We start from the raw sequence: 72089 nt of genomic DNA, 5'->3' as shown, positions 1-72089 counted from the left end.
AATATTAATATGAAATGCTAGTGCATGAAATCCTATATATGTATATGCGAGTATGCTAACCTAATTGTTGATATTTTACGAATTCTAGGGTTTGTAACAAATCCCTGGTAGAGATTGATGTTATAGGATAAGATGATATTGTTTAGTTTTGATGATCAAATCTAGGGTTTGCAACAAACCCTAGTAGAGTCTAACATATAAATTATGAAAATTGTTGAAACCTTAGATGTATAATATGATTGTTACTTGATTGAATTGTTAACATCTAAGCCTTTGTGTCTTGATGATGAAAGCTAGGTTTATAAAAAAACTCTAGAAAGAGGTTGATGTCTACCATGTAAAAAGATGTGTCTTTTGAACCTAATCAGGTTTAGGTGTTTGATGTCTAAAATCTAATGCTTCCATTATAGTATTGGCATGACTTTGATATAATGCTTCTATTTGTATTTAGTTGTGTTAGCTCTGCTACCAATTTTCATCGTTTAAAGGTCAATGCGGGTCTAATGGTGGGTTTTTGGCCGAAACGAAAGCTTGCAGCAGGCTTTTCTACCTTCTCCTCCCTCGTTCTCCTCATGTTCTCACAGCCCCACCATTTTTATTGTTTCCTGTAGCCTTTCTATTCTCGTCTTAACACTCTGCTTCACCTCCTTTCCGCCTATAAAACCCTATTTAAATTCTGTGTAACCTGTTTGCTTTAACTCCTAGGTGCTTAACACATGAACCCGCGCCAAGACAGCCCTCTATCATGTTTTAAATCTCTTCCGTTGATCGCATCTGATCTAACGGTCTACCTTTTTCCCCGCGCAGGTTAAACATCGTTCACTTCCCCTGTCATCTCGTCGTCCATCGGAGATCCGACGATGGACACTCCTCCCCATCACGCAACATGCACGCTTGTTAACCCATGGGGGCAGTGTTATTTATATGCCATGCATTGTGTTTTGATTGCATCGCGCGGTGAGTTACGGAAACCGCCCGCCTGTGATAGGCAGTGCGGGAAAAACCGCCTGCCCGCGAAACCGCTCTTCTCGTACGTCTCCCCGCTGACTAACTTCCGCGCAACTTCCGCCCCTGATCACCGTCGGATCTGCCCGACGGTGATCCAATGGCCCTTATTAACCACGATCATCCATCTCCCGTTGGACTCCATAAGTTAATCCAGGTCGTCCATTTATGTGATCTGACGGTTAGTAATTGCTCCGCCCGCCTGTGATTTCACCCGATAGCCTTCATAATCCATCCCCGCCATTGATTTGTGGATCTAACGGCTAATGTTTGTTCTCCTCCCGTGCCCGATTCCTCCATTCTGTTCATACCTTTAACCTGTTCTCTGCTACCCGAGGAAGAATGAAGGCAACCAGCTACCATGTACTTGCACAATTAAAGCTTCAACAACTGCAATTAAACAACAGAATGACCGAAGGACAAATAGGACGACCTCGAAGCAGTGAAAAGCATTTATCATGCATGGAATTTCATCCATAATTGACTCCAGCTGCTAGAGAAGGACCACAAAACAGCAGAAAAGGTCATTTTGCTCATTAAAGCAGTCAAATTTGTATTAGATGCCCATATTAGATTGTAAATGTGGTTGGTGGTCCATTAAGACACCTCCACGCATAGCATAGCAGAGATATTTTGTAATGTAACCCTATTTATACCCAGAACAGCGATGTAATCTGGGATGAAGGGGGATGAGTGTTATTTTGTTGTAAGGTTCAACTTCTGGAGATTGTAACTGTTGTGATACCTGCAGCGTCTGGTCTTCTTTTTCAGCTAACGCAAGCTTCTTTTGTTGTTAATTGCTTACTATCCACGTCTTCTTCTTGTTCCAGGTTGTGCCTGTGTTGCATTTAATCATGTGCTGTTAATGTTTATCATTAGAGGGGCTGTCATCCCACCTCTATGTTAGGATTTAGCATGTATCATTGAATTTGTTTGCAGGTTTCTGTTATTTTAATACCAGAGAGTTGTCATCATGTCTGTGTATTAGAAGACAGATTTACAGACCTTTTAATTGGTTGCAGCTGGCCATCACAGGGTCCTGTGCATCTGCTGGTATAATCAGTGTTCTCCATCATCACATTTTCCTTAAACTGTGAGTAATTGGTGGTCTAAAGCCTTGTAGTCTGGGGGTGTTCACCCATGTCTGGAGTCAATCATAGTAGAAGTGGTTATCTGCCTTGAATATGCAGCATTTCTTTCATTCATCCACCATTTATCCAACAATTTTGTTGAATTTGTAATGTTCCCGAGTATCTCTGAAATATAACTTAGGAGAGTTTCTTGGGGTGATAACAAGTTGTACTTGCTATTAATGTTTTGCAAGTACATAATATTCAAGATGTTAACAATGTTCGTGATTGAAGCATGATGAAAGGAAGTCATAAGAATGGTGATGATAAAGATAATCTTGATGCCATAAGAAGGGATGGATCCATGAAAGGTTCTCTGATGTTATAGAAGAAGGAAGCGGTTGATCTCCCTAAGTTGAGAGGGAGCCTGAATAAAAGAAAGGGGATATCTCCCCAGTTGAGAGGGAGGACATATTATGATAATGAATACCTTGAAGTAAGAATAAAACTGAATAAATGAATGTACTACAAAGTTGCAATCAAAAGACATGAGAAGTAATGAGGTTTTATTTAGTGATGTTCACGAAGTGAAAGAAGAAAGCTTCCAACAAGATGTGTTTGGATAACTTAACGATGATATTTGCAGCATTTGAATAGTTGAGGACCACGAAGGTTTGTGTTTACATGTATATTTAAAAGTTTATTATTGATTGGGGTTTGTATTTGTACTAGTAAATCTCTCCACAAGAAGATTGAACACTTTGGAAGCATACTTGAACAAATGGATATATATGTTTTAGTTTATTAGGGAGATTTGAAGCATCTAATGGTGGATGCTTTGGAGGACATTTGGAAAGCCTATGTCTTGATGTCTTGATCCAAAAGAGGGAGGGTGGCATTGGTCATGGAGCTCTAACCTTGGATACGAACCTAGATCCTGGGTTGATGGTTATCTAGTAAGCTTGATGGTACCTAGAGTGGTTGAAAGCTTGAGTCCATATCAAGTCACACCCGAATAGTATACCCTAGTTAGGTATCATTGAGTGTGTTAGAGCTCTTCATAGTTCATTTTGGATATATTCCATGTACCTATATTTATATGTGTGTGTGTGTGTGTGTGTAATTATGAATACCTCCCTAGTTGAGAGGGAGTGTTGAAGAATGTAACTAGTTTCGGTCTTCATAATTGTATTTGAGTCATAATGAAATATATTTATCAAAAGATAGAAAAAGAAATTTTATTATTAAATAAATTGACTTATTAAACCATGGGTTTCATGCTTGGGTTAATTTTTTTTTAGGTCAAAGCCTCCACTGAGGGCTTCTAGGGTTTATTTCAAGTATCCTTGTCCATGTCATAATGTAAAAGACCCTTCTTGGGGTCTATTTGTCAAAGAATAAATTTATTTTATTGTAAAATAGATCAAATAGGCCTCCTCCACCAAGTCGGCCTCAAACCAGACAAGTCAGCCTAAATTGAGGGGCAGAAACCACTATAAAAGAGCAGCAACTTGACCTCATTTGAAGCAATTCGATCTCACACATAAGAAGTTCAATCTACTATAGCTGGAAGCTGGAAAACGGTACGAAATTCAAGGAAGAAAGAAGAAAACTAGCGAAGGTGAAGGAGGAATTTATCAAGAAAGAAAACAATTTTTATCTTTCCTATCCCACACGTGTGAATTTCTGGAGTGTTGTAGGATGCCAAAATTTTGTGGTAGCTGGGGAGGCCGAAATTTTGAGGTTAGGGTCAAAATTTTGTAGTTGGGAAGTCAAATTTTTGGATTGTTGTTGGGTTGAAACTGCTAGACAAGAATAGACTACTAAAGTGTGATGAATCATATTTGAAGGCTAACTGTTGGAGGAGGAAGGACTTTGGGTCTAAGGTCTTACTCTATCTCATTTTGAATCTACTAAAGGAATATTTTCTGACTGGGTTTTTCCCTATAAAGGGGTTTTACTCTGGGCTAAGTGCCTACATTTGGTGTCCCTAATATTCATGTTTTGCTTTGTTGATTGCTTGATGAAGAAGATAAAAAAACTTAAATAAGTTAATAAGAACATAATAATATCACAAGTTATTATCAACATAATAATATATCTATACCTTTCCGATTTTCTAACAAAATAGCCTATAGCTTCATAACAGCAATCAAAGGTGGTCAACGAAAGCTCAGAATTTTGGTCAACAGCCTCCTAAATTTGGTCTCCCAAGAACATGTCAAAAATAGGTAAGTAGCCCAAGTCAATTAAATTCAAAGAAAATAAAATCAAACCCAAAAGTCAAACTCAGTCAACAGATTTCTCTCTCCTCTTTGCTCATGTGAGCTTGGACCCTACAATTTCAAACTTGTACAAACCAATCAAATGAAGAGAAGATGTGTGATGATCCCAAATGAGGTCAATGTTGGTCAATTTATATTTGTCCATGGAGGTTGAATTTCTCCCTCTAGGCCGACTTGAATTTTTGAGTTGACTTTGAACCAACATTAAAAATATAATTTTCCCATGTGCAAATGAATTTTTTCAAAGGTAGGAGGGGTCTTCTCATGACGAGTTGGGCTAATCCAAGGAGGGAATTTCTCCTTCAGTTGCCTAATTTCAACACTCCCTCTTAGCTAGGGAGGAATTTCTGATTGCATCATATGCCTCATCTCAGACATCTCGTCATCACTATATCATATATCGTCGCTACTCATCTCTGCTCACATGTTGAACATTATCAATCTAAAGAAGAAGAATCCTCATAGGGGAGATAAATCTCCCACCCTATATCCAAGGACAATAGGCGAGATACCACTTACCATGGGAGGCAAGGATCACAACCATCCATTAGAGGAAATTTTAGCCTAAATGTGGTCTCCGAAGGAAAAATAATAAAATAATAGTTAAAATAATAAAATAAGAGTTATGAATTTTGGAGGGATAAGAAAAAAAACTACTTTTTTAAATTGTGTTTTTGGCTTATCTCATTATAGGTTTACTCAAATTTCAAGATAAGACACTCGTTGGCTACGGAATTAAATTCCACATCCAATGAGTAGCCATTATGCACACTTTTGAGAAGACCCACATTGATAAAAATTGAAGATACATTAAAAAAGTGTGTTCACACCATATCCCAGATATAGTGATATCTAATCTCAATATGCTTGGACCTTTCGTGGAATACAGGATTCTTTGAAAGTCATATCCCACTCTTTTTGTCACAATATATCATTATTGTATCTAGTACTTGCTCAAATAGCTCTCCAAAGAGCTTCCTCAACCATATTGTCTCACAATTAGCCATGCTAGCAGCAATTTACTCAACTTTGGTTATTCTAAGAGCAATGGACTTTTGCTTCGTGCTCATCCAAGATACCATGGTAGACCCAAGGCTAAAACAACACTTGATGTACTCATCCTGTCAACAACATTTTCGGCCAATTCGGCGTTAGTCTATCCATGTAATCCCACGTATCTAATAGTGTATCTCAAACTAAGGTTGATAGTCCTATGTAAGTATCTCAGCATATGTTTAGCAGCAACCCGGTGTGCATGTAGGGGCTCAGTTATAAATTGATTCAGAGTGTTGACAACAAAACATATGTCCGGTTGATTTTTGACTAAGAACATCAGTGCCCCAATCAACTCTCAGTACTTAAAGGGATTTTCTAGATCGGGTCCCATAGCTTCACCACATAACTTCTTGAAGTTCATCTCCATCAGTGTGGCCATGGACTTGCATTCTACCATACCAAATATTTCCAATAGTTTGACAACATGTTTCCCTTGAGAAAAGAAAATCTCAGCAGGTCTCTGCCACACCTCTAAGCTTGGTAAGTAATGCATCAAAACAAGGTATTTCATTTTGAACTTAGAGGTCAACTCCCTCTTGTTAGAAAATCAAAAAGGCAGAAATATTTTTATTATATTGATAATTACTTGTGATATTCCTGTAGTTTTCTTGTCTTCTCTTTATGTTCTTCTTTTATCTTTGTTTCATCAAGCAATCATCAAATCAAAACATGAAGATCAAGGACACTAGATGTAGGCACTTAGTTAGGGTTAAAACCCCTCTCTAGGGGAAAACCTAGTCAAATTATTCCACTAATCAAATTTAGATAGACCAAGACCTTAGACCTGACCAAAATACCTTCCTCCTCCACCAATTCAGCTTTCCAATATGATTCATCAAAATTCAGTAGTATATTCTTGTCAAGCAATTACAGCCCAGCAACACTCCAGAATTTCAGCCTAGCTTTAGTTCTACAATTTTGGCCCTTCTACAGCTTCAACTTCTTCAAATGCATGAGACAAAGATAGAGAAAATATGACTTCTTTTTCTTGACAAATACTTCCTTCTCATTTGCTACGTTTTTCTTCTTCTTCCTTGGATTTCACACCCCTTTTCTACTTCCAGCTACTGCAGATTGAACTTGTGTGTGTGTACTTCAAATAAGTTGTTGCCTTTATATAGTGAATCTGTGAGGTCGAATTTCCTTGATCAGGCCAAATTGGTGGAGGAGGGCTAGAAGACCTAATTTACATAAAAATAATTTTCGTTCTTGACTAATAAAGCCCAAGAATGGTTTGTTACATAATGAAAAGGAAAAGGACTCTTAACACAAACCCTAGAAGACGGCAATGGAAACTTTGACATATTAATCATTGACCCAAGCATGAAACCCATGCTTTAATAAGTCAATTTATTTTACAATAAGATTTATTTTTCTTTCTTTTGACAACTACATTATATCATGACTTCAAATACAATTATGAAGACCGACACTAGTTACATTTTTCAACACTCCCTCTTAACTAGGGAGTGTTGGAAATAATATTGAGATGGGGGGTGAATCAGTATTTACAAATCAATAACTTTTTCATTTTCATAATCAGATTTATATACGCTACTTCAGTGAAGCAAACTCGTGTGTGCACGCAATTGTTCTTAAGGCAACCAATGTATATCCAGTGAACTTATGATTCAGTTAATTCATCATAGGTTGATATTTAATCAGTGCATCAGTAATTTATTAAACATTAAACAGTAACCATGTACAATAATAACAGAATAAACCATCACACATAAGCAACACACATGAACAAAAGATTTAAGGTGGAAACCCAATGTGGGTGAAAACCACCTGTTGTTGTCATCTATGTCTTCTTTTAATAATAAGAAATTATGTTTACAATATTGTACTAGTGTAGACCCATACCAGTACGCAGGCACCCACCTGCAGAAGGCTACAACCTTCTGTCATTCTCCAGCTTCTACTAGAAGGGAGCTACAACCCCCTAGTTCTTGTACTGGCCGATATGTTTACTAGTACATAGGCTCTGACCTACAGAAGGCTACAACCTTCACTCGTTCTCTAGCTACTATTGGAAGGGAGCTCCAACCCCCTGATCAAATCACCAGCCACTACTGGCAGGAAGCTTCGACTTCCTCACTGAAGGCTCCAACCCTCAATATCCTCCATGGACCACATTTCATTAATTTTGAGGTTGGATGCTCCTGGCACACAACAACACAATATGGAGGCCTTGTTTCATCAAATTTTCATACTAGAACCATTAGCAACATTGAAGCTCAAAGTCAATCACCACTGCAATACATCTGTGTCAACCAATCACTCAAACTCAACCATAAATATCTAATATAACTGAAACCCAATCATCAATCTCTGAATCAACCATAACTGAATCAATCAATCACTAAAACCTATGACATAAAACAATCACTGAACTTCTGACACAACTGAATCAACCATTCATTCAAACTTAATCAAATTCAACCAATCAATTGGAATAGACAGATCATTGTAACCAATATACAAATTTGAACCCAGAACACTATATCAACTACCAGAATCAATTGTAACCTCAAAAGTCGTGCATGAGAATGTATACGCTTTTTTAATGAAACCAACTTGCGTGTATATGCTACTTCCTTTAGCCCAACCTGCGTATACCTCTAAAGATATTGAATCATAAAACCTCTGAACCACAAATTGTACCAATCATAGACATTCTAATGATCTACTGTCATATTACAAAGTTTTAAATAGATAGCAACAAGGATCACCCTTCTCTCTCAATCAATCAATCAGACTCAATTTCCTTATACATACAGTTCTACTTCCAGATCTAAGAAAACATCATTGGCAAACAACAATAAAACCATAGCACTGATATGATATGTCAGTCATCCCTGAACATCAAGCTTTTCTTTTGCATACGCTACTTGGAAGAGCCGAACCAGCATGTATACGCACCTTCACCAAAGAAAACCAGCGTATAGATCTGCAAATACTTACTTATAACTTCGCTGCAATTCCCGACTTCAGACATACCCAAATCATCACATATAAAGGATAAAACATGTGTTAGCAATCAAATCTAGCCTATCCATTATCATATCACATAATGATAAGTCATTATGATCTTGATCCATCATTAGATCTCATCCATCATTAAACACTCAGGTGCATACTTAGTCTAGATCAAGCAAAGCATCAGAAACCCATAACATGCATATTTTCTTTTGATCTAACACTTCATAAGATATTCATTACTTGTGCACTTAGCCCTTTGATATTCTCCTCCTTATATAGTTTTAGCCTTTCTCAATACCTCGGATCAAAACAACACTTAGAGCCTGTGGTATTCTTAGACGGGATCAAATATCCGTTACTCTGCTCAATATTGTTGGCTAATACCATGGTATTGACCCCTGGTATTTTCTCCACTTGAATTTCCTTGATTTTTCATCCCATACGCGCTTTTTCTTCTATGAAAGTGTGTGCATATGTATACACTCTTTTTGTACAGTGAACTCGCATATACAACTTAGCATACATGAAAATGTCCTTTTTCTTCAACTTCTTGATTCTAATCTCTAGTCCTTTGTTCCTTCATCCTATTCTTGTGTACCATTACTTTGTTTCCTCTGAATAGACCTATTATAATGTGATTTTCCATTGTACACTACTTCTGAACCGATTCCTTTGAACTGCCCTGCATTTTTTCACATTTGTAAACACAACTGCCATGCATTCTGTCACATCTGATATCTCTCCTGTAGATTCATCTAGTTACGTAGATTCATCTAGTTAACATATACAGGTGAGTTGTTCCGCTACAAGTGGGTTTCCATCAAGTACAACACATGTATCATAATGCCAACAGGGAGGTATTCATAATTACATGTACAGAGGTACATGGAAGGTCTCAAAATGATATAATCTATGAACAGTCACAATACATGCAGTGCTACAGATTAGATACTTGACCAGGGTACACTAATCGGGTGGGACTAAGGTGTACTCAAGCTTTAGCCACTCTAGGTACCATCAAGCTTTTAAGCTCTAGCACCAACCCAGGGATCTAAGTGCGTGTCCAAGGTAGAATCTCCATGACCACTGCCACCCTCCCTAATTCGGGATCTAGACATCAACACATAGGGTCCTCCAAGCATCTTGTTGCCACAAGATACTTTATCTCTCCTAATCAAATATATATCCACCAACCCAACCATCCTTCAAATGTTCAACCTTTTTACGAAGAGATCCTGCACAATCACAACCCCAATTCGTGATAAACCTTCAAATATATATGCAAGTAAACACAAACCTTTGGGGTCCTTAATAATTCTAATTCTACTTATACAACTTGTTGGAAGATTTCTTCTTCTTCTTTTTCTTCAGTAACACCATATAAAACCTTAGTACTCTTCAAGTCTTTAGTTTGAAAATTCATTCTTCGGTTTCATTCTTTCTTCAAGGTATTCACTATGGTTTCTATAATATGCCCTCCCTCTCAGCAGGAGAGATATACCTCTTCTTCTATCCAAGCTCCCTCTCAACTTAGGGAGATCAACGACTTCCTTTTTTTATAATATCAGAGTAATTTTATCTTTTCAAGGCTTCATTTCTTTTTCGTGGCATCAAGGTCGTCTTGATCATCATCATTCTTATAGCTTCCTTCATCACACTCATCATTATTATCATCTTCAATTATGAGCATCTTCAACATATTGAAGATTATGTACCTACAAAACTTTAATAGAAAGTACAAACAAATACAAATACAAATATACTGAAGCGTGAAGTCAACTAAAATCATGTCATTACAATGGAAGCATCAAAATAATCATTGTTAGACATCAAATACCTAAACCTCGTTAGGTCCATGATCAGCAAGGGTCATATCTTTTATATTCTATACTTCAACAACTTACTATGGATTTGTCACAAACCCTAGACTCCATCTTTGAGACATAAATCCTTATATATCAGCAACTTAATCAATATATTCATATACATCTAAGGTTTCAACAATATACTTTTAGAATTACATGTCAAAATTTATTAGGGTTTCTTGCAAGCACTAGATTTCATCATCATATCAATAATTGAAAACAATATCATCATTCCCTAGAATATCAATCTCTACCCCATATTTTATCAAGATACCATACCTACATATACATATCGAGGGTTTCATTAGCATCTCATATCAATATCTATAAGGTAAAGCCTAGATACGAACATCAATACATCAAAGTTAGATATAGAACAATTTTGACCAAACTATGGTTTCAGCCATATGGAAGAATATGCACCTAGGATTTCTTTCCTGGGATCTTACTATAACTATTGCAAAGGTTTTGTTCATAAACAATAATTCAAAAACCTTAAAAGTATAGGGTTTCATTATATAACATAGACATTAATAGAAAACCCTAAAGGACTAGTGTTTTTACCATAATATTATCAAAACCCTAAGAATAAGATTCCATCATATGTTCTAGACTTTATCAAAAAACCCTTAGAAGACTAGGGTTTCATAATCAACATCGACATAACCTTTACATCAAGAGGCTAGGGTTTGACATTGAACCCTAAAGGTTATGGTTTGACAAGAATGACAAGAGATAGTACAACAAGGGTACATTCAATCTAAAGATTAATCACCCTAACAAGAACCTCTATGATTCAAAAACCCTAGACATAAATATGTTAGTAATGAAAAGAAAATTTCAGAAGAAGAATGAGCATACCTTTTGTATCAAGAAAACCTTGCAACAAACTTTGTAGCATATGACATACCTTTAGTTGTTCTTTAAAAAACCTTGTAGTACATCAATTCTTGAAAGGCTTCCTTTGTAACAGAGCTTCTTTCATGACTCAAGTTTATCCTTTGAAGTTTCTTCCATAACCTTTGTGTATGTTACAAGCTTTCATACCAAGGAAATTATAAAAGGGTTCTGAGTATATAATACAAACAAAGCTCAATGTGAGGAAGAAATTAAACGTGAAAGATGAAACAGAGAACAATATATTGATCTTTTGGTATAGTGGTGAAGGCTCCCTCTTAATCTAGTCTTTCGTAGGCATACCTACAATCTAAAAAATCCAAAAAATGTTCTAACAAGATATATTAGATCTACAAACTCTAGAAATCAAAACATACAAGAAACCATTACAAAACTTAAAATAGTAGACTAAGAAGGATATGTAAGAGGAGACTTAAAAGTATAAGTCTTTGACTTCAAATTCTTCAGTCTTGTTCTTCTTAGGTGGAGCTTCATCGGCAAAATTTGCATGTCCTCTTTCTCTCTTCTTATTCCTTGGATTCTCAGGACATTAACTTTTGTAGTGTCCCATCTTATGGCAGTTGTAGCACTCAATCTTTGATAGATCAATCATCTCCTTTGGTCCTTTGAACTTCTTATATGTTCCCTTCTTCTCGTGATGAGCAGAGTAGGAATTAGAAGTGTTTTTTTCTTCATCCTCCTTTTTGTCACTTACGAACGAGATGTGGGATTTTTCTTGACTGCATGCATTCCACATTTGTTCAAAGGTTGGAGTATATTTCTAACTACTAATTCTTGATGCAAAAGAGCTCCAGGATTTTGGTAGACCTAGTAGTGCAGCAATCACGAGTTCTTTATCTGGTACAGCTTCATCTATAGATTGGATTCCATCTCTTATTCTAGAGATCCTTACAAAATATGATGAAACATAATCATCTTGTGTCATCTTTATTGTTCTTAGTTCATTCTTGAGACTAGCTATTTGACAAATGTTCTTGATGGTAAATAACTTGGAGAGGGCTTCATACATTTCTTGAGCATAATATATATTGGATATGTATTGGATTAGATTATCCTTTACTCCATATACTATTAGATTCATGGCCAAGATGTCAGTTTTTGTAAATTTTTCCTTTCCTACATCATATGTAGGTTTCTTAACTTTTTCTTGAAAAGGATCCAAAACTTTATGCTTAGTGAGAATAAGATACATCCTCTTCTTCCATGCCCTGTAGTTGGAGGCTCATTATCACTTGTTTTCAGACTTCATAGTCATGTATTCTTTTCTTGATATAATAGACATTCCTCTTCTTATATGATCCTTATCCTTTGACTCTTTTAGTAGATCTTCAAGCTGCCTTTTTCTTTCCTCCTTCACCTTAGCTCTAATCCCATGTTACAAAATCAGAAAGGAAGAAAGATAATCCTATATTGATCATTACTTTTGATATTCTTGTAGTCTTATTATCTTTTGTTTATGTTCTTTTATCTTTGTTTCATCAAGCAATCATCAAATCAAAACATGAAGATCAACAACACCATATGTAGGCACTCAAACAGGGTTAAAACCCCTCTCTAGGGGAAACCTAGTCAAACTCTTCCACTAATCAAATTGAGATAGACCAATACCTTAGACTTGACCAAAAGACCTTCCTCCTCCACTAAGTCATCCTTTCACTATGAATCGAACTTCAGTAGTCTCTTCTTGTCTAGCAGCTATAGCCCAGCAACACTCCATATTTTTGGCCCAGGTACTCCAAAATTTCAGCCTAGCTTCAGTTCTGCAATTTTGTCCCTTTTGTGGCTTCAGCTTCTTCGTACGTGTGAGACAAAGAGAGAGAAAATATGACTTCTTTTGCTTGACAAATACTTACTTCTCCTTCGCTAGGTTTTTATTCTTCTTCCTTGGATTTCGCACCCCTTTTTTGCTTCCAGCAACTGCAGATCAAACTAATGTGTGTGCACTCTAAATGAAGTCAAGTTGTTTCCTTTATATAGTGAATCAATGGGGTCGAATTCCCTTGATGAGTTTGACTTGTCCTTCTTTGAGGCCAACTTGGTGGAGGAGGACTATAAGACCTAATTTACATAAAAATAAATTTATTTCTTGACTAATAAAGCCTAAAAAGGGTATGTTACATAATGACAAGGACAAGGACTCTTAACACAAACCCTAGAAGCCTGCAATGGAGGCTTTGACCTATTGACCATTGACCCAAGCATGAAACCCATGCTTTAATAAGTCAATTTCTTTTACAATAAAAAATATTTTTCTTTCTTTTGACAAATACATTACATCATGACTTCAAATACAATTATGAAGACCGACACTAGTTACACTTTTCAAAGATAATAAGAGGTTGTCCACCTGCCAAGAATATATCATCAACATATAATACCAAAATCAAGGGTATACGTTGGAATAATTTAAAGTAGAGAATTGGATCAACATTGCTTCTCCTATATCCAAGCTTCATCAAGTAGCTATCAATGTGGGCAAACCAAGCCTTAGGGGCTTGCTTTAATCCATAAAGTGTTTTCTTCAGCATGCATACATGGGTCTTCCTATCATGCTCCTCAAAGCCCTGTGGTTTCTCAACATATACTTCTTCCTTGAGAATTTCATGTAGAAACGTGGTCTTCACATCCATCTGATGAAGTGTCCATCCCTGTCTAGCAGCAAGGGCAATAATAGATTGAATGGTAGTATAGTAGGCAACCGATGCAAAAATGTCATCATAGTTCTCTGCCTCTTTCTGGGAGAAACATCTAGCCACATATCTCACCTTGTATTTCTTGATACTTCCACCTGCACCATGATTAATTTTGTACAACCATTTAGAAGTCACAACAAGCTTTCCTTTGAGTCTTAGAACTACTTCCCAAACATCGTTCTTCATAATGGACTCATATTCTTCGGCCATAGCATCATTCCATACTTTTTCTTTCACTGCATCTTCAAAAGTGTGTGGTTCAACCTATATAATTTTTCTCATTGCTACAACATATCCCTGATATCGGCATGGCTTATTTCTTTACCTGAAGGTTCCTCTTGTAGCAACATGTCTCTCATCATCTTGTAGAGTGTCACAAAGCCATAGTGGTATCTTCCTACCAAGAGGATCACATGGAGAGGGATCCAAGGGGTCCATGGGTTCCATAGGATCATCAACAACATCAGTCCCTGGCTCAAGCATGGAAGAGTCTTGTTGTACATCCATGGCATCATCCTTTCTTTAAATATTGGCAGGGAGAGAAGTGTCACTTGCTTTCCCAAGGGAAACATCTTCAAAATGTCACATCATTGCTAAATTCTATATTCCTCTAACCAAGTATATATATTCTATTTTGGCTTGTTAGGGCCTAACCCAGGTTCAGAAGTGATTTAGCCAAACAAATCCTGAAACTACCGGCCCTTTCGGCAACAGTTCGTGGTGCGCGGACTGAGGTCTCACCCAAGGTAGTATGGGAGGGTGCTAGAACCAGGTTTCCGCACCCTAGGGATGTCTTGATGGAGTCTGGGAAGTTCGCGAACCAATCCTATATGCTTGTGCTGCTTCACGCAGCCGTTTGTCCTTCACAACTTGTGCAACTACTTCCGCATAGCTATGTAACAAGCGCGAAGAGGTGTTTTCTAGATCCTAATTCCTGACTGTGCATTTATTATAGATCTTAACTTAATTATGTGGGCCCAATATTCTCATTAACCATTCAACATTCATAACAAGTGCGCGCAATCATAAACTGTAAAGAGATGCATAAAGATAACAGAAGCATAGACACAGAATATTCCAAAATTAACTTATCTTTTATTAATCCTCTGTTCAGATACAATCCCAACTCCGCCCTACGCACTCAGCTGCAGGGGTCCGCGCACACAGCTACAGACTCTACCAGACCTCTATGCACTCAGATATAGAGCCTCTTACTACTACTACAACCCCAGACTCGGACTTACAGACTCAGAGCTAATTCATCATCCAAAAACCCATATGACTTCTCAAAGCTAAGACTACCTTTACACTTAAAGCCTCGCTCTATTTATACAATCCCATGGTCCACTGACCATGGGTAAGCCGACACATTCTATATTAAATTACATTATTTTATTTTAGGGCAAACAACCCTAGACTCTCGCGCTCCGCGCCTGCATTTTGCGGGGTCTTTACATTACATTAACCAAAACTCAGGCTTTAAGCCCCTAAACTTGCTATGGGGGATCCGCTGCCCAACATTCTATAAGCTTTATAATTTTCACAACAGCCAACAAACGTACATTTCTTTCCAGAAGCTCTCAGCTTGTTCCTCTTATCCTTCGACACATGAAAGTAAGCGGGGCAGCTAATGATCCTCAAATGTCCAACATTGGGCTTCACACCTGTGAAAATTTCTTTGGGAGCCTTGTCACCCTAAGCTTGTTGAGGATACCTGTTCTGAACATATATAGTGGTATTTGTGACTTCTCCCCATAGAAACTTCGAGAGATTTTGGTCATGCAACATATCCCAAGCAACTTACATGATAGTCCTATTCTTCCTTTCCACTACTCCAGTTTTCTTGGTGTTATAAGGTACGATGGTCTTCTTCTTTCTTGAAAAATTCAATGAAATCATTTGAAATGAATTCTCCTCCATTGTCAAACCTGAAGATTTTGATCCTCTTTCCTGTTTGATTTTCTACCAAAGCCTTGAAGTCCCTGAACATGTCAAATGATTGGTCCTTGTGCTTCAAAAAGAAAATCCATGTCTTACAGGAGAATTCATCCACAAATATTATGTAGTACAAGTAGCGACCAAGAGAAGTCATTGGCATGGGTCCACATAAATCGGAGTGTATGAGTTGAAGTATACCATTTGTCTTGCTCCTGCTTGAAAGGAATAGTCCCTTTGTCTTCTTTCCACTTGCACATCCCAGGCAAACTCTATTATGATTTATTTGAACCTCAAGCATCCCAGAAACTATCCTCCTCACCTTAGGCAAGGTTTCATAGTGAAGGTGAGCGAATCTTCGGTGCCACAGCTCACACTGATGAATCTTCGGTGCCACAACTCACACTGATGATTACTATCATGAACGAATGCTCATATTGGTCTTCCATTGACTTTATAAAGGCCTTCAATTCTTGATCCCAAAGTGAAGGAATCCCTCAAGCGAGATTCCATTGGCCAAGTAAGGACCTTTCCATTTATAGAAGAAACTTTCATTCATTTTTCTTCCAAGGCAGATATAGACACAAGATTTTTTTTCCATCTTGGCACATACGGAACATCTTGTAGATGTATAGTTTGACCATAACCCAAATGAAATCAAAGGGAACTAGACACCTTTATAGGATAAGTAGAGTTTTCCCCAAGAATGATCTTCAAATTTGTCTCCCCCTCAACTAGGTTTGAGAGGACTTCACGATAACTAGTGAAGTGTTTAGAGGCTCCACTATCCACTAACCAGCTATCAAATGAATCCAGAGGAGAGGAACTAGAAAGAGAAGAAATAAGAAAGTAGTCAAATTGAGTGGCAGTTGCATTATTATCATACCTTGAATTCCTTGATCTCTTTTGAGAACAATGGCCTTCTTCACAAGCAGCAAGATCATCTCATCTTATATTATTGAACATGTTGTCGTTGTAGCCACGATTGTTGTTGGATCTAGGAGCATTACCATTCTCCGAGAAATCTCAGGCATAGTGACCATGCTTGTGACAATCGTAACATTGAATATGTGACATGTCCCTATCCCTTTTCACTCTTCTATTGGATTTCCTTGAGTTTGGTGTAGGCTTCCTTGAATTAGTTAGTCTTCCTCTTCCTTTCCTTTTATTGTCTTGAGCAACAAATGCAGGGGGTTCTCCTTCTTCATGCTTTTGAATTATTCCTCTAGAAAATATCCTAGTCTCTTCTTGAGTGCCCAATAGCTCATCAAATGAAGGGAACATGTCATTTTTGCTAATGGTGGTAATAAATGTCTCCCAAATCAGAGGAAAACCTCCAAGTGCAATTAGTACCAACTCTCTATCAGATGTAATTTCTTCAGCAGAAAAAGTTGAGCATTGAGTTGTTATATCCTCATGAAGTATGATTGAACGGTCTCCCCCTTGATCATCTTAATTTCCTTGAGTTTATTTTTCAAAGAAAGGATATGACTCAAGTTGTTGACCTCATACATCCCAACCAATTTATCATACATTTCCTTAGATTTCTTCAACTTTGCAACATAAGTGATCAAGTGATCTCTTAATGAATCAATAATAATTTTCTTAGTTTTGACCTCATCTTTCTTATACTTGGACTTGACAGCAGTAGAAGCATTCTCCGAAGGCTCAAGTACCTTTCCTTCAACATATTCCAAAACATCATTCTCCTCCAAAGTCAAATCAACCCTAGCTCTCCAAACAGCATAGTTAGATGAGTCATTCAGCTTCTCTTCAACCTTGAAGTATGAGGTAGTCATCTTAACCAAGTCAAATGTTCTTTAGCAGCAAATCAGATATCTTCAAAAAGTGATTACTTGTCTCCTTCTGCATGTCTTCACCTCAACTCTAAAATCGTGTTAATTTTCCAATGTTCTATTATGAAACAATCACTTATAACAATTATTCTTCCAATAACAACTAGTAATCTAATATATTTTCAATCACCCATTAATAGTAAGCAATTGTAGATAGAACATAAAACCATATGCACAATAGAAGACAGTGAAGAACAATAGAGACAGAGATTTGGTCAAAAACCAGGGAAAAACCCCACAAGGGGGAAAACCCTTTCCAAATTCTTCTTATATTTATTGTCATCAAATGTTTAGCAAAGAGGTACATAGTCCAAATACATCAATAATTTGTCAAGGTTCAAAGCCTTGACCAACCAAGTCAACTATCCAATATCCAATCAAATATGAGCACAAAAGTCAAATATGGTCAAACTTCAATTCTTCAACTTTTATGTCAAAGTCAACAACAGCGAATGTTGCCTAGCCAATCAACAGTTAATGGTCAAAGTGCCCAAAAAAATTCAATCAATGCAGCAAATAATTTGGCCTCTTTTTCTTAGTCAAATTCAGTCAAAATAGTCCTCAAAACAGCCTTCAAATGCAATCGAAGTCAAAGAGTTGACCTACAAAAACCCTAGCTTCAGAACAACAATCAAGAGTGGTCAAAGTATGCTCAGAATTTCGGTCAACAACCTCCTCAATTCGGTCTCCCAAGAACATATCAGAAATAGGTCAAAGTAGCCCAAGTCAACCAAAATGAAAGCAAATCAAACCAATCCCAAATCATAAGTCAAACTCAATCAACAGATTTCTCTCTCCTCTTTGCATGTGTGAGCTCAGACCCTGCAATTTCAGACTTGTACAAACCAATCAAATGAAGAAAAGATGTGTGATGATCCTAAATGAGGTCAACCTTGGTCAATTTATGTGTGTCCTTGGAGGTCGAATTTCTCTCTCTAGGCCAACTTGACTTTTTGAGTTGAATTTAGACCAACATTAAAAATATAATTTTCCCATCTGCAAATTTATTTTTTTCAAAGGCGAGAGGGGGGTCTTCTCAGGATGAGTTGGAATTCTCTAAGGAGGGAATTTCTCCCTTAGCTGTCGAATTTCAACACTTGCTTAAAATACCATTTTGGGCATCAAAACCTTCCAATTTGTCACTCTATGTAGCACACCTCAATGCAAAATTAACAACAAATCAAGCAAATCACCCTTCTAAGATTCAAACACTTTTTCTAAATGCACTAGGGTTTCACATGGAACAACTTATCATAGGTCAAGCACCTCTCATTAACATGGAACAACTAAAATATCAAACTCCCTCTTCATAATGAAAGCAATCTCAATCTCCTGGATGCGGGTGTTTAATATGCAGCGCAGCCCACAGGTGGTGCGTCACATGGGCATGTGTCAACCCGGACGTGCCACGCAGTACCCTGCAGCCTGTTTCATATGGGCGAATGCAGGTGATCCTCCGCGGGTGTTATTACCAGTCTTGTCTGCCTTTATTGTCCTCCTACAAATCTGTGCGATGGCGCTTCATATGCCGGGAGCCTCTATCACATTCTTGCATTCATTCGAAGCTGTTGGGCACTCCGCTGCAGCGTTGGAGCATTCTCTGGTGAGGTGGGGGATTGCGCAGGGACATTCTTGCTCTGTGGCAAACTTAGCAATGCAGAGGGAGCGCCTCAGAATGAGCAACTGACGAGGAGGCTCTCGGGGTCGGGCTTCAGCTCAGAGGACCGCAATTTCTCCTTCTTCCTCTGTCGAGGTAACATCTAACCAGCATTGCTTCCATGGTAGAGCAACGGGACGTGGCAGCGTGCCTGGGAGCGGAGATATACCAGAATGCGGACATGCAGCGCATCCCATAGTCAGGTATAGAATACCTTGCACACTGGCAAACTCCACATTCATCATATCTGTTTCTGTCGAGCATTGTGGCAATCTCAGAGGTCAAGCTGAAGCAACTCAAGGAAACCCTCCACCGGCTCAAGGGACTGTGCCCACAATTGATATGCAGGTGCCCACAATTGATCTGCAACGCCCTACTAGGGAAAGTTCCTCCCCAGCTACTCAAGCTGCCCTTGCGGGCCCAAGCGAACCGGCTCAGAGGATCCATACCAGCTCGGTGGTCCCTCTCTCTGACTTGGATGACTCCCAGCAATTTAGGGGCAAGGTGGAGGAAGAGCCCTATACCACAGACGATGATTAATTCAACCAATCAGTTCGCTCTCAGCAGCCTGGAAAGGAAAGCTACACTCTGTTTTCGTACCTTGTTATCTGTATGTGTTCGGTTTCAGTCTGGATTTCAAAATCTATGTGTCGGCTATAAGGATTCATATGTTTATCAGTCCTTGATCAAGTAATGTCATGTGTCGTTATGTTAGTCCATCACAGCATGTCCATCCTCAGCATCCAATTTTTGTACCTTTTCAATTTTGGGTATGTATAAATTTGGGCAAACTGTCAATCTTTCGGCAGGAGTTACAGGGCCATGGCCCTGTTGTAACACTAATGTAATTTTTTGACTTTTTGTACTATAATAGAATAGCCTGATTCAGATAAAAGAAAAAAAATAAAAATGAAAGCAATCTCAATCATATCATCTTTGAGGTTCCCCAAATATGTTTTATAGAACGTTTGTCCCTTTTTTCATAACTAGAAGAATCGAGAAATAGGTTAGTTTTGTACTCGCATGACATGGGGTTGATTCCTATTGCTACCACTATAATTTCTAGGTGCCTACATATGCCTCATATGCAGAGACAGGTTAATTGAGGGCATTGAACCTTAGATATCATAGTTTACATAGTAATTCATGACACAGCCTTGCCAATTGAGTTGCCTCTAGGAACTAGAACTTTTGGCCTTATCATTGAATTTGAAATATAAATTACAACAACAATATACTATAATTTTATCCAACCAAATTAGTGGGGAAGCTCAAAAAAATAGGGAGCGAAAATAATGTACTTGAATGAAAGAATATTTATAGCTCTTAGTGCACAATATATTTCATCAACTAACTCTAAAAATTATTTATAGAAAATTTGTTATGGAGTAAATATTATTTTTAGTTTCTTCTCACCGTGTTAAATCACATAACATACCACCCAAGTTGTCTCAATAAATCACTGTATGGAAATGTATAAGAAACAAATCATAAACAATAACACAAGTTTGACATTCATATCTTGCAACAGACAAAAATTTGGACAATAACATGCATTCATCTTATACCATAAAATAAAATATAATACAATACCTCAATTCATCCCAAGATGGTACATATGTCATAATTTGAACATGTTCAAGCAAGGATACTCTAATTGCTACCAAGTCTTAGCTACGGAATTTACCATCGACAACTAACCCTAACCAACGATACCACAACCTAGCAAGACATTTTCCCAAACTCTCCTAGTTGCACCAAAGGATCCACAACAAGCTAGAATCACAAAAAGTCCACCCTTGGATCTCCCATTCACATCACACCTTCAAAGAAAATCACACGCTTGCATCAAACACTCTAACACTTCTCCAAGGTTTAATGTTGCAAATCACAGGGCTTGCTCACACCAAGACTTTTGGATGAAAAACACTAAATAAACCCTCAAATTGAAAAAATAATGCTACCATTTTTTTAACATGTTTTTTAGAAGGTTTAAATTGTAACCTCTGACAACCATGATACACAATATCACTAACAAAAACCTTAAAATGAACCTTCGGATCAAAAAATGGTGCTACCAATGGCGAATTTGTTGTTCATGTTAAAATTACAACTTGCTTGAAGTCATAGCCATAACAACCAAAACTAACCCAAATCTTAAGATCAACCCCTAAATCAAAATGAAGGTACTAACATAAAGCATCAATTTTTCGTGTTTACAATTAACAATTGTTCAAAACCTTAAACTTAACCATGAATGTTTTTACAATCAAAATATTAAAATCAACGCCCAAAATACATTTTCCAAACTTAAAATCACAGTGATTTTTGAACCAAAACTTAAAAATCAAATATCAAATTTAAAAAAAAAATAATAATAATAATAATAATAAAATAGTTAACTAATTAATTTGACCATAACTTAAAAATCAAATATTAAAATTAAATAATAATAATAATAATAATAATAGTTAGCTAATTAATTTTGAGTAATGTATTAAAACATTAAAAACACACTCCTCCCACTCCCCTCTTTAAAACCTAACAAAAACTTATAAACCATAGCTTTAAAATCAAATATTAAAATTTAAAAATAAAAATAGTTAACTTAATTTTGAATATATATTATAACATTAAACAAAACAATCTCTTCCCTCTTTAAAACCTAACAAAAACTTATAATGTAATGAAAAAAAAAAAACAAATCTCTATATATATCCTAGTTTCCTAGTTTATTGTAAAACAGTTTCCTAGTTTATATATCCTAGTTTCCTAGTTTATGTAAAACAGTTTCCTAGTTTATGGTAAGAGAAAATATTAGAAGTTTTTTTTATTAAAATATAATTATAATTAAAAGCATTATTTTTTCATAAATTTTAATGCATAATAATATTCAAATTTAATAAGCTAAATATATAATAATAAAAAAATATTTTGTTAAAATATAATTGAAATAATATTGTTTTTGTTTGGTCAAGAGCTCTTAAGGAAATAGGTTAACAACGCAAGACTAAGCATTTGGCCGGAGTGAAAGCCTACATTTGACCTAAGTGAAAGCCTACCCCTTTATGGACCACTAGCAGGTAATTAATTCTAGTGGTGTGGTTTTCCTTGAATAATAGTGATGATTGTCCCCACTATTAGATTGACAACTGATTTATGATAGGTTTTCTCATTATATTTGAAAAATATAAAAAAATAAAATAAATAAAAAGATAATTAAATAAAATACTTAAAAAATAAATTTAAATCATTTATCTTAAAAACAAAAAGAAATTTAATTCTTTTGTTAAATATATATATATATATATATTTCTAAAAGCAAATTCATACTAATTATCAATTGTAAATTAGATATTAACATCCTCTTAACACTTTAAAGTTTTGCATCCTACTTTATAGCCAAAGACGAGTGAGATTGCATAAACAATCTCCCAATTAAAAGCATAAACATGTTACTCATTGACATTGAATCTAAATAAGAAAATTAACAATAACATCCCACAACCACCCAATTAATTAATTAATTAATTATATATATATATATACATATAATACAAAACCTATATAAATATGTTAATGGCTAATCTAACTCATTCATATATATAATACAAAACCTATATAAATATGTTAACGGTTAATCTAATCCATTCATATATATAATACAAAACATATATATATATATATAATACAAAACCTATATAAATATGTTAATGGCTAATCTAACTCATTCTTTCAATTTAACCATTCATTAAGAATAGGTAATTTAACCAGATATATTAATGGGTCAATTTAACCAGATATATTGATGGCTAATCTAATAGATTCATTAAGAATGGGTCAATTTAACCAGATATGTGAACAGTTAATGGCTCATCTAATAGATTCATTAAGAATTGATCAATTTAACCGGATATGTGGATAGTTAATCTAACAAATTCTTTAAAAATTAATCAATTTAACCTAATTAATCATTAATAATATAATATTAATTAATTTAACCTAATTAATAATTATTAATATAATATTAATTAAATTAAACTCACAAATTCTTAGCAAATCTGTTACATCACCAATTAACGAATCTTACTGGTTCTATATTTTTAAAATATGAACTTTATGTATCCAATTAACATATCTTACTGGTTCTATATTTTTAAAATATGAACTTTATGTATCCGTGATAATAAATAAAGCATCCATCCAAAACCTCGAACATTTCTTATGATAAACACACTAATTTCAAAAAAAACATTATTTACAATAGCAAACATTATTTAGTTTAAATATAAACATGGCTATTAACATTTCTTATGGTAAACACACTAATTTCAAAAATACATTATTTACAAGAGTAAACATTATTTAGTTTAAATATAAACATGGCTATTCTTCATAAGCATTACTAAGAATTACAAAAACATTCAGTAATATCTTCATATATTACATAAACCAAAGTCAAGTATTATGCATTAAACATCCTAATCCATAAAAACCTGAGACATATAATCAAACTATTGATTTGTTTCAATGCATCATGAATGCTTCATGTGGGAATTGTATATAGCTTATCTTCATTTCAAAAGTTATGAGATGAGATGGGTATGTGACATCAGCACCATCAATGTCCCAGGAAATGAGGGCACGTATGTTACCCATGAACATATGAAAGGGATCAAACCAGACCTTGCTTGATGAACATCCGAACAAAGTTGCGCAAAGTTCTGATGGAAATCAGTAGTGTCATACCGAGAATGCATTATTGAAAAGAATGGCTCACTATCATGGATGTAGATTATTCCACTTTGTCATCTTCGAATGGTAAGGGCATGGTAAAGATTCAAGCTGGTAATTATAATATCAAGGCCTTTGCTGAAGGCACGTATTAAAAGGTTCCGCTTATAATTTTAAAGAGCCAAAGGTCCATGGGGAAATCAAAGATCTAAATGGAAAAATCTGATGTAAGAGACTTCACTCCAACTTAAGGATACAGGTAGGCCTCCCAGGAACAAAGCTTATGAGAATAATCTTACATTATAAGGCTGGTTTGAGTAATAATGATTTGTTAAACTTTAATTTATTATTGAATAGTATTCAAGATAATCACTCAATACCTCATCTGTATTGAAAAAAATAAAAATAGTAGTTAAGAACTCAATATCTCATCTGTATTAAAAATAAAGTTGGATCTAATAACAAACTAGAATTTTAATCACTATAAAAAGAGAGAAATGTCATTGTATTAAGTGAACTAAGTACATTCAAACTAAAAGGCATGTAAAACACTATACAAACCAACAAAGAATTGAACCCCGTTTTGTTGAACACAGGGTTCTCAAGCAGCAGAACTATTTACTTCTTATTTACTGTAGACATGTATTGGCACACAGGAAATGATCCTTGCCACATGGATGCAATGTCAGAGAGAAGTAAACCCTAACTTGATTATCATTTTTGAAGAATTGTGCCAGCCCAAGAACAAGTAATACTGCCTTCTCGTCGCCTTCTTAGGGTGGGATTACTATGACGGAACAACAATCATGTTTCTATGGATCGTCATCCTACTCATCGACCGGCATCTGGAATTGGAACAAGGAACCAACCATGTTTCGATGTACCTCATCCTACTCTCAAGGGGCATCTGGAATTGAAAGAAGCAACCAGTGCGAGTTTCAACGACAGCAGAACACATTCGGTGGTCCGTGTGTTTAGATGGGACATATAATGTCCCTCCCTCTCCCAATTCAAACATCTTCAAATAAATAAAACTCTGCAAATGGCTGGAGTGAAGATGGTCCCTCAAAATTTTAATGGGCAGGGTTTTGACTGTGTATCTTTATGTCAGAGGAGGTGCCATACTGATTCAGATCGCTTTCTGCCAGGTGTTGGATCAGCAAGTCGACCCCCAGGCCCAGGACGCAGTTTTCGATAGCCCCCAACCACTCACTCCACGTTCCCAAAAATGCTCACTCACTCTAACTCACAACAACAAGGCTCGTAACAAAAACTCTTCCAGCTCCCAAGCCTAGCCCCTGACTGTCGTTTCTCCATTCCCACCCCCAACAACACCTACATTCTACTTCGATGAATAACATTTTGGATAGCACTAGAAACTCGATCTTCAACTTACGAAAAGATTTCAGCATGGAGTAGAAGTTCACAACATGCTAGTCATTGTAGAAGAGTAATAAATGTACTACTAAATGACAAGGAACATGCAGAGAGCAGCAGTAGTGGAGCAACAAAAAGATATAAATGTACTGCTAAATGACAAGGAACATGCAGAGGGCAGTAGTAGTGGAGCAACAAAAAGATATAGTAGTCCGACAAACTGAGCAAATCGTACTTAGATTGGGTCAGGCAAAGGTATCCAAACATGTGTCACAGTAATTCGCAGATTGACCACCAAAAATGTCAAACCAAGACAGGACTAGATTAATTTCAATTCCATCACTGCATGGACTGTTGTCTTAATACTGGACAATAATTCTCTTGGTTAGGTATCGGTATAAGCAGAACGAGCAAAATTCATGCCCTGTAGAATTACATGCATTGGCTACACACAAATTCTGGTATAACCTTGTTGGGTCCTTTTATTATGACTAGAGGCCATTACGGTAAAGTGATGCCACTATGGGATTAATAGGGCAGGAATCCACGAACGTGGGGTTTTTTGACAAGTCACTGTGGATTCCCTTACCTTATCAGGTTGGAAGGATCTAGAAAAGGGAAGTTGTTGGCCAACATATCATTAAAGTGAAATGATGATTTTTGGGGTTCCTCCCCACCCTCAGAACCACTCCCTTAACGGCTTTACAGAACAATGAGATAATGCAGCATGAAACGCGTGACTTAACAAAACAACTATTATTATAAATCTACAATGTAACTAAAGGTCAAGCTTCACAGCAAAGTAAGTGACAATTGGAATATAAGAGAATGAACGACTGAAAATGAGAACCTCAATATGCCTTCGAATGCAATAATTTATGAGAGGATTCATGTACCCTGGGGCATTGATTGTCTTTATTCTATTATATATATGTGGATTCCCTTAACTTATCTGGTTCAAATATCTAGAAAACGGAAGCTGTTGGCCAACATATCATTCAAGTGAAATGATGACTTGTGGGGTTCCTCCGCACCCTCAGAACCACTCCCTTAACGGCTTTACACAATGAGGCAATGCAGCATGAAACGCGTGACTTAACAACTGTTATTAAAAATTTACAATGTAACTAAAGGTCAAGCTTCACATTTAAGTACGTGACAGCTGGAATAAGAGAACGAACGACTGTAAATGAGAACCTCAATATGCATTCGAATGCAATAATTTATGAGGATTCATGTACCCTTGGGCATTGATTGTCTTTATTCTGTTATATATATGTAGTTCTTAAGATACAAATACATACATGTGGGAAACGCCCACAGAATAATTAGGGTCTAACCAATTAACTTGCCTTTGGGAAAATTGTGTTGCAGCTCAACCTGTTAAGAAAGACTGAAAATTGCCTGCCAAGAAACTTTCAAATTTACTTGGCCAGCTATATCAATACAAACACTGTACACAACTGATCAGATACACTAGAGGATGAACAATACTCATCCATGAATGAGATTAGAAGTAAAAGTTAGCTCGAAATTACGAGCATTTGCCACAATAAAATTTAAAAGACTGGGGGAATTACCCCTAGCTTAGAAATTTTGAAAAACAGAAAATAATCAGAAACTATTGCAGTATAGATATGCACGATCATAAATCAGCCATGATACTGCAAAGCACATCTTTGGATGATATTGCTTCTAGTGAAAAACTATAGTCTAAGCTTGTACACCAATAATAATTAGTAAAAGGTGAAAACAGTAGATTAATTACAAGTTATATAAGAATCACAAAGGGATATACAAATTTAATCAGAAACAATTTCATGATTACAGACATCTAACTCACAAAAGAAATGTTTATTACATCTTTGGGTGTTTAGCAGAGGTACTTTCCCTGAAATAACTACAGTAAGTCCAATGTTTAGTTCATGCAAACTTTTTTAAGAAACAAACATTTGTTTGACACCTAACATGTACAGTCGTTATATTCTGCAGGTTTTCATATGACGGCCTTGTCTACGGCCAAAGGAATCAGACAGGTGCAAAAAGGTTTTTGTTAGTGACTGTAAAATTTTAACAGGCAATGCAGCCTACAAATTGAATAAACACATGCAATCAAAAACTCCACTTCTTAGAACAAGTACTTTAAAGCATTATAAGTTCGATTACCAGAAGCAAATTCATTTGTATGGTACAGCTTCAAATGTAATTTCTTATTTGCATTATTTTAAGAAGAGAACACTGCGGTCACAACTACTTTTGTCAGAAGCTGTTCAATTTCATAGATGAAATGCATTCGTTTTAAAAACACAGCTCTATAAACCAAGATTTCAATGGGTTGTAACTTACCAGCCAGTCATTATGTTACTAGTTTTTACTAGTCTCATAAGGTCTTATATCTCATTATTTGATTTAATCAATAATATATAGTTCAAAATCTGACAGAAATACTGAAAACAGCTGTTTGGTGGCTTGGACTAATTATCCAATGAATTTTCTCTTTGGAAAAAATATTTAAACAAAAATTATATAAGCAGAGATATAGCCTGTGGCAATATTACTCACAAAAGACAGGCGCCAAATTTCTAAAACAATTAAATTTTGTGAATCTGCAGAAGCATCTCTTTAAGTGGACTGCAACCACTACAGCTTCTTCAACCTTTACTTCTAATCTAGGGTATACCTATTATGCCTAATCAGAACTCTTCTTGCTCCTAAAATTTTCCTTCATCTCAGCAAACTTTCTCATGCACTGAACCTTGCTCTTGCCAGGCACTGCAGTTGCAACTCTTTCCCATCTCTGAGGTGTTTCCTTGGGAAATGTCTTTAGCGCCTGAATAAGAGCTCTTTCTTGGACAGCAGACCAGGCATCTTGGTCATTGCCTGCCACTGATCCATTTGTAACTGACCGGACACCTCCACCAGATGACCCTTTTCCATCAGCACTCTGATTGCTCCCACCACTCGCTTGCTGCTCAGATACACCTTTTGCTTTCTCCCCAACAACTGTACTAGGGACACACCCATTTGTAGGGCTGTCTCCGACTTCGTCTCTAGTTGACAAAGGTGACGTAATTGGATTTGCAGCCTTCCTTGTTTCAAGGAAAGAATCAAATGAATTTGCAGTATCAGGCTTCTGCAAAAGAACAGTCTTTATAGCCTTTAAAATCTCTTCCACTGTCCTCCCAGTACCAATATAATTGGCAATTACTTCCCATCTTTGTGAGGTTCCCTTGGGATACTTCTGCACTCCTTTACGCAACAAGTCAATCTCCTCTTTACTCCAGCGCCTTTCTTTCTTCTCATAACTCTTGAGCAGGCTTTCTGTCTTACCATGCCCTTCTGGCCCTTGACTAGTGGTCTGCCCCTGTGCAGTATCATTCTGTGAAACAGTTTTCTCTATTGACTTGGCCCCATCAGGATCACCAGATAATGCATCCCTCAATAGTTCAGCTTGTTCAAGTTCTCCTTTCTGCCCCAATTGTTCACAAAGAATTCTTAACCTGTCTATTTCCAAGGAGGTGCATAACTTCTCAACATCGTCTTCAACAATACCAAGAAGTTTCTTGGAGACAACTGAAGCAGCTGCAATACGCAACCTGGACCTTTCTTTTCGCAACAGTTTCTTTTCTTTTTCTTTTGACTTCTTTTGAGCTAAGGCTGCTTCTGCTGCTCTTTTTTCCTCCTCTTCTTTCCTGAGCCTTTCCTCTTCTGCAATTCTTGCAGCTGCTTCTTCTTTCATTCGTCTTGCCTGCAATTTTTCTTCTTTCTTTCTCAATTTTTCTGCCTTCTCCTCTTCTTTCCTCCTCAGTATGCGAGGATCCCTTTTATAAGCATTATCAACAAATGATCGAATCCTCGCATATTCTTCCTTCTTAGCTTTTTCTTGAAGCTTTGCATTCTGTCTTTCCATCCACCTTTTATGTTCTCGAGACTCAGCCTGCTCCAGATCAAATTCATCTGCATGAGGAAATTCTCTCCAGCTCTTGAAGCTATCCCAGAAATCATAAAATTTATCTACTTCTTTTATTGGAGTATTTTCATCCCCTAGAGAGGGAATTGGTTGAGTCACAGACCATCGGCTGTTCCTCATGAAAACAGGACCAAACACTTTAAAGAAATCTTGAGGAGCACAGTCGGATGGTACTTCATCATCAAATTCATCTGTGGAGTCATAAATCCTCCTCTTCACCGGATCCATGAGAACTTCATATGCCTCCTGTATAATTTTGAAATGGCTTTCTATTTCATCCTTCTTGGACTGTTTGGCTTCATCTGTTTCTTCAGCTAAAAGAATAGAGGCCTGCTTATCAGGATGGTATTTCAGAGCAGCTTCACGATAGCTTTTACGAATCTGATCTTCAGTTGCAAGGTAACGTAGATGGCCTAATCCTAATAAAGCATAATGATCTTGTTGCTCCTTTCCATCAGCAGACTTTTTCTTTCCTTTAAATCTATAGGAATCATAGGATGCTGTAAAACCCTTATCTTTCTCACTAGACTCACTTTTATCATCAGTCTCGTCATCAGTGTCTTCCTTATAACCCAGCAAATAGAGAGCTGCAGCATGAAATGAATGCCCAGCAGGTTCCAACCTAGCTGCCTTCACTGGAAGACAATTTGATGAGACAAAAAGAGGTTCCCCATCTTCAAGCTCCGCAGAATAAGTAAGCAGGGGCCAATTGTTTAAAATTGTCATGATGTTCACCAATTCAAACTTCACATAAGCTGGAAGAGAATTGAGCAACCTAAATCTGCAAATGGAAACTTAATAACCTCGGTCTCCCAGAGCGCTGACAGAATATAACATAACCCAAAACCTGCAACAGAAGGTACAAGTTTTAGGCACAATGCAGAAACAAATACATTTAGAAATGGAAAAGCGAATAGCCTATATCACCTATCATATAAATTTTCTAAACATGTTTCGAAAATGTACAAGAGAATCGCCTATATAAAATTTTCTAATAATAGGATACACCTCAATTCTACATCCACAATGACAAGCTTGTAGCCCACGTATTGTAGATAAACTGACACTTCTCATTCAATGTTATGCCGTTTCAGTCTCCAATACACCACAACCTTAAAGTTGACTTATCAAATTAAATAGTTATAGCTCAAAATATATTTCATAAAAATTAGACCATAGAAGGAAACCATTTAACAAATGTGCAGCAACTGGGAGTTGGGACTAAATAAAGTTATAAACCTCAATTTTGAAGCAAACCAGCAATAGTACCCGGAGGGTTTAATAACAACAGGATGCTAATGGCCTTCGGTGGCAATAACCTAACCCAAATCTCCTACTAAAATAGATACATTTTCAATATGATAAATTATTGTAAGAAGAACTTCGGCGTAAATCACATGAGGAAAGACCTTTGTGGACGCGTTTCGAACCAACTAGTGTGGTTCATCGTCAGGACAAGTTGAACCACACTAAACGCGTATGTGATTTACGCCGAAGTTCTTCTTACAACTATTATGGATCACAGAAGCCTCAATTCAATAATGATAAATTATGATAACCATCTGCAACTTTTAACATAATAAATTATGATAACCAGCTGCAATTCGTAATATAATAAATATTTATAACCAGCTGTAATTTCTTAAAGTGGACCATCCTTGCTTCAAGACGGAAGAAAGCAACACAGAATCACGTCAGATTTAGTTCGTCTCGATAACATACTCTCAGCAATAACTAACTCCACAACTGGAATTTTAATGTGTTGGCGAAGCGAAGTGATCAACCTTAACTCCGTGTTTGGCAGGCACCCATAGTATCAGCATGGTTTGCGAGGCCCGCACTGGGTGCTTAAAAATTTTCAATCAACGTCTACCCAATTACGAATTCACTTGTAGCGGTCAGGGTATGCAAAATAACCCGAAAGGATCTATGTTCATAATGGACCTCGGAAGCCACTTTGAGAAGCCAGTACAAAGTTGCATAGCGTTTCAAGTGGTTTGCGAGAGGCCCTGTTAGGTTTTCTTCTAAGCATAAAGTTTGCACAATTCTGATTATTTTGTGCAAAAGGCACTTTGCAACCTATAAACAATCCTACTTTAACATAGTCTGCAAAAGAAGTTAACCTAGAATCAATCTGGAGTAAAATAACAGATTCCGGGAAGTGGCCCCTATTCTACAAATACCATCTTAAAATAACATAACAGATACTGGGAAGTGCCGCCTATACTACAAATACCAATCTTTCAATAACATAACAGACAGTTGCTGAGTACAATCTCGACATTACAGTTAACCTAAACGGAGCTTAATAAAATTATACGTAAGAAAAACAAAAAAGCCCAAGGCACAAGACAGAGCAACTTAAATATTTACAGCCCATAAACGCTATACTACATAAATCTCTATGCCCATTAACTGCTACTGAAATTTATTCAAGGTAATGCAATCGCTGGACATGAAAGAAAACAGAAATCTTTTAAAGAAAATAAGACCAAAAAAAAGGAAAGAACGAAGACTAACCTGAGAGAGAAACAATGGCGCCAGCAAAGAGATGAACCCCAACAGTCTCTTCAGCTAAAGGAGAAGGCCTCAGCATTAATCCTGGGGCGCCGAATCTTGGATCCGAAGGAAGAGCAGGAAATAGGGGCCTTGATACACAATAGCAGAGAGAGGGATATTGCCGTATGGAACGGTCCAAGGGTTTGGCAACAAACCCTCCCCAATGCATAGAAAGTGAACCAAAAAGAGAAGACTAGGAGAGGACTATTGAATAAAATGGCTTAAAATAAAATCAGTTGACACAAAAAGATGCGTTAGGGAGGCGGTGGCAAGGGTGGTGGCATTTTGAAAAGGAAACCCTCCTAGGCGGTGCCATCCTTGTTACATCTACCCTACCTATACTGTTCTAAATTGTTCAAAAACCTAGATAAATCCATTCATATATTTAGCAATGCTCGCTCGCCCTTTTTTGTGTTGTAAAAATTAAAAAGTTTATTAAGGGGTATTTTTTCCATGCCCTTTCCTAAAGTGTTTATTAGAATGAGTTAGATACTTTTAATCCACTTAATTTTTTAAATTATTTTTAAAAAATAATATTTTTAAATTAAATATAAAAATCATTTTAAAAAATGATTTCATATTCTAAATGTATAATTTTCATGTCATAATGTAAATGTATTATAAATTGATTTTGGTGAAAATATTTAAAAAGAAAACTTTATTATTGTTTTTATAATAAAATGGAAAACTTTATTATTGTTTTTATAATAAAATTACAAAATGGAAAACTTTATTATTGTTTTTATAATAAAAGTATAGTTTGTGTTGTAGTTTAAATGCATTGTGAATTGGTTTTGTGTAAAATAAAGAAAGAGGAAAGTAGTATATATGTATGAAATTATATATATTAAAAATTAAAATTTTATAGTTTAAGTAGGGGTTTGGAGAGTATATTTTTTCATTAAAATATTAATTTTATCAATCCAAAATTATAATATTAGTAAATATTTTTGCATAAAAATATTAATTTTATTAATCTAAAATTGTAATTTGGCAAAAGATTTATGACAATGTTTGTACTTTCTCAAATAAACTCTATAACATTTTGAAACTTTTATTGTTTTAAGTGGAAAAATGAAAATGTGTTGTGTTTAAGATTTAAAGGTGAAATTTATTGAAGAATTACTATGAAATGTGGGAAACACTATGAAGCCATTATGAAATATGATTAAAATAATTAAAAAATAATTATGAAATAATAATAGTCATTTCTCAAAAAAGAAATATCGTCCATTCATAAAAGGAGGAGTACAAATACAATTTTTTTTGTCCAAAAACCTCATGGATTAAACAACAGCACCTTCCATAGAGGTGACCAAGCAAAATTTAACAACCAAGACCATGACATGCATGTTGTCCACAACAAAAAGAACTATAGAAGTATTGACATAATTACATAAAATTCAGACTCAATTTACTATGACTTTCAGTCCCAAAACTATGTATGGACACAAAACTCAAACGATAAAATAAACAACGGTCGAAAGCTTTACATTCAAAGGACAGTTCATGGAAAATTTAAGAGGGAAGATCCAGTTGTACCAGTCACAGATCACTGGGAATCTGGAAAGATCCCCTCAATAGTTGAAGACCTCTTCGTTCTTCAAAGAAGATCCTTCCTTCCTCCACCTACAAAGCTTTTTTGGGCTGTAGGTCTACCTATTGATTCCATTCTCTTAGAATGTGTTGGAAAGTCAAGTTTTGAAAGAGGCCTTTGAGATGTTGGATACGATCCATCCAATACTTTAGAGAGAGGGCCCTCGGGTGGCCCTTTCTCGACATCCAATCCACCACACACTTTGAATCCAGATAGATATGCAAAGAGGATATGTTCAACGAAACTGAGAAAATAAATAAATAAATAGAAGGACCCAAGCAGACGTCGCTTCTACTTTTGTATTTGACCTTGCACTAAAATTCAACCAAATATAGTAGGACATATTGCCTAGAAGGAAGATAGTAGCACCTCCACCACACACCCCAACTTAATAATCTCCATCCAAAAACCTAGCATTTGCAGATAAAGAGTTGGGAGGAAAACAGAATGATCAGCCTTTGAATGGCCTCCAGGGCTTAACATAATCCGAAAAGAAGCCCAAGATTTGGGCCAGGATACCAGAGCTTTCTTTGGGTCTACCTTCAAAAATGAATTTATTTCTGACTTTCCAAATGCCCTAGGTAATGTAAACAGATAACATTTTAAAAATGCCCATGTTGTGTTCCCACCAAAAGAGGCATTGATCCAAAGGCTCTAAAGGACCATTTTCCTAAATGTTAAAAACACCAAGGACTTATTACGAAAGAGACATGGAGAAATCACACTTGAAAAATAAGTGGGTTACAAATTGTTAATCTCTTAAGCAAAGAGGACAAACATTTAGCCCATAAAAACCTTTCCGCAATAAACAATTCCCTGTTTGGATTCATTTTTCTAAAGCCAACCATATAAATCATTTTAAATTGGGGCCATAGACTAATCCCAGATTTTTGCGTGCCACTAACTAATCCTTTGTTGTGACTAGCACTCGGATATAGCACAATACGCATATCGATTAGTGATAAGCCAGGAAGAGGAATTCCAAGCCCAAACAAAAGCATCCTCCTCCTCAGTTAAAGTAAGACTACAACCTTGAAGTTTCTTAATAAAATTGTCCCATTCCCCAGCAATTGGACCATGCAAACCCAAATCAAGAGTGTTTTTCCACCTACCAGCTAAAGCCTAATCCAAGGAGAACATAAAATCCTAACGAAGATAGATGACGCCCCGAGAACTGAGGTGGCTAATAAGCACAAAAGATAGCTACGAGATAGGGGATCCCCCAATAATAGGAAAAGATCCTGATTTTACCTTATCTCCCTTACCAACCTTCCACATCATCCACTTTTTGATCCAAGGAACATTAGCCATCATTCCCCTCCATACATTCGAACTGGCACTGTAAGTGGGGGTCCTAAAGGACCAAAGCCAGTCCATAATCAGTTGATTGTCTAAGTATTTTTATAAGATATTTATGATCTAGATGTTATCTCCTGAGATTTCCCTCCAAGTGCTCTTCATAGCCAGAGCAAGGCCAAACTAATGAAGGTTTTTAAAACCCCACTTGCCATAGTGCTTTGTTGGGCAAGTGTATCCCACTTAACCAAATATCGGAATGAACACCTAGTTCTATCATTCCACAGAATATTACTCATGCATTGACGAATCTTATGGATTGTAGATTTAGTTATCTTTGCAAGAGTGAACCAGAACACAGGAATGCCTTCCAATGCCAATTTGATTAGAGTTGTTCTACCCCCTATTGTGAGCCAGTTATAGCACCAATTGTTTAGATTACCTTTAATAATTATTAGTCAGCCCCAATCCTTCACCCTATAACAGTTTGGTTTGAGGAAAAATCTCAAGTATAGGAAACCATGGTCCATTGGTGACATCTTATATGGGAAACTTGATTCAATGTGCCTGGTGGTCTGTTTTGAGATATTTTATAATAAAAGGTAGACTTTTGTTCATTGATCATCATACCTGAGGTTGAACAAAAGGTCGAAAATATGCATATGAAAGTGTTCCACTCTACTTCAGTGTCATCATCCAGAATAAGAATGTCGTCAACAAACAAAAGATGAGTCGGGTATATTAGCTTTGTCAACTTAACTCCTTTGAGGTATCCTTTATTCCTCGTCATCATAATAACCTTGCTCAAAACTTCTATTACTAACAAGAATAATAACTATGCAAGTGGAAATCTATGTCGTAAGCCTCTTTATGACGAGAAAAAAGCAGATTGGGCCCCATTTATAAGCACTCCAAAGTTTGCAAATGATATATAACCCATTATCCAATTGGTTGTCATTTGATCAAGCCAATATGGAGGACAATCAAACGCAGAAAAGACAAATTTACCCTGTCACATGCCTTACAAGGTCCATCTTGAGGATGATAGAACAATGCTTCCTTAATTTGATAGAGTTAAGCACCTCTTAGGTGGAGTCAATAGCATCATGGATTGAACGTCCCGTGAGGAACCCAAATTGCTCCCTAGAGAGAGATTTAGACAAAACACCTTTCATCCTCATTAACAAAACCTTTGAAATCACCTTATATATTATATTACAAAGTGATATGGGATGAAAGTCGTTAAATCTATCTGGTTTTGAAATTTTTGGGATCAAAGCTAGGAAGGTAAAATTAATGGCCCTAGACACTTTCCCAACACCCTTGCCTCATCAACAACCCTGAGAATGTCTCCTCTAATCAAATAAAAAAAAAGACAAATAGAACTCTATTGTCCAGCCATCAGGCTCTAGACTCTTATTTGTGGCAAAGAAATTCAGAACATCTTGATCTCATGTAGAGTTACAGGCTTCCCCAAATCAATACTATCCTCCTCTGAAAAGATCCTAAGAAGATGTTGATTGACCTAGAGTTGGTTTTGAATTATGCAGTCACTAGAATCCCTACGCAAATCCGAGAAATGATTCCTTTCTAGCTTTTCCAAATCCTATTCAGAAGCACAGGATTTACCCTTAGCATCTGAGATGTCCTAAATGGCATTCTTATTCTTCTTGAAGGATGTGAAATTATGAAAGAATTTTGTGTTTTGGTCACCCTCCTTAATCCAAATTTCCCTAATTTTAAGCCCCCAATACTCCTCCTCCATTCTGAACAGGCTAGATTTCCTTTCAACTAAGAAGCACATCCTTTTCTTCATCTCATCTAGAAACCATGTATGAATAAAAGTGCTCTGGCATGAGTATAATTCGGATTCAATAGTCTCCAACTCTTTACATTGTTCATAAATAAAGTTCTAGGCCCAATCTTTAGCATGTGCTTTTAAATTTTTCATCTTAGAATTCCAAGCCTTCATAGCAGAAGAAGAAGGGTCCACCCAAAAATTGCCCCAACATTTATAAATCATAGACTCCTTGAGCCATGATCTATTAAATTTGAAAGGACACTTTGAGATGGAATTTTGGAAGTCCAATTGTATAAAAATTGGGTAATGATATGATATGGTTTCATGATAAATCCAGGATTTGTATTTACCCGTTTTGGATAGTAAAGAATGAGTAACTAGGAATCTATCAAGGTGCTTTGCCACCCCCTTAGCCCCTGATCTTCCATTTGTCCATGTAGGTTCCAACGGAGATGAGAGTATATCAACCATATGAGGCTTGCAAATAATCCTTGATATCACCTGAGTGAAGGGATCAACCCAAGCTTTCTCACCCCAAATCTCTCTAACAGACGAAGTAAAGTTCAGGTCTCCAACGAGGATAAGGGAACGTTCCAACAAAATCCCAGTGGTGAACTAAATGTTCCAGAAGGCCTCTCTCTCCAAATAGGGGCCATAACAATTTAAAAGGACTACAGGGTCGACCATACCTCTAAGGTGGCCTTCTAAGATAATACCAGCCTCTGAATAGTAATGTCTGAGGGAGGCATCCCTTGGATTCCAAAGGAAAGCTAGGCCCCCAAACTGACCATTTGCATCCATATCACTTATACACCAATCAGGGCATATTTTAAGGAGAGTGTCGCTAGCTTTATCCACATTGACCATGGTCTCTTGGAAGAAGATAAAAGAGAGCCATTGGATGGACACCAATCTATGAAGGGCTCTGAGTTTAGGAGGACTCCTAACTACCCTTAGATATAAGGACATGATAATCGTCGTGAAAATAACGAAGATGGACGCAATGCTCTAGGGGCCCTATCATATTTAGGAGAATGGATGGATTAAAAAAAGGTATCACCTTGCGAGATAGATTCTTGAATGAGATCCTTCTTATGGGGGCATTTCATTTATACAGTGACATTATTGAATGATGGGAAATGTTTGTTTTTCCAAGGAGAATTGGATAACGTAGATGGGAAGGTTGGAGTGGCTTCGAGGTTTATAGATGACGAGTAAGAAGGGACAGTAGGATTGGTGTTCTCTTAATGGGTTAGGGTATGATTATCCTAAACAAAATGGTGGATGTCTAAAAAACCAGAGGTGAATAGATAGGATCGAGAAGAATCAGATGAGAGAAGGGAGGGATTCTATCGATAGGATGAAGAATGGTTAGGGATAGAGGGGTTAGGAATAATTGTAGGGAGATGACAGATGCAAGTATCATTTTTAGTGGAAGGATGTGGATAAGGTAGGGACAAGATATCGAGGCCATAGATAGTAGTCAAAGATGATTTAGGAACGATATTAGCAAGACTATCCAACAAACGAACATCATCTATTGAAATGGATTGTAAGAGATTACCTAAAATCATGTCCAGCAAGGTCGAAGAGTCCACAACCTGAGTGGTTGTACTCCCAGATCTGACAAAATGGCTAGAAGAGGGATCCACATATGCATGAGGCATCGAATATGGTGTGGTTGAAGCGAGCTCCACCCTTTCAGACTCCTTCAACACAAAAGTTACTTCTTCCAGAGACCCATTATTAGATGAGGCCCCTTGACATGTTTCTCCAGTCCTGTGGATCCTCAGTGCCTTAGATTTTTTACCAGATGGGGTCCATCCAGTGCCCATCTACATCATTTTACCAAAACCACATCTATATATGGCTTCATTTGAAACACAATAATACTGGTGGAATGGACGTGAGCCCTTAAAACATAGGCTGGGGTTTTGATTACCCTTCAAACTCAAAGAGTTGCAAGCCCCTTTTAAGTGACTCGTTTGGTGACAAATAGACCTTCTAAATGGTACCTACCAATAATCCAGTCACTGAGTAAAAGATACTCTGCCCAAGAGTATCTCCATTTCAGCAGGAAAACCCTTTTGAAGGTCCTTTTCAACTAAACCCATAAAATTTGCTTGTCAAAGGCAACCAGAGACATTTCCTCAAAGAAGATAAACTTTCGAAAATTGTTTGCCACTTTCATAATGATTTGCCTCATTCATAACTCTAGAGGGAATCCTACCAGCTTGACCCACGGGTAATGTGAGTTGGGTTTGGTGGTGAAAGGAGTGAATCCTATCTACCACCTTTGCAACCATAAAAACCCTCGACCAATAACCCAAACACGAGGCAAAATTGTCAGCAAATCCTCTTCACTTTAAAAAATGGAAATGTATCCAATTATTCATTCAGAGACTGAAGGTAGGATAAAAATTGAGCAATGGCTTCCAATGAATAGTTAACCAGGTTAGAATTTGGTCCTTCGTGAGAGAGATATAGTGAAACTTGCCCATAAGGGAATTAGCATAGAGGCTTGCAACATGACTCAACTCGATATCACTACCCAGGGATAGACAAGGTTTCTTGTTTTTGGGTGTAAGAGTTGTAAAAGATGATTGGGAGGCCCCATCCTAATGGAAAGGAGCTTGTAAGGATCCCAAGATCTCATTTTCTACCTGCCCTCCTGACGACATAGTGATGCCATCTAGCCCACCCGCCCATAGATATCTCACACGCCATTCAATGGATTTAAATACATAAATAAAACAAAACCCTAAGCTCGAGGGGCAACAAAGTTAGAGAGATACCTGACAAAGTAGACAAAAAGCCTAAAAAATAGGGAAAGACCCCAGCCCCTCCAACAACGATTAAGAAATGGAACCTCCAACCGAAAAACCTGTAACACTCCACTTCATTATACTGAGTAAACCACCAACGTTTCTTAACAATATGAAAACTCTAACCTTCAATGTATTTTTCATCTCATGCCAGAGTTTTCCATTGAAAATATATTTTTGCAGCTTTCCGAAGGTTCCCACGGACTACCTTACCAAGGCCATCTTGCAACCTGTGGATGAGATGGGAAAGTTTTATAATTTGGGTAGGAGGCTCAATAATATCCATTTATTAATGAATGAAAAATTTATTGTAATATATATAGAGGGAGGAATAAAGGAAGAGAGTAAATTGAAATGAAGTTTTTAAATTTTTTCAAATTAGGAAAAGGTTAAGCTACAAAAATAGGGAAGGGTTTAATGAGTAAACTAAAACAAGTTGAAAAAGTAGAATGATTAGTCTTTTTCATTTCTTATTGGTAAAAAATGAACTTCTCAAATGTGGTTGGGATTTTATCATTGAGCATTTGGATAACTTTATTATTGGAAAGAAGTATAGGAAACCCAATTTTTCTGATTGACATCATTTTTTAAAGTATAATGAGTAAAGTAAAATAAGTTGAAAATGTAGAATGATTAGTATTTTTCATTTCTTATTGGTAAAAAATGAACTTCTCAAATGTGGTTGGAATTTTATCATTGAGCATTCGGATAACTTTATTTTTAGAAAGAGGTCTAGGAAACCCAATTTTTTAGGTCAACAATTTCTTTTATAAATCTTGCGAGAAACCAACAATTAATCACCGTGTGCATTACCAATTTCATTGTAGCTTATAACCATCATAATCATTGTTGGTACCATCCCATGACCTCCTTTTTCCTCCTAAAACATATCATTTGCCTACTTCTTTTCATCATACATCTCTTAGATTCCTTGAAAATTGATTAGTTAATAGTCCTATAGTTATTAAAATGCATTGAAATTGATTTAGGAGTTTTATGTTAAAGAATTAGAAGTTTTTGGTAAAATGGTTACAGGAAGTTCCAACATCCTGTAATTAGCTCATTGTTTGACATGTGGCGCAACAGCTAGGCTAGAGCGAAAGGCAGGGATGAAAAGTAGAATGTCCAAGCATGGACGAATACCTATCCTACAGCAGAATCGACCCTCCTACATGCTCGGTCAACACAGGTCAAAGTATGGCATACTGGCGACAAAGGCAGCAACAACAGGGCATTCTAAATTGATTTAGTTTTTGTTCCTTTTTGAAATCAGTTTAGGATGGAAACATTTTAAAAATCTCAACGTAGTAAAAGCGGCAACAGCCATATCATGAATGTACATTCGTTTTCGAAATGTAAGGGTTGTAAAAAAAACATATGTAAATACAGTCCGGTGTAATCAATGTATGGTTAATCATGGTATCATTTGAAACAGAGTTTTGAACTTAATATCAAGAATCCAGTTACAATCCCGACCCTTGTCTTGTTGCGTTGATTTGATAACCGGTTGAACACAGTCCAGTATACCTCTGGAACGCGGACGGGCCCTGCGTTAAACTGGTATACTGTCATTTTCGTTTTATTCGCAACTTAGGGTTACATGACATGCACAATAATTAAGATTGGTTTCCGATTTCAATAGTTAAGATTGGTTGTTGATTTCAATCGAATGCATATGGTTTGTGTTTGTGATAATGCTTGAACAGTCATCACTGAGATCGTGAAGCACGTCCTGTAAGGGATTCGGTCCCTTTGTTGTCTTTTAAAGCAATGTCATGAACTTTGTTTTCATTTCAAAATCTGTTTATGATCTCTGTATATTTTTATCTTGTATGAATATTAGTGAATGTTGGGTATTTGCTAAACAAGGGTTTTATGTATAATGTCTCTGTAAGGAGATTGAGATCTTGGTTTGCAGTGATACACAATGTTTAATTTGGTAAATGAATTTAATGACAGTGTTGTAATTAGGTATATTAGCAGAGTGACCTAAGTGTTTGGATGATAGGTAACATACCCCAATCTTCCGTAAAGAAGTTCTGTGACCTACATCATAACCACTTAGCTAATAATCCTTTATGTCTATATACTTTAGATGCATGCCTCTAAGCTTACGCATCCTGGTCGATAATAAATATGGTCTAGTCTAGTACCCTAGATAGAACACTACATTTTGGCGCCGTTGCCGGGGAGGCGTACTTAAAGGATTCAAAAAACAAAATCAATACACAAAAATAAACAAAAACATAGTTAGAAATCATGTTCATTTATGCCTAGATTTAGAGACAGTCAAGGTAGATTTGTAAAAACCCCCCACCATCTAAAAGCTAACCCATCATCATCAGGAGAAGACTCTCTAGGGAATACAACACCAGCTGAGGAAGTCATCCAAGCATTAGAAGAAAAACAAAAGTCAGGACAGAGACTTACTCTTATTGAAAGGCAAACTTTATTCACACATAAATCGCAGAAGAAGCACTTTCCTAGACCTTCCACACAAGGAGAAAGTAGCACAGTGACCGAACAATCTTTCTTTAATCTCCTTTTTCAAACAAGTGACATTGACACAGAGAGACCTATTAGAATGGCTGAGGAAGGATCTGGATCAGTACCACATCAAGGAGATGAAGAGGAGTCAACTTTTAAGTTTCCTATACATGAACCACAGGAAGATGATGAGATCAAAATGAAAAACATACCCCCATCCGTGCTACCAAACTTCTATGGTATGGCTTCGGAAGATCCAGACTCATTCTTGTTCGAGTTTGACATTGTATGTCGAACATATGGCTATACAGATGATGCTCATAGGCTTAGACTATTCCCAGCGACATTAAAGGCATCAGCCTTAAGATGGTTCATGAGGCTTGGTGAGCATGCTATAGTTGATTGGGATGGCATGAGGAGAATATTTCTTAGGAAATATCAGCCTTATTGCAGATCCAAAGATTCTAAAGATGATATCTTTAGAATGAGCCAGCAAGAGGATGAAACCTTAGAGGAATATTTAGAACGGTTTGTCTACAACTTACAAAAATATAAACACCGATTTATGCCTCTTGATCTGATCCGCACAATATTCTTGAAAGGTATCCGAGAGGAATACATGGATGATCTCAACTTGATGGGCAAAGGTGACATTTCTGCCTTACCCTTTGAAGAAATCGCTGAGTTGTGCGAAAAGTATTCAAGGAGTAAAGCTAAAATGGGAAAGAGAACCCTGTCATCCAAAGTCACAAAATCTGCCTCTACAAGTGTCACAAGGGCTGAAATAGGGAATCTTTTAGAAGAGTTTAAAACAGATCTGTTAAGCACCCTAGGGAACCAAATTGACACTTTAAAAGCTAAGAAGAAACAAGAAGATGAAGATCAGATAATGGCTATCTTCTGCCCAAAATGACGGAAGAAACATGCATTAAAAGACTGCCCTCTAGAAAACATCCAAGTTTGTGCTTTCTGTACTGAACATCATGATATGTTTAACTGTCCTAAAGTTAAGGTTTTGCAGAACTATAATATGGCAGCCAATACAAAGTTGGAAAACGTGTATTACATGGGCACAAAGCGACCATGGCAGCCAAGGCCAGCACCTCAAGGTATGTTTCCAAATCAAAATTTGCAATTTCCTATGAATGATCAATTGTATGCAAAAAACTCATGGAATGTACCCATGCCATGGCAGCACCAAAACCAACCACAACACCAATGGAGACCGTCTCAACAGTACTCTCAATCTTATCATACATATCCTCAATCATACCCACCATACTCACAACCATATCAACAATACCAACAGCCGTATTCATCACATTCTCAACCATATCAACAGTATCCCCAGCAAGTTGTTTATCAGCCCCAACCTCCTCAACAAGCACTGCCTGCTCCTCCACCAATAAATCCACCACAACTACAATTTCCAGCTAACTCACAACCTCCCAGACCCACTCAAATTCCTGCTCAAACTGTCCCAAATCCAAATAATAGAGCAGAGAGGCCAGCCTACAATGTAGAAGAGGGAACCTCATATTCCACACTGCCTTTGCAAAATATTAACTTGAGGTCTGGTAGGGTACTCCACAAAGATTCTCCAATAATAGATAAGCAAGAAGAAAACACAGAAAATGAAAATGAAATGACAAATCAAAGAAAACCAAACAATGATATCAAAGATAAACAGATGCAACCACTGCATCCACCTTTTCCAGACCGATTGGTCCAAATAAAACCTCCACTGTCTATACCAGAGTTTGATGTCTTAGATGAACTCAAGAATGTCTACATAAAAATTCCACTGCTACAAGCTATAAAAGACATTCCCATCTATACTAAGGCCATCAAAGACATATGTCTCAAGAAGCCTGCTAGAAAAAGGATTGATCCTCAAACCATTCATGTCATAGGACATTTAGCAGGCCTTATGACCAATACCATCTCCATGGAAAAGTATGTTGATCCTGGCATTCCCAAAGTGACCACCATCATTAACAACATACAAATTCCAAACACTTTGATAGATCTTGGGGCCGCAATCAATGTCATGACTCTTGAAACCATGAGAACACTCCAGCTCATAAATTTGCAACATACAACGATTGTTCTAGAACTAGCTGATAGGTCTAAAGTGATTCCTGAAGGGATTTTGGAGGACATCATTGTCTCACTGGACTCTTGGGAGTATCTAGTGGATTTCTTAGTCCTTCAACCCAAATCCAATTTAGGAGGACACCCTATCATCCTTGGTAGACCATGGTTAGCGACTGCTGATGCATTCATAGGATGTCGATCGGGTAACATGATCATTTCAAGAGGGACCGAAAGAAAACAACTCACCCTTTATCCATCGGCACAATCACCAACAGTAACACACAATTTGTGGCTTGATGATAAATTTAATGATAAAGAAGAAGTACAATCTGTTTTTAGCATTGACCAAATCTATGATTTCCAAGAACAAGACAATAATGATTTGGTAGAATTATTCCTTTCTCAACCTGATATGTCCGAAAATTTGAGAAATGAACAATATCATGTTGCAGATGTACTTTTGGCCCAAAACTTTCAGGAAACATGTACCATTCAATCTTTACAAACCACATTTCACGACATTTTTCCAGTTCAATCCATCACCAACACACAGAGTCAGATCATAGAGATTAGTCCAGGGAAAACTCTGAACATAGGCAATCACCTAGACTCATCTCAGCAAGAGAAATTGATTCGACTCTTGAGAAAATACCAAAAAGCCTTTGCTTGGGACTACACCAATATGCATGGGATTCACCCCGACACATGCACTCACCATATCTATACAGATAGCACCATTAAACCAGGGAGGCAACCACAGAGAAGAATGAACCCCATGCTCCAAGATATTGTCAGAGAAGAATTGCAAAAACTTTTGAGAGTTAATTTTATATATCCTATTTCTGACAGTCAGTGGGTATCCCCATTGATTATAGTGCCCAAGAAAAATGGTAAGTGGCGCATTTGTGTTGATTACAGACAGTTGAACAAAGCAACGCTCAAAGATTATTTCCCACTACCATTTATTGACCAAGTGTTAGACACCCTAGCTGGAAAATCATCATTTTCTTTTCTTGATGGTTTCAGTGGCTACAACCAGATCAGGATAGCCTCCAAAGACTAGGACAAAACCACATTCACCTGTCCTTGGGGCACTTATGCTTACAATGTTTTGCCATTTGGACTTTGCAACGCTCCAGCTACATTTCAGAGAGCTGTGTTAGCTATTTTCGCTGATTTAATTCATGATTGTGTTGAAGTTTACATGGATGATTTTTCAGTATATGGCAATTCATTTGAACATGCATTAGAAAACCTTGAGAGAGTTTTGAAAAGATGTATTGAAGCTAATCTGTCCCTCAGCAATGAGAAGTGCTTTATGATGTTAAACGAAGGGATAGTGTTAGGCCACTATATTTCTTTTCAAGGCATCAAGGTTGACCCAGCAAAGATCCAGATCATTGCTGATTTGCCAATTCCACAGAATCAGAGAGAGGTAAGAAGTTTCCTTGGGTATGCAAGCTATTACAGAAGATTTATTGAACATTTTAGTAAAATAGCTTTACCTTTGTTTAAACTTCTAACCAAAGATGTACTTTTCAACTGGAATGAGAACTGTCAACAAGCATTCGAACAACTCAAAAAGAAGTTATCAACCGCACCAGTCTTGAGAGGGCCTAATTGGAGCCTACCATTTCATATCTTCACGGATGCATCTGACACCGCAGTGGGTGCCTCATTAGGCCAAAAAGAGGAATCTTGTACTTATGCCATTTATTTCATTAGCAAAAATCTAACGCCTGCAGAGTTAAACTACACGGTCACAGAAAAGGAAACACTTGCTATCATATATGCTGTGAATAAATTCCGACATTACATAACTGGTTATGAAGTCTTTGTACATACTGATCATTCTGCCATTAGACATTTAATGAATAAACCAATAACTAGTGGCAGATTTACCAGATGGTTATTATTGTTACAGGAATTTAACATCACAGTGTTAGATAGACCAGGCAAAGAGAACCAGGTGGCAGATTTTCTTTCTAGACTGCAAAATCCAGGTGAGGTTGTTCCAGTTAAAGATTCTTTTCCAGATGAAAATCTATTTGCAATTTCCATAGTAACTCCTTGGTATGCTGATTTGGCCAATTATTTGTCTACAGGAAGGACACCTCCACACTTTACTGCAAAGGAAAGGAAGAGACTAGTCAAACAAAGTGCTAGATATTCATGGCTTAATGGCGATTTATTTTACACTGGTTATGATATGATCATTAGAAGATGTGTAAGAAATTATGAGGTAATTGATATTTTAAAATCTTGCCATGATGAACCGTGTGGTAGGCATTTTGCAGCTAAGCGGACAGCATTGGAAGTTCTTACTCTTGGATACTACTGGCCATCCATTTTCAAGGATGCCAAGAAGTATGTAAAGAGTTGTGACAGCTGCCAAAGAATGGGCAGGCCAACAGCTACCGATGAGATGCCCCTTCAGCCCCAAGTTCACCTAGAGCCATTTGACAAATGGGCTCTAGACTTTATAGGACCCATTAACCCAACCTCCAATGGTAAGAAGTACATCTTAGTATGTACTGATTACGTCACAAAGTGGGCTGAAGCAAAAGCACTGGTTAGAGCCACCGAACACACAGTAGTAAATTTCCTTTTTGAAGAGATTTTTGTGAGGTATGGAGTACCAAGGGAAATTGTGACTGATCAAGGTACTCAATTCACCTCAAAGCTAGTGAAGGACATCACAGACAAATACCAAATCAAGCATAGGAAAAGTACCCCTTACCATCCACAGGCCAATGGGCAGGTGGAATCCACAAACAAAACCTTGGAAGGGATCATTACTAAAACTGTGGCAATGAACAGGAAGAATTGGGAAGAGAAGCTCAAAAATGCACTCTGGGCTTACAGAATTACATGGAAAGATACTACAGGATTTACACCATATCAGTTGGTGTACGACAAAGAGGTAATGCTTCCTATTGAGTTTCAAATACATACTTTTAAACTGGCTGCAGATTTGCAAATTGACTTCGACCAAGCACAAAAAGAAAGAATTCAGCAGTTGAACCAGCTGGATGAAATGAGGCAGCAAGCAGAGGAGACCACAATCCTCATGCAAAAACAAAGGAAGCAGTGGCATGATGCACATATCAAGAAGAAGCAGTTCAAGGAAGGTGACTGGGCTTTACTTTTTGACTCTAAATTCAGAGATCATAAAGCCAAGTTTACCACCCATTGGATGGGCCCATACCAAATTGTTCAGGCTTATGACAATGGTTCAGTCAAGCTCAAAACTATTGATGGAGAAGGCCATTCTTTTACTGTCAATGGTCATCGCCTGAAACTATACACCAAGCCCATCAGCAAGCAAGATTTTCTCCATACAGTATCTCAGCAAAGAGAGGTTGAGATATTGCAGCCCTCAGCTGCAGTATCACTGCCTCAGTTCATTTCCTTTCAATTTCAGAGTCAAAAAGAAATAAAAAAAAATTAATAATAATAATATAAAACAAAAACTAAAATATATATATATATATAAAAATAAAAAAAATATATATATAAAAAAAAAAAAATGGGTTAGATGTGAAAACCAGCCTCTGGCACACTCTAACCCCGAATTCCTACTTGAAAACCAATTCGTTGGCGGGTAAGAATTCTCTTTCTTTTGTTCACTGTTTCATGTATCAACTGAATCATGACTTGAGGACAAGTCAAAATTTTAGTCGGGGAGAGAGGCATCAGCATTTTATTCTTTTATCTCTCCATTGTAAATTCTTAAAGATTTCCTATCTCATCTCCTCACTGTAAATTTCCACAACAGTTTGTTCCAGCATTCCAGATTTCAATAAATAAGTTGTTTTGTCATTGTTTTATCTCAGAGGGACCTCGTTATAAACATTATGCAGGGGGACCTGTTCTGTCCAGAAGACTATGCTACCAACACCAGCAGTAATGGGACCTGTTTAAGACACCTAGAAGGGACCTGTTAAAGAGATTGACACCTCAGGGCTACTTCAACAAAGTTTCATCAAGTTTCTACAAGGATTTGGGCACCAAGACTCCATCAAATGCCCAAGCTCAATGAACCTGTATACATATAAGGAGCTGCATGAACATCTTCAAATCTTTCTCAAGGGACCTGTTGCATTCAAATCTTTCTCAAGGGACCTGTTGCATTCAATCTTTCTCAGGGGACCTGTTACAACAAGCAAAAGAACAGTCAAAAGGGACTAGTCCTACTCAGCATGTCAGTACAACAACAACCAACAAAAGAGTAATATGTTTCTTATTCTTAACATTTAATTTCTTAGATTAATTTTTAATGTAAATTTAATGACTGTGACTGTTATGATCGATTTCAAGGACACCTACATTTTCCATCATCCCTTATTCCACCGATTCTTATCATTTTTCATTCTTCAACCTATTCATACCTCTAAACCCATTACCAACACATCAACCTTGTTATGCTAAATGCATCCTACATCCATACCAACATCTTCCATTTGACCGAATGCCAACCGAAACAAGACACGTGGTGGATTGTGTTTTTAAATAAAGGGGAAAGAAACAAATGTAAAGCGGCCTATTCATTCTATTCCACACGGCCGAGTTATGATTCCACCACCCGACGTAGCCAAATGATTCAAAGGACTCCCTGAAATCATACCCAGTATTGCATATACGCCTTCAACGCTCCTATGATGACATCTATACAACCGGTACAACACTCCTCTGTTCTAAAAAAATGAATACGCTATGAAGTAAGTACAGCTGGTTATCCCACCATCATTCTCAGTTATCTTACGCTGGCATTTGATTTCCCGTGACTTCCACAGTAAGAATCAGAAGCAGTGAGCGCCGAAGGAAAGATTACCATTTGGTTTTGACAAGAATCGGAAGCAGTGAGCGCCACAAGAGGGAAATATAACCACTCGGTTTCAACTCCCACCAAAGTCATAAGACAGTCGACCGATCGAGCATCATACTGAAGATTAAGGGAGCGACACACCAGGTAACAAATTGAAATTTCTTTGTTGAAATTGTAAAACATAAACAGAGAAGGGTTAGAGCATGACCCTATGCCACTATGACTAATAGGGTCGAGCCGAGTGTGTTCGACAGTTCTCAATATCATGAAGATTGCATTGCAATTCTCAGAGAGATACAGTGGTTGCCATTTTTAGAAAAATTTCATGGAAGTAATGAAGAGGTTACCAAACAATTTGCTTTCACATTCAATGGAGAGAAAGCCCTGATAGGTAACTTCTCATTCAGGGTTTCAGGGGACACTATAGCCCAGTCAATAGGGATTAGCCCAGAAGGGGAGAAGTACTTTAAAACAAAGCAATTTAAAGAGAAATCATGGACGTAGTTTATGTCTAGATCCAGAGTCTCATCAGTTAACTGGAAGAAAGGTGTTCCAAGAAGTTGGTTGATGCATCCCTGGGACGAGATGGTCTATATTCTCCAAAAATTCGTAACCTGCGAAGGCTGTTATAGTATTATCAGCCTACCATGCGTTATCAGCCTACCATATTTTCTATTACAAAGCTTAACCAAGATGTCCAAGACCATCCAGAAGCAGAAGGGAAATGAAGACAAGAGCCTATATCACTTTGGCTTAATTAAAATTCTTATTGAGCATAAATTGCAGAGAAGAGGGAAACCGTGGAAAGAGTCCTTAGCTGCTAACCAAATTAGAGATGAGGAAGACAAAGAAGAATTGCAGGAGGACTCAGGGTTCATGAAGGATATTGATGAAGAAATCCCAGTATCCAAAACCAGCAAGGCACCTCTACCTATGAGCAGCATACAGACTAGGAAAATGAGAAAGGAAGATACTAAGAGGGCAGAACAAGATAAAATTTTCACCACTTACTCATGAAGAACAAGGAGGACACCAAAAGACCAGTTACAAGAAGACCAGCTTGAATCCAATGCACCTGTACAAATGGATGTTGAGAGTGGTGACCACTCACCACGAGGGCCAGGAGTTGATATAGAGGTAGAAAGCAATAACAGGCAGGAAAAATGTTCACCACCTCCCATTAAGAGACAGAAGAAGTTGGAGACACAAATTGAAGAATTAAAGGAAGAGCTCATGGAGGCTAATATGCTAGAAAAAGTTATCAAGAAAGAAAATGAAATGCTCCGAGCGCAGAGAAAAGAAACTCAAAAGAAGAATGAAAAGTTAAGGGAGAAAATCAGTGAACTGGAGGCTGAGAAAACGGATATTTGTAATTGGGCCACTAAGTGGTACAATCAGAAGAAAACCCTCAAAGAAAAATACAAAAGATTAAAGCAGGAGCTCAAGGGTCCGAAAGATACCCAGGTGAAAAAGAATGTGGACACATTGCTAAAGGCAACAGAGATCCAGGCAGGGACAGAGTTCAAGGGAAGTACTTCAGGGTTAGCATGAGGACATGCTAATTCCTTAAGTCGGGGAGAGATGTTGGTACCATCCCATGACCTCCTTTTTCCTCCTAAAACATATCATTTGCCTACTTCTTTTCATCATACATCTCTTAGATTCCTTGAAAATTGATTAGTTAATAGTCCTATAGTTATTAAAATGCATTGAAATTGATTTAGGAGTTTTATGTTAAAGAATTAGAAGTTTTTGGTAAAATGGTTACAGGAAGTTCCAACATCCTGTAATTAGCTCATTGTTTGACATGTGGCGCAACAGCTAGGCTAGAGAGAAAGGCAGGGATGAAAAGTAGAATGTCCAAGCATGGACGAATACCTATCCTACAGCAGAATCGACCCTCCTACATGCGCGGTCAACACAGGTCAAAGTATGGCATACTGGCGACAAAGGCAGCAACAGCAGAGCATTCTAAATTGATTTACTTTTTTGTTCCTTTTTGAAATCAGTTTAGGATGGAAATATTTTAAAAATCTCGACGTAGTAAAAGCGGCAACAGCCATATCATGAATGTACATTCGTTTTCGAAATGTAAGAGTTGTAAAAAAAACATATGTAATATAGTCCGGTGTAATCAATGTATGGTTAATCATGGTATCATTTGAAACAGAGTTTTGAACTTAATATCAAGAATCTAGTTACAGTCCCGACCCTTGTCTTGTTGCGTTGATTTGATAACTGGTTGAACACAGTCCAGTATACCTCTGGAACGCGGACGGGCCCTGCGTTAAACTGGTATACTGTCATTTTCGTTTTATTCACAACTTAGGGTTACATGACATGCACAGTAATTAAGATTGGTTTCCGATTTCAATAGTTAAGATTGGTTGTTGATTTCAATCGAATGCATATGGTTTGTGTTTGTGATAATGCTTGAACAGTCATCACTGAGATCGTGAAGCACGTCCTGTAAGGGATTCGATCCCTTTGTTGTCTTTTAAAGCAATGTCATGAACTTTGTTTTCATTTCAAAATCTGTTTATGATCTCTGTATATTTTTATCTTGTATGAATATTAGTGAATGCTGGGTATTTGCTAAACAAGGGTTTTATGTATAATGTCTCTGTAAGGAGATTGAGATCTTGGTTTGGAGTGATACACAGTGTTTAATTTGGTAAATGAATTTAATGGCAGTGTTGTAATCAGGTATATTAGCAGAGTGACCTAAGTGTTTGGATGATAGGTAACATACCCCAATCTTCCGTAAAGAAGTTCTGTGACCTACATCATAACCACTTAGCTAATAATCCTTTATGTCTATATACTTTAGACGCATGCCTCTAAGCTTACGCATCCTGGTCGATAATAAATATGGTCTAGTCTAGTACCCTAGATAGAACACTACATTTTGGCGCCGTTGCCGGGGAGGCGTACTTAAAGGATTCAAAAAAAAATTCAATACACAAAAATAAACAAAAACACAATTAGAAATCATGTTCATTTATGCCTAGATTTAGAGACAGTCAAGGTAGATTTGTAAAAACCCCCCACCATCTAAAAGCTAACCCATCATCATCAGGAGCAAACTCTCTAGGGAATACAACACTAGCTGAGGAAGTCATCCAAGCATTAGAAGAAAAACAAAAGTCAGGACAGAGACTTACTCTTATTGAAAGGCAAACTTTGTTCACACATAAATCGTAGAAGAAGCACTTTCCTAGACCTTCCACACAAGGAGAAAGTAGTACAGTGACCGAACAATCTTTCTTTAATCTCCTTTTTCAAACAAGTGACATTGACACAAAGAGAACTATTAGAATGGCTGAGGAAGGATCTGGATCAGTACCACGTCAAGGAGATGAAGAGGAGTCAACTTTTAAGTTTCCTATACATGAACCACAAGAAGATGATGAGATCAAAATGAAAAACATACCCCCATCCGTGCTACCAAACTTCTATGGTATGGCTTCGGAAGATCCAGACTCATTCTTGTTCGAGTTTGACATTGTATGTCGAACATATGGCTATACAGATGATGCTCATAGGCTTAGACTATTCCCAGCGACATTAAAGGCATCAGCCTTAAGATGGTTCATGAGGCTTGGTGAGCATGCTATAGTTGATTGGGATGGCATGAGGAGAATATTTCTTAGGAAATATCAGCCTTATTGCAGATCCAAAGATTCTAAAGAGGATATCTTTAGAATGAGCCAGCAAGAGGATGAAACCTTAGAGGAATATTTAGAACGGTTTGTCTAAAACTTACAAAAATCTAAACACCGAACTATGCCTCTTGATCTGATCCGCACAATATTCTTGAAAGGTATCCAAGAGGAATACATGGATGATCTCAACTTGATGGGCAAAGGTGACATTTCTGCCTTACCCTTTGAAGAAATCGCTGAGTTGTGCGAAAAGTATTCAAGGAGTAAAGCTAAAATGGGAAAGAGAACCCTGTCATCCAAAGTCACAAAATCTGCCTCTACAAGTGTCACAAGGGCTGAAATAGGGAATCTTTTAGAAGAGTTTAAAACAGATCTGTTAAGCACCCTAGGGAACCAAATTGACACTTTAAAAGCTAAGAAGAAACAAGAAGATGAAGATCAGATAATGGCTATCTTCTGCCCAAAATGACAGAAGAAACATGCATTAAAAGACTACACTCTAGAAAACATCCAATTTTGTGCTTTCTGTACTGAACATCATGATATGTTTAACTGTCCTAAAGTTAAGGTTTTGCAGAACTGTAATATGGCAGCCAATACAGAGATGGAAAACGTGTATTACATGGGCACAAAGCGACCATGGCAGCCAAGGCCAGCACCTCAAGGTATGTTTCCAAATCAAAATTTGCAATTTCCTATGAATGATCAAATGTATGCACAAAACTCATGGAATGTACCCATGCCATGGCAGCACCAAAACCAACCACAACACCAATGGAGACCGTCTCAACAGTACTCTCAATCTTATCATACATATCCTCAATCATACCCACCATACTCACAACCATATCAACAATACCAACAGTCGTATTCATCACATTCTCAACCATATCAGGAGTATCCTCAACAAGTTGTTTATCAGCACCATCCTCCTCAACAAGCACTGTCTGCTCCTCCACCAATAAATCCACCACAACTACAATTTCCAGCTAACTCACAACCTCCCAGACCCACTCAAATTCCTGCTCAAACTGTCCCAAATCCAAATAATAGAGCAGAGAGGCCAGCCTACAATGTAGAAGAGGGAACCTCATATTCCACACTGCCTTTGCAAAATATTAACTTGAGGTCTGGTAGGGTACTCCACAAAGATTCTCCAATAACAGATAAGCAAGAAGAAAACACAGAAAATGAAAATGAAATGACAAATCAAATAAAACCAAACAATGATACCAAAGATAAACAGATGCAACCACTGCATCCACCTTTTCCAGACCGATTGGTCCAAATAAAACCTCCACTGTCTATACCACAGTTTGATGTCTTAGATGAACTCAAGAATGTCTACATAAAAATTCCACTGCTGCAAGCTATAAAAGACATTCCCATCTATACTAAGGCCATCAAAGACATATGTCTCAAGAAGCCTGCTAGAAAAAGGATTGATCCTCAAACCATTCATGTCATAGGACATTTAGCAGGCCTTATGACCAATACCATCTCCATGGAAAAGTATGTTGATCCTGGCATTCCCAAAGTGACCACCATCATTAACAACATACAAATTCCAAACACTTTGATAGATCTTGGGGCCGCAATCAATGTCATGACTCTTGAAACCATGAGAACACTCCAGCTCATAAATTTGCAACATACAACGATTGTTCTAGAACTAGCTGATAGGTCTAAAGTGATCCCTGAAGGGATTTTGGAGGACATCATTGTCTCACTGGACTCTTGGGAGTATCTAGTGGATTTCTTAGTCCTTCAACCCAAATCCAATTTAGGAGGACACCCTATCATCCTTGGTAGACCATGGTTAGCGATTGCTGATGCATTCATAGGATGTCGATCGGGTAACATGATCATTTCAAGAGGGACCGAAAGAAAACAACTCACCCTTTATCCATCAGCACAATCACCAGCAGTAACACACAATTTGTGGCTTGATGATAAATTTAATGATAAAGAAGAAGTACAATCTGTTTTTAGCATTGACCAAATCTATGATTTCCAAGAACAAGACAATAATGATTTGGTAGAATTATTCCTTTCTCAACCTGATATGTCCGAAAATTTGAGAAATGCCCAATATCATGCTGCAGATGTACTTTTGGCCCAAAACTTTCAGGAAACATGTACCATTCAATCTTTACAAACCACATTTCACGACATTTTTCCAGTTCAATCCATCACCAACACATAGAGTCAGATCATAGAGATTAGTCCAGGGAAAACTCTGAACATAGGCAATCACCTAGATTCATCTCAGCAAGAGAAATTGATTCGACTCTTGAGAAAATACCAAAAAGCCTTTGCTTGGGACTACACCGATATGCATGGGATTCACCCCGACACATGCACTCACCATATCTATACAGATAGCACCATTAAACCAGTGAGGCAACCACAGAGAAGAATGAACCCCATGCTCCAAGATATTGTCAGAGAAGAATTGCAAAAACTTTTGAGAGTTAATTTTATATATCCTATTTCTGACAGTCAGTGGGTATCCCCATTGGTTATAGTGCCCAAGAAAAATGGTAAGTGGCGCATTTGTGTTGATTACAGACAGCTGAACAAAGCAACGCTCAAAGATTATTTCCCACTACCATTTATTGACCAAGTGTTAGACACCCTAGCTGGAAAATCATCATTTTCTTTTCTTGATGGTTTCAGTGGCTACAACCAGATCAGGATAGCCTTCGAAGACCAGGACAAAACCACATTCACCTGTCCTTGGGGCACTTATGCTTACAATGTTTTGCCATTTGGACTTTGCAACGCTCCAGCTACATTTCAGAGAGCTGTGTTAGCTATTTTCGCTGATTTAATTCATGATTGTGTTGAAGTTTACATGGATGATTTTTCAGTATATGGCAATTCATTTGAACATGCATTAGAAAACCTTGAGAGAGTTTTGAAAAGATGTATTGAAGCTAATCTGTCCCTCAGCAATGAAAAGTGCTTTATGATGTTAAACGAAGGGATAATGTTAGGCCACTATATTTCTTTTCAAGGCATCAAGGTTGACCCAGCAAAGATCCAGATCATTGCTGATTTGCCAATTCCACAGAATCATAGAGAGGTAAGAAGTTTCCTTGGGTATGCAAGCTATTACAGAAGATTTATTGAACATTTTAGTAAAATAGCTTTACCTTTGTTTAAACTTCTAACCAAAGATGTACTTTTCAACTGGAATGAGAACTGTCAACAAGCATTCGAACAACTCAAAAAGAAGTTATCAACCGCACCAGTCTTGAGAGGGCCTAATTGGAGCCTACCATTTCATATCTTCACGGATGCATCTGACACCGCAGTGGGTGCCTCATTAGGCCAAAAAGAGGAATCTTGTACTTATGCCATTTATTTCATTAGCAAAAATCTAACACCTGCAGAGTTAAACTACACGGTCACAGAAAAGGAAACACTTGCTATCATATATGTTGTGAATAAATTCCGACATTACATAACTAGTTATGAAGTCTTTGTACATACTGATCATTCTGCCATTAGACATTTAATGAATAAACCAATAACTAGTGGCAGAGTTACCAGATGGTTATTATTGTTACAGGAATTTAACATCACAGTGTTAGATAGACCAGGCAAAGAGAACCAGGTGGCAGATTTTCTTTCTAGACTGCAAAATCCAGGTGAGGTTGTTTCAGTTGAAGATTCTTTTCCAGATGAAAATCTATTTGCAATTTCCATAGTAACTCCTTGGTATGCTGATTTCGCCAATTATTTGTCTACAAGAAGGACACCTCCACACTTTACTGCAAAGGAAAGGAAGAGACTAGTCAAACAAAGTGCTAGATATTCATGGCTTAATGGCGATCTATTTTACACTGGTTATGATATGATCATTAGAAGATGTGTAAGAAATGATGAGGTAATTGATATTTTAAAATCTTGCCATGATGAACCGTGTGGTGGGCATTTTGCAGCTAAGCGGACAACATTCAAAGTTCTTACTCTTGGATACTACTGGCCATCCTTATTCAAGGATGCCAAGAAGTATGTAAAGAGTTGTGACAGCTGCCAAAGAATGGGCAGGCCAACAACTACCGATGAGATGCCCCTTCAGCCCCAAGTTCACCTAGAGCCATTTGACAAATGGGCTCTAGACTTTATAGGACCCATTAACCCAACCTCCAATGGTAAGAAGTACATCTTAGTATGTACTGATTACGTCACAAAGTGGGCTGAAGCAAAAGCACTGGTTAGAGCCACCGAACACACAGTAGTAAATTTCCTTTTTGAAGAGATTTTTGTGAGGTATGGAGTACCAAGGGAAATTGTGACTGATCAAGGTACTCAATTCACCTCAAAGCTAGTGAAGGACATCACAGACAAATACCAAATCAAGCATAGGAAAAGTACCCCTTACCATCCACAGGCCAATGGGCAGGTGGAATCCACAAACAAAACCTTGGAAGGGATCATTACTAAAACTGTGGCAATGAACAGGAAGAATTGGGAAGAGAAGCTCAAAGATGCACTCTGGGCTTACAGAATTACGTGGAAAGATACTACAGGATTTACACCATATCAGTTGGTGTACGAAAAAGAGGTAATGCTTCCTATTGAGTTTCAAATACATACTTTTATACTGGCTGCAGATTTGCAAATTGACTTGGACCAAGCACAAAAAGAAAGAATTCAGCAGTTGAACCAGCTGGATGAAATGAAGTAGCAAGCAGAGGAGACCACAATCCTCATGCAAAAACAAAGGAAGCAGTGGCATGATGCACATATCAAGAAGAAGCAGTTCAAGGAAGGTGACTGGGCTTTACTTTTTGACTCTAAATTCAGAGGTCATAAAGCCAAGTTTACCACCCATTGGATGGGCCCATACCAAATTGTTCAGGCTTATGACAATGGTTCAGTCAAGCTCAAAACTATTGATGGAGAAGGCCATTCTTTTACTGTCAATGGTCATCGCCTGAAACTATACACCAAGCCCATCAGCAAGCAAGATTTTCTCCATACAGTATCTCAGCAAAGAGAGGTTGAGATATTGCAGCCCTCAGCTGCAGTATCACTGCCTTAGTTCATTTCCTTTCAATTTCAGAGTAAAAAAGAAATAAAAGAAATATATATATATATAAAACAAAAACTAAAATATATATATATATATATATATAAAATATATATATATATATATATATATATATATATATATATATATAAAAATGGGTTAGATGTGAAAACCAGCCTCTGGCACACTCTAACCCCGAATTCCTACTTGAAAACCAATTCGTTGGCGGGTAAGAATTCTCTTTCTTTTGTTCACTGTTTCATGTATCAACTGAATCATGACTTGAGGACAAGTCAAACTTTTAGTCGGGGAGAGAGGCATCAGCATTTTATTCTTTTATCTCTCCATTGTAAATTCTTAAAGATTTCTTATCTTATCTCCTCACTGTAAGTTTCCACAACAGTTTGTTCCAGCATTCCAGATTTCAATAAATAAGTTGTTTTGTCATTGTTTTATCTCAGAGGGACCTGGATATAAACATTATGCAGGGGGACCTGTTCTGTCCAAAAGACTATGCTACCAACACCAGCAGTAATGGGACCTGTTTAAGACACCTAGAAGGGACCTGTTAAAGAGATTGACACCTCAGGGCTACTTCAACAAAGTTTCATCAAGTTTCTACAAGGATTTGGGCACCAAGACTCCATCAAATGCCCAAGCTCAATGAACCTGTATACATATAAGGAGCTGCATGAACATCTTCAAATCTTTCTCAAGGGACCTGTTGCATTCAAATCTTTCTCAAGGGACCTGTTGCATTCAAATATTTCTTAAGGGACCTGTTGCATTCAATCTTTCTCAGGGGACCTGTTACAACAAGCAAAAGAACAGTCAAAAGGGACTAGTCCTACTCAGCATGTCAGTACAACAACAACCAACAAAAGAGTAATATGTTTCTTATTCTTAACATTTAATTTCTTAGATTAATTTTTAATGTAAATTTAATGACTGTGACTGTTATGATCGATTTCAAGGACACCTACATTTTCCATCATCCCTTATTCCACCGATTCTTATCATTTTTCATACTTCAACCTATTCATACCTCTAAACCCATTACCAACACATCAACCTTGTTATGCTAAATGCATCCTACAGCCATACCAACATCTTCCATTTGACCGAATGCCAACCGAAACAGGACACGTGGTGGATTGTGTTTTTAAATAAAGGGGAAAGAAACAAATGTAAAGCGGCCTATTCATTGTATTCCACACGGCCGAGTTATGATTCCACCACCCGACGTAGCCAAATGATTCAAAGGACTCCCTGAAATCATACCCAGTATTGCATATACGCCTTCAGCGCTCCTATGATGACATCTATACAACCGGTACAACACTCCTCTGTTCTAAAAAAATGAATACGCTATGAAGTAAGTACAGCTGGTTATCCCACCATCATTCTCAGTTATCTTACGCTGGCATTTGATTTCCCGTGACTTCCACAGTAAGAATCAGAAGCAGTGAGCGCCGAAGGAAATATTACCATTTGGTTTTGACAAGAATCGGAAGCAGTGAGCGCCACAAGAGGGAAATATAACCATTCGGTTTCGACTCCCACCAAAGTCATAAGACAGTCGACCGACCGAGCATCATACTGAAGATTAAGGGAGCGACACACCAGGTAACAAATTGAAATTTCTTTGTTGAAATTGTAAAACATAAACAGAGAAGGGTTAGAGCACGACCCTCTGCCACTATGGCTAATAGGGTCGATCCGAGTGTGTTCGACAGTTCTCAATATCATGAAGATTGCATTGCAATTCTCAGAGAGATACAGTGGTTGCCATTTTTAGAAAAATTTCATGGAAGTAATGAAGAGGTTACCAAACAATTTGCTTTCACATTCAATGGAGAGAAAGCCCTGATAGGTAACTTCTCATTCAGGGTTTCAGAGGACACTATAGCCCAGTCAATAGGGATTAGCCCAGAAGGGGAGAAGTACTTTAAAACAAAGCAATTTAAAGAGAAATCGTGGACGCAGTTTATGTCTAGATCCAGAGTCTCATCAGTTAACTGGAAGAAAGGTGTTCCAAGAAGTTGGTTGATGCATCCCTGGGACGAGATGGTCTATATTCTCCAAAAATTCGTAACCTACGAAGGCCGTTATAGTATTGTCTATCTATACCATATTAAGTTACTGCTACACTTGAAGAGACAATGCTTTATCAGCCTACCATATTTTCTATTACAAAGCTTAACCAAGATGTCCAAGACCATCCAGAAGCAGAAGGGAAATGAAGACAAGAGCCTATATCACTTTGGCTTAATTAAAATTCATATTGAGCATGAATTGCAGAGAAGAGGGAAACCGTGGAAAGAGTTCTTAGCTGCTAACCAAATTAGAGATGAGGAAGACAAAGAAGAATTGCAAGAGGACTCAGGGTTCATGAAGGATATTGATGAAGAAATCCCAGTATCCAAAGCCAGCAAGGCACCTCTACCTGTGAGCAGCATACGGACTAGGAAAATGAGAAAGGAAGATACTAAGAGGGCAGAACAAGATAAAATTTTCACCACTTACTCACGAAGAACAAGGAGGACACCAAAAGCCCAGTTACAAGAAGACCAGCTTGAATCCAATGCACCTGTACAAATGGATGTTGAGAGTGGTGACCACTCACCACGAGGGCCAGGAGTTGATATAGAGGTAGAAAGCAATAACAGGCAGGAAAAATGTTCACCACCTCCCATTAAGAGACAGAAGAAATTGGAGAAACAAATTGAAGAATTAAAGGAAGAGCTCATGGAGGCTAATATGCTAGAAAAAGTTATCAAGAAAGAAAATGAAATGCTCCGAGCGCAGAGTAAAGAAACTCAAAAGAAGAATGAAAAGTTAAGGGAGAAAATCAGTGAACTGGAGGCTGAGCAAACGGATATTTGTAATTGGGCCACTAAGTGGTACAATCAGAAGAAAACCCTCAAAGAAAAATACAAAAGATTAAAGCAGGAGCTCAAGGGTCAGAAAGATACCTAGGTGAAAAAGAATGTGGACACATTGCTAAAGGCAGCAGAGATCTAGGCAGGGACAGAGTTCAAGGGAAGTACTTCGGGGTTAGCATGAGGACATGCTAATTCCTTAAGTCGGGGAGAGATGTTGGTACCATCCCATGACCTCCTTTTTCCTCCTAAAACATATCATTTGCCTACTTCTTTTCATCATACATCTCTTAGATTCCTTGAAAATTGATTAGTTAATAGTCCTATAGTTATTAAAATGCATTGAAATTGATTTAGGAGTTTTATGTTAAAGAATTAGAAGTTTTTGGTAAAATGGTTACAGGAAGTTCCAACATCCTATAATTAGCTCATTGTTTGACATGTGGCGCAACAGCTAGGCTAGAGCGAAAGGCAGGGATGAAAAGTAGAATGTCCAAGCATGGACGAATACCTATCCTACAGCAGAATCGACCCTCCTACATGCGCGGTCAACACAGGTCAAAGTATGGCATACTGGCGACAAAGGCAGCAACAGCAGAGCATTCTAAATTGATTTAGTTTTTGTTCCTTTTTGAAATCAGTTTAGGATGGAAACATTTTAAAAATCTCGACGTAGTAAAAGCGGCAACAGCCATATCATGAATGTACATTCGTTTTCGAAATGTAAGGGTTGTAAAAAGACATATGTAAATACAGTCCGGTGTAATCAATGTATGGTTAATCATTGTATCATTTGAAACAGAGTTTTGAACTTAATATCAAGAATCCAGTTACAGTCCCGACCCTTGTCTTGTTGCGTTGATTTGATAACCAGTTGAACACAGTCCAGTATACCTCTGGAACGCGGACGGGCCCTGCGTTAAACTGGTATACTGTCATTTTCGTTTTATTCGCAACTTAGGGTTACATGACATGCACAGTAATTAAGATTGGTTTCCGATTTCAATAGTTAAGATTGGTTGTTGATTTCAATCGAATGCATATGGTTTGTGTTTGTGATAATGCTTGAACAGTCATCACTGAGATCGTGAAGCGCGTCCTGTAAGGGATTCGATCCCTTTGTTGTCTTTTAAAGCAATGTCATGAACTTTGTTTTCATTTCAAAATCTGTTTATGATCTCTGTATATTTTTATCTTGTATGAATATTAGTGAATGCTGGATATTTGCTAAACAAGGGTTTTATGTATAAGGTCTCTGTAAGGAGATTAAGATCTTGGTTTGTAGTGATACACAGTGTTTAATTTGGTAAATGAATTTAATGACAGTGTTGTAATCAGGTATATTAGCAGAGTGACCTAAGTGTTTGGATGATAGGTAACATACCCCAATCTTCTGTAAAGAAGTTCTATGACCTACATCATAACCACTTAGCTAATAATCCTTTATGTCTATATACTTTAGACGCATGCCTCTAAGCTTACGCATCCTGGTCGATAATAAATATGGTCTAGTCTAGTACCCTAGATAGAACACTACAATCATTATAAGTCATTCCAACCTCATAGAAAGGGTACAACGCACTGCAAATTGGAGGTGGATAGTGTGCAATGTAAATCCCTCACAAGTGTTGAACTTCAACCTCCCACTAAGGAACACTCAATGGCAGAAGCATTGGATGGAAGCTTACAATTATCTAGTCCATAATGCCCTCTTCCAAGGATTAATTTAGTGTGAGGATTAAAACCATTGAATATGTCCTTGTTTATGGATAATACTCTCCCTATAATATGTTGGTTTTGACTTGTGGAATGTATTGAATCAAGTTACATATAACTTGTAAATTCATGGTTATAAGAATGAGAGTTAAGCCATGTGAACTTGAATAAATAACCGATGTGAAATGTTGTAAATATGCTAATATATACAAAATAAGGAAAACTCCACCTTGCAAAGGTTTTAGTGAATGTTTTTAGTGTTAAAAGATTAGGCAAAATTATTAAAAATACTTCTATTATGAATAGTAGAGGTTGTCATTCCCCAATCAGGATGTGAGTCTACACAATATCCTCCTTAGGATATGTCTGATGGTTGAAGTGACAGGTGGCAGGGTTGTGGATGGCAACAAATCCCTCCTCACGTGTGTGAACGGTGGGATGGTAAGGTAGTGAACATGTGAGAGTTTAATGCTCGTGGTGCAAGATGCAGAGCGTATAACCTCCAGAGGGAAAGGCAGGGTAACATTTTGTGTGCAGGAATTTGGATATTGTATTGGGTTCTCTCGACTGGGCCAACGCGAACAGGGTGGTGGAACCAGCCTTAAGCTGTGTCCTCACTCACTAGGTTGATGGAGTTTGATGTCGGGTATGTATTCCTCCTTTCAACACCTCCCTGTCCATGGCATGTGTGCTATAGCTTTGTCTGTATCTTGCATGTGGGTTGGAATGGAATTTGGTGTCCTGAAAGAAGAATATTATTTGTAATTTCGACGATTGCATATGATGTGGGGTGTGTTGTTTCTATTCTGTGTCTGTTATCTATGGCATTTTTCTGTCCCGCATTGGAATGTTTGTCCATCTTCGTCGTAGATGTGGTAGGTTCAAAATCTATATACTTAATAAAGGAAATATTTTTAATTTTCTACTTTTCCTGAACATGGATATGTATTTAAAATATCTACCTATGAATTTTAATGATAATGTTATGGTTTGTATGGAGTTTTGGCTCGGGGAGCGGTTCCTTATTGTAATTCATGTAAAGGGTCAAAACAGTTTCAGAAATTTGGGGCATCTTTGCCCTCCTGAGCACAAGGTGTTATGCGAGGGATATGAATGGTGGTGTGGACCTCCTGTTTCGAATTCAACTCTTGTCCTTAGGCTAAAGCCTAACATAATTTGTATCTTGCTCCTCCTTAATGTACTTGTAGTAGGTTCTTATAATTTGTGTTTATGTTGTGACCATGGGATAACCATTGGACATTGGTTTGAGGTTGACAACATTAGTTGGACAAACAATGGTTTCAGAGACAGGAAGGGTTTGACGATGGCTCTCAGTGCTAGTTCATCGAGCCATGGCAGTATGCATGGGAAACGAGCCAACAAAGGCTCCTCCTCTGTCCGACCCCCGAAGAGGAGTGGTCGTAGAACAGACGCCCATATCCTCCAAGAGGTAGCTTAGGCTTACAATGTTGGAACTCCAACCAAAGTCAAAAAATGATATAAATTTGGGAAGCAAAGTTCAACTAGAGAGCAGAAGATGAAGTGTAGGTGGAAGATTGGCAGATTCCAATTCCGGATCCTGGACATACTCGTGATCGAACTACCCAGTATAAACAAACAATGCATTTATATTGGTTAATGAAAAGTTTGGTCGCCAAAGATATAATGACCTTACCGGTTCATGTTGGTAAACCTGATCCTGGCTTCTAGGAAATTCATAAGGAATTTTAGTTGATTCAATTCCTAGTTCAACAATAGAACATGTGCCTAGGATGTATAGAGAAACACATTCAATGTCTCTTGAAATAAAAACTTTTAGATTCCATTGTAAAGGACCCAACTCATGTGAAGTCCTCCAAGGACTAGATGTTATTTCAGTTTAGTTTTGGTTGTCTTTTTAGTTTATTTTCCTGTTGTATATGTCAACTAGAAATGAGTATTGTATCTTAGTAGACAATAATTGTTGGATGGACATTCAGGCCTATAAGGAATAGTGTGACAAACTTATGACTTTCAAATTTTGGATGGCTTATAATGCGTTTCGGTGGCCAACAGATTTGGTTTCCCTTTTGGGCAGGTTGAGGCCACCGAACGTCTTTCATGGATGTAACCTACATTTGAAAATGAATGAATGAAGAGGACCTACCAAGATTACAAAAAAAAAATAGTAGAGGTTGTCATAGATGTTCATTTATAACTACAAATTTTGGGTAGCAAGAGGTTCTAACAAATGTTTATTTAGGCATGCCTCAAACAGTGAGGTGCACTAGTGTGAAATTCTTTAATACACATCAATGCATGTGATATATTATTAAAGCATCAATATGTTATTTATAATTGAGATTTAATGTATGTATATCCTTGTGCACCATGAGTCCTCAGAACGATAAAGATGATAGTAACACTAATAACAACAGAATTGTTAGAAGGAATAGTGGTGTTGTTGTTATGTGGAGTGTTGGGATGGGGTCCCCCGGGTTAGTTTTGGGGTTAAAAGCCCAAGTTTTGATGTAAATTTTGTAAAAAGGTGTAAAGTCTCCTCGCTTTATGAACGCGGAGCACGTAGATAGTTAAAATTCAAAAGGGGCTTCAGCCCCTTGATTATGGAGTTGGTTTTGAGATCCACCCATGGTCCGCAGACCATGGGACTGTATGTAGCAAGCTATAAATAAGTGTCTTAGAGAGTCTAGGGCATGTCATAGGGGAGATAACGAGGAATGTAATGGTTAAATAGCAGATAGCGCAGAAAGTGATTCCTAAGAGAAGGGAAAGGCCCCGTTGCTGAGTGCGTGGAGTCCTAGAGTAGAGTCCACAACTGAGTGCGCGGACCCCTATAGCTGAGTGCACAAAGAAGTTTTTTGTCTGTAACCTTACATTGAAGATCAATAAAGAAGACTATTGGAGAAATTCATGTGTTATTTATGTTGTTTATGTTTGCGACCTATGTTGTGATAAAAGAATGTCTTTATGAATTAATCATGTATTGATGCGCGAATCTATTGGATGAATCTCTTTAATTGAACGCAATGCAGGCTAAGTGTTTACGTGAAGGTTATAATACTTTCTGTTAAGTTTATTAAGCACTTAAGGAATTCTGTGTAGATTTCAATCTGAGATTGGTTTATGATGCCCGTAAATAGATAACTTATCTGTTAAAGGTTCACATAAGTCGATCATAGACCTTCGCAGAGGCCTAGGGCCCAATTGAAGGGAATTACAACGCTAAGCCCTAAGGGCTTAGAGATCTGCGTGAGGGCAGATCTAGGACATCACAGGACATCACACTGATCTTTGGGTGTGGAAACTTGGTTCCAGCATCCCCCCATACTACTTCGGGTGAGACTTCAGTCCACGCTACATAGGTTGATGACGAAAGGGCCAGCAGTGTAGGGTCTTGTTTGACACAACTAACTTTGAACCTAGGTCAGGACCCACTAAGCCAACAAATGGATTCGTTGCTGGGACCGAAATCTGCATAAAGAGATGTGTGATGTCGCATCACTGGAATCCGACCAAAAAGGAAATTAAGAAGTGGTTGGATAGGAAGATCCACGAATTCGTGGTGCAAGAGAACATAAATCTGCACTTGACAAAAGAGTAGTGGTTGGACAGATATTTGTACACAGAAATACATGAAATTTTCTTCTACACCTTCTCGATTGAACTATACGAGTGGATAGCTAAGTTGGCAGACGACCAAGGAAGGTGGAGGCTTAACGGTCTAATAGTGTGGACTTTGGAGCTAGTGTGGAGGTTGGAAGCATCTGAAGATAAGATCGTGCGCGCTATTGATCATTGGCTGGATCGGGTTATAGGAGGATTCGTTACAGAATTCATGGTTGACACCTCAGTCAGTTATAGGGAAGTAGAACAATGCTTATTCAAAGGACCACGAAGTAAGTATTTGAGATCTTTGGATATCTGGATTAAGATGCTCTTGTGTGAAAAGTGGGTTATGCCATTGCCTTGATGTTTGCATCTATGCGGAGTGGACGAAGCTTTAGAAATCAAGGAAAAGCACGACCTGAATATAGCCCATTGATTGGACCTCCTTCAAGTGACGACGAGGGAGTCGTATAGGCCTCACCATGGAGCATTGTCCAATTGATAAGGTAGGGTTTTCCGCGGATACATCATCCATCCACACCACCCCCACCTTCGCCTTCACAGCATACACTTTCGCCCACATCGCCACCACCACCACCATCATTCAACATGTTGAATACGATGAAGTTGTCAGTTTTCAAGGGTGTAGGAAGTGAGGATACGGATCAGTTTTGGTTTGTTGTGAAGGCTATGTGGATAGCACAACAAATTACGGATGATAATATAAAGAAGGCACATTTGGTTACCGCTCTGTAGGATCACGCGCTGACATGGTACATTAAGTACTGCACCAATAATCCGTTAGCGACATTAGCAGATACTTAGGCCGCTTTGAACAAAGAGTTCGGTAAGCCTAAGTCTGATTCGCAATTAGTAGTTGGATTGAAGGAAATCACGATGAGGGCCGGTGAAATGCCCTGGGAGTTAGATCAAATATTGAAGTATGTGATCCGTGAAGCTAATATGCAGCGCACAGATAGTCAACACCGTGAATGGTTTATAGCCTTGCTCCTGCCCCACCTAAGGATTGCTTTATCGCAGCAAAAGATAGGAACTCAGGCGGAAGCTCTAGAAATCATGATGAGATTGCATGAAACACCTATTCAGGATGCATCTTTGGGAGTTCAACAAATTCACTCACAGTTGCAGAACCTCTGCTTGGAATTGCAGAGCTTAAAAAAAGAAAAGGAGGCCAGGCCAGAGGTGCGCGAGGAGGTTTGGTGCCTCAAGTGTAAAAGTTAGGGGCATGATAAAGACCACTACCCTGTCTTCACGAATTACATCACGGGGGGAGGACCGATGCCCCTAAGATAGGAAGCTCCAGCAGGCCCAAGTGCGGGACCAACACTATGGTGTGATATTTGTTAGGTGGCCAGAAAACACGTAACAAATAATTCTCATTTGGTGCAAAAGTTTGTGCGGACACCACAACAACTGTTCTGCGACTTTTGCAAATCGGTGGGCCAGGATGAGCGTCACTACCGTAGCTATGAATTAATGATGGAGAGGACGCCTACGTATCGAAAGCAAGTAGAAACTCGGCCTCCAGATCAAGGTGTTGGGTGAGCACGCAAAGGATATCAGGGGAGTGGACGAGGCTGAGGAGGAGGAGGACATGGTAGGGGTTGTGGACAGGTCATTTTCTATAATTGTGGGACACCAGGGTACTACGCACAGGACTGTCTGAATCAGACATGCCCGCCATGTCAATATTGCACTCAGTTTGACCACACAATAGAAGAATGCCATGTGTTGATAACTTAGATGTAAGAGAAGAAGGTGTAGCCTTAGCAACCTACCTAGAACTTGCAGATGATGAGGATTGAGCCCCACGAGGAAGATTCGAATGTGAATATCGTGCTAAGAAGCAAAATAACAACTGGTGACGATAAAGGAAAACAACGTGAAGAGAATGGGTGGGTCTGCAAGGCCCTAGAAAAGGAAGTTGGCTTCAATCTGGAACATGCAAAGGAGACGTTTATGGAGGTGAAGAAAAGCTTCGTTGAGGCATCCACCTCAAGTAGTCAAGACAAGCTACCAGAAACCAACGTGCCCATAGAGATTGATCCCTCTATACTCACCACGTTCTTGGAGACTTGTATGAAGTTGTTGCATGAAAGCAAGGTTGTGAAGGGGCTACAGGAGTTGATAAATAAGTGTGCTGGTAAGGAAAATGCTCCTGATGGACATCACATAGTCAAAAATATTGGAAAACATAAGACAAGAACAGGGCGTGAGATGAGGCTCATCGCGTAGATAGGAGACTATGAGATGGACCAGGTTATTTTGGATCTAGGATCTGATGCGAACGTTTTGCCTAAACAGACATGGGAGAGAATGGGAAGACCTATGCTACAGTGGTCCCCAATTCAATTAAGGATGGTGAACCAATAGAAGATTATCCCTATGGGACGATTACATGGAGTCATCATGGATATAGAAGGTGTGAGCGCGCTAACTGATTTTGAAGTAATAGAAATTGTTGATGACAACAATCCATACCCTGTGCTCCTTGGAATTGATTGGGCTATTGATATGAATGGCGTCATCAACTTGAAGAAGCAGACAATGTCGTTTGAAAGGAAATTGCTTCGCGTTGTAGTACCATTGGACCCTGCAGAAGGATCGCACTATACTGAACCGGTCTGTGACTATGAAGAAAGTGATGATGATTTGGATCAGATCTATAAAATTACAATGCGAGACCAAGACTGGATTAATCCGACAACTGATGGACAGATTGCATGGGACCATGAAAGCTCCTGTACCTCATATTTGGATGAAGAATTGGAGCATTGGAAAAATAGGTTGCATGAAGTATCTATGCTACGCTGCAACATGATGACTAAATCACTACAATGCGTGTCATCATAGGTTAAATTTTTTCCCTATTATGATGGTTTTATTGACGTAAATAAGTTTTTGGATGCCTTTAAATGAGAAGTCCTTGAGGATCATCGCTTCCAAGCATTGGATTTGGTGTTGCGCACTACACTTGCACGATGGTGGGATACACACAAGGATAGCCTTGAAGAATGGAGAGATTACAAAAGGATGATGAGGTTACGATTTCGTCACCCAAAAGTTTAGCTGACTAAGAAATATGATAGGAGAAATGATTTGCGTGATCATTTAGCGAAATGGACTAAAGTTTTTTGGAATGAAGCCACAGCCAGAATGGGTGCATTTATTCTGTCACACTCTAGATATAATCCCTATGAATTGGTACCTAGAAACGAAGCTCCTCCATGGCACTGCGAAGTGGGATATATTAAGGGAAGTATTCTTAATGACATTCAGTTTTGAAGATGGGTTCACAAGCATTGATGAAGCTTTATAGGAGGTTAAGGTAGCGACCTTTAGAATATTGCGGGACCCTTTGGAGCTGGTTCAACCCGACTAGAGCACCTAGCTACGCCATGCGCTGGAATGATATAATGTTAATGCTAAAGGGGAGGATGAGGATCCAAGGAATATCAACATTCTAGAAGTAGAAGGCCATTGTGCAGTTGAAGGTCCATAGATAGAGAACCCAGACATCACCGTGCCATTGAAGACTAGGAAAGTGAACATTGGTACTGAAGCAGAGCCAAAATTTGTGAATATCGGGGATCATTGGGATGATGCCACAGTGGATAAAGTTGATGAGTTGCTCCGTGAATATCAGGATTTTCCTACAAAATTTTTGAACCTGAAAGGCATCATAGGTGACTTGGGTGTAATGAATATTACCTTGAAGCCGAATGCGAAGCCTATTAAGCAAAGGCCATATCACCTTAATCCCAAATACAAGGAGAAGGTCCGCTTGGAGTTGGACAAGATGCTTGAGGCATGCAATATTGAACATGTGGAGGAATTTGATTGGGTGAGCCCAATGGTGGTCCAAGAAAAGAAACAAAAGGGAGAAATACGGATTTGCGTAGATCTTAGAAATCTTAATGATGCCTGTGTCCATGATCCTTTTTCGACACCATTTACTAATGAGGTATTGGATAATGTTGGAGGGCAGGAGGCCTACTCATTCATTGATGAATTTTTCAGATACCATTAGATTAAGATTGCGCCATAAGACAAAAGTAAAACAACCTTCATGATGGAATGGGGTTGTTTCCAGTATACTGTGATGCCATTTGGACTCAAGAATGTGCCAACGGTATTCTCTCCCGTAGTCATCGCGGCGTTCAAGAAGTTTATTCACAAATTCTTGGAGGTATATTTTGATGATTTCACAGTGTTTGGGTTAGTAAAGCAACATGTAGCCAGCTTATGTTTAATGTTGGATACATGCCGAAGATATCAGATTGCGTTGAACCTAAAGAAGTGTTTATTTTGTGTCCCCTTTGGGATTTTGCTGGGTCATTTGGTGTGCAAGCAAGGACTAATGGTGGACCTTGCCAAGATCACGGTAATAGTCAATTTGGAGGCCCCGAGGAGGGTCAAACAACTACGCGCAATGCTGGGCCATACGGGGTATTATTAAAAGTTCATTAAGGCTTATGCTCAGATTATCGCCATATGGAGAAGTTGTTGAAGCAGGATGCTACATTCTATTGGGATGAAGAATGTCAACACAATCTGGATGTATTGAAGGAAAAGATGGTCACCACGCCGATCTTGGTCTTCCTAGATTGGAAGAAGGAATTCCACGTACACGTTGACACCTCGTGTATTGCGTTGGGAGCTATATTGACATAGGCTGGTGAAGGAGAGACAGATCACCCTATAGCCTTTGCGAGCATAAAATTATCAAAGGCTGAGATGAATTACTCAATGATAGAGCACGAAGGATTGGCTATGGTGTACGCATTCCATAAGTTCAGAGACTATCTGTTGGGTGGACATTTCAAGACGTACACAGACCACTTTGTATTGAAGTACCCAGTCAATAAGCCTGTGTTGGGGGGGAAGATATGCAGATGGTTTTTGTTGTTTCAGGAATATGAATTTGAGGTAATTGTGAAGCTAGGAAGGTTGAATGCATGACTTGACCTTCTGTCGCAGATTGAAACAGAGGAGGAGCCTACTAATTTGGAGGAAGGGCTGCCCGACACGCAGCTCTTCACGGTGCACGTAGAGGATAACGATTTTGCAGATATTATCCACTTTTTTACTACAGGTATGGCTCCAGAAGGATACACGAGTCAGTAAAAGAAAGAGTTAGTAGTGTGTGTGACAGATTTCTCAGTAATTGCAGGACATTTAGGAAGATGGGTTTAGATGAGATACTTTGATGGTATGTGCCCATTTTTAAACTAAATAGCATCCTCGCTGAAGCTCATGGAGGGGCTGTTGTAGGACATTATGCAAGAAAAGCGACAACGTAGAAGATTTTGCGCATGGGTTTGTGGTGGCCTACGTTACATAAGGACACCAAAGCATATTGTAGGGCATGTGATGCATGTCAGAGAACGAGCAGACCATTGTGAAGGGATGAGCTGCCACTGAACCCTCAGGTGTCATTACATCCATTTGAGAAATGGGCAATTGACTTTGTAGGACCAATTCAACCCCCAGGCAAGAATACATGTGTGAGCTATATCATCACCACGATAGAGTATTTGACCAGATGGGCGGAGGCACGGCTTGTGAAGGATTGTACAGGGGCCACAACAACAAAATTCTTGTTTGAGTACGTGTTAACCAGATTCAGTTGCCCAAAAGTATTATTGAGTGATCACGGTATGCAGTTCCTCAATGAAACAATCAGCACGCTGACCAAAGAGTTCCAGGTTTATCATCAGAAGAGCACACCGTATCATCCTCAAGCCAATGGAACAATTGAGGCCTTCAATAAGATCTTGGAGAATGCACTGACAAAGATTTGCAATTCGCAGCGGAATGATTGGGACGTATGTGTACAGACAATACTGTGGGCGTACATGACTACTTGCAAAAAGCTAACAGGCCAGACACCTTTTCGATTGGTTGATGGCGTAAAAGCTGTGATACTTATGGAATATATCATGCGTAGTCTCAGTAGCTTTCACAGGGACGACGGATCACGGAGCCTTGGAAGAACAACTCGTGTAGCTGATGGAGCTGGAAGAGGACAAATTCTTGACTGGATTCCATCAGCAAGTACAGAAGGAACGTGAAAAAGCATGGCACAATTGACACATCAAGCTATGCACGTTCAAGGTAAACGATTTGGTTTTACTATATGATAGTAAGTTCGCTAAGTTTCTAGGAGAGTTTCAGGTGCACTGGCTGGGGCCATATGTTATCAAAGAGATTATAGATGGAGGCGCAGTTCAGCTTGCAAAAATGAACAGAGAACCTT

General features: G+C 38.0%; 1 protein-coding gene across 1 annotated transcript; it reads right to left on the bottom strand.

Annotated features, from left to right (window-relative positions):
• Nucleotides 1–28055: 28055 nt before the first annotated feature.
• Nucleotides 28056–32179, bottom strand: LOC149158578 (uncharacterized). The gene is made up of 2 exons (XM_089436262.1): nucleotides 31927–32179; nucleotides 28056–30253 (listed from the first exon to the last, which is right to left on the bottom strand). Exon 2 carries the CDS (start codon nucleotides 30130–30132, stop codon nucleotides 28126–28128), a length of 2007 nt encoding a protein of 668 aa, XP_089292388.1. The 5' UTR covers nucleotides 30133–30253; nucleotides 31927–32179; the 3' UTR covers nucleotides 28056–28125.
• Nucleotides 32180–72089: the final 39910 nt, after the last annotated feature.

This window comes from Pinus tabuliformis, chromosome 5_2, assembly GCF_031772625.1.
Source record: "Pinus tabuliformis cultivar Carrire ecotype Pingquan chromosome 5_2, CPIR1, whole genome shotgun sequence".
NCBI classification, from domain to species: domain Eukaryota; kingdom Viridiplantae; phylum Streptophyta; class Pinopsida; order Pinales; family Pinaceae; genus Pinus; species Pinus tabuliformis.
The sequence above is the reverse complement of the archived record's forward strand: the minus strand, read 5'-3'. Positions and strand labels throughout refer to the sequence as shown.

What these genes read in the sequence shown, in the direction of transcription:
- LOC149158578 (XM_089436262.1), bottom strand. Translation starts at nt 30,132, where the DNA reads ATGACAATTTTAAACAATTGGCCCCTGCTTACTTATTCTGCGGAGCTT.